The sequence below is a fragment of the Schistocerca piceifrons genome, chromosome X (genome assembly GCF_021461385.2).
Source record: "Schistocerca piceifrons isolate TAMUIC-IGC-003096 chromosome X, iqSchPice1.1, whole genome shotgun sequence".
Taxonomy (NCBI): Eukaryota; Metazoa; Arthropoda; class Insecta; order Orthoptera; family Acrididae; genus Schistocerca; species Schistocerca piceifrons.
The window spans coordinates 111839677-111911765 of NC_060149.1; the positions used below are offsets into that span (position 1 = coordinate 111839677).

The 72089-nt window shown below is 40.9% G+C and overlaps 2 long non-coding RNA genes across 4 annotated transcripts; one reads left to right on the forward strand and one right to left on the reverse strand.

Moving 5' to 3' along the window:
* Positions 1-18411: 18411 nt before the first annotated feature.
* On the forward strand, positions 18412-23486 carry LOC124721129. 3 transcript variants are annotated; one of them, XR_007006273.1, is made up of 3 exons: positions 18412-19186; positions 21342-21459; positions 21940-23486. It is a non-coding gene; the product is annotated as an uncharacterized LOC124721129 (long non-coding RNA). The 3 variants fall into 3 exon arrangements; XR_007006272.1 differs by having other exon boundaries at positions 18413-19142; XR_007006274.1 differs by having other exon boundaries at positions 18413-19120.
* Positions 23487-29756: 6270 nt separating this feature from the next.
* LOC124721130 lies at positions 29757-54897 on the reverse strand. Its single transcript, XR_007006275.1, has 2 exons — positions 54841-54897; positions 29757-30520 (listed from the first exon to the last, which is right to left on the reverse strand). It is a non-coding gene; the product is annotated as an uncharacterized LOC124721130 (long non-coding RNA).
* Between the last annotated feature and the right edge of the window lie 17192 nt (positions 54898-72089).

Here is a 72089-nt window from a genome sequence, read left to right on the forward strand (position 1 = left end):
TGTCTAACATACAAGCTATGCTCAAAGTTGGTGGAGTAATGAAACCAGGTATCCCTTATGGGTAGTTCTGTGAAAATTTTCTGACTCCTGGAATCAACTGTGTAATAATAGGAGGCGCTAATGATGTTAATAGAAATGAAGATACACTTGTCATAAGAGCGCTAAGAAGTACATTACAGAAAATTACAAACGTTAACTTCTTCCTTGGTAGTACAGTGGAACCTTGCGTAGCGAGCATAATTTGTTCCAGGGCAGTATATGTACTTTATTATCCACTAAACATAATTAATTCTTTTTTACTAGGAAGCTATCTATAGTCATTCGTTTCTGCTAATGCTTCAACACTTGGAGAAATTGCGATACAGCATAATCGTCAAATAAATTTCTAGTGCACGTAGCCACTACTTTAATAGTGTGTTGATTTTCAGTGTACAATGCAACCGATTCCCATGCTTTCAGCATTTCTCTTATTGCATCAGAAGACTGCTGCTTTGCTGTTACTGCCTCCTCCTCCTCCTCCTTCTCGTCCTCCTCCTCTGAAGAACTCCTCTCCACAACATCCTGCTGTGAAACATGCTGCAACTCCATAAGCTCTTCAGTGGTCATTTCTTGGCTGTGATTTTCACAAGCTCATCAGTATCATTACTATCCACTTCTAGTACAATGCTTTTGGCCAAAGCCACAATCTCGTTGAATGCAGGCTTCACAGGTACTGCCTCAAATGCCTGTCACATTCAACAATACACTCCAGCCAAAGCTTCTTCCAAGCAGAAGTGAGAGTTCGCTTGGTAACCCCTTCCCACAACTTTTAGATTATCTTGACACAGGCAATGATGTTGAAGTGATATTACCAAAACTCACTGGAGTGAGATTGATAGCTTCAGTCAGCCCAAAGTAATTTCCAAGAGTGCTTTGGTGCAGAGCTCCTTAAAGTTGGAAATAATCTGCAGGTCCATAGACTGGAGTAACAGAGTGGTGTTGGGAGGCAGAAATTGGATCTTGACGAATTCAAATTCTTCAAGGAGTTGGACTCGTAGGCCTTGAGAATGGGCACGAGCATTGTCCATAACATGCAAGAATTGGGAATGGCAGATTCATCTCAAGCAAATATGTTTTCACCGAAGGACCAGATACTTCATTGATCCAATCACAAAAAAGATCACGTGACACCCAAAACTTGTAGTTGTTTGATCTCCGCATCACATTTAACCTCTTCTGGATTTTGCTCTTCTTGAAGGCTCATGGAGTTTCTGAATGGTAAACAAGCAGTGGTTTACATTTCAAATCGCCTCTTTCATTGGTACAGAATAGCAGAGAGAGCAAAAACCCATACTGCAATATGTAGTACTCCCGGCAGTGGCATATGAACAATGAGGCTAGAGCAATGCAAGTGAATGGAAAAAAAGAGAAAAATAATGGTCATGTCAGTGTATTGAACACCATAGTGACAAATTTTTTTAATTAATAAGCTTGAGGCACTGCTGAGCATCTCACATGATGAGAAATCATCAAGATTTATATGTGGGGACTTTAATGACAATGTGCCAACGGCCTTATCACAGTGGTAACATCGGTTCCCGTCAGATCATCGAAGTTAAGTGCTGTCAGGCTGGGCTAGCACTTGGATCGGTGACCATCCGGTCTGCCGAGCACTGTTGGCAAGTGGGGGTGCACTCAGCCCTTGTGAGGCAAACTGAGGAGCTATTTGATTGACAAGTAGCAGCTCCGGTCTCAGAAACTGACCTATGGCCAGGAGAGCGGTGTGCTGCCCACATGCCCCTTCATATCCCTGTCCAGTGACGCCTACAAGCTGAGAATTACACGGCGGCCAGTCAGTACTGTTGGGCCTTCGTAGCCTGTTCAGGAGGGTCCTTTTTTTTTTTGGCCAATGTGTTGGCAAAAAGTCCAATTAAAATTCAGTTCCACAATACACAATATTTTACACAGTTTGAATTTGTATTCAAATTTAAATAACCTTAAAAGGCTAACAAATGCTTCAAAATGTCTCATAGCAAATTTATTTTGAAATATAGAAACCTCAGATAGAGAAGTTTTGAATATTGACCTAGGCATATCTGATCACAATGCACTCATTAAAGTTTTCACAGTTAAGATAAATACAAAAACAGTACATCATATGTACAAACCAATTTTCTCCACTGAAAACTGTAGCCAGTTTGCTATCACACTGTCTAACCAATCCTGAGATGCAGTATTGCTTCATACAATGTTTTCTCTTATCTTTTCATGACAGATTTTGAAATGTTCTTTCCAAAAAGATTAGTTAAAATCAACTCACATAGGCATAGACACAGAAATTCATGGATCACATCTGATATAAAAAATTCTTCCAAGACTCTGAAATGAAAGGTTGTACTGATTCTAATTAAAAAAAAGTAACAAACTACAAAAAGTGTATAGAAGGATAATTAATCTAGCAAAAATACTAAATAATGCTAGATTAATAAGGAAGTCGGCCAATAAATCAAGAACTCCATGAGAAATTGTTCAAAGAGAAATGAAAGAGACAGTAAGCAACAGGATATTGTACTTAAATCTAAAGATAACATAACAATAAAGATGGAAGCCTTGTCTGTCTTTATTTATTTATTTATTTATTTACATCCCAAGATCTTTTATGTACATATATTTTACCCTAGATATTGGACAAAATTTCATAAATTTCAATACTGTTATATCGAGTATTATTTGCTAGGGTCATTTTTATGATGTTTCTCTGAGCATAATTTGCAACAGAAAATTCTTTACTTGGGCATTTTACGTAATTTTCTTTAGTTAAGTGGGATATCTTTCACATATAATGCAATTTGGCACTTTTGCACTCTCATTTTTACAATACTTGTATGTACATATTTTTCAGGAGAGAGCTTCCTGGTATCAGATGTACAGTATATTTACAAATTCAGTTTTGAAGATACTGTGATACTGAGTAAAAACAGTTTTCCATAAGATATAAAGTTACACTAATAATTACTTTCCAAGTGTACCTGAGAAACTAAGCAAGAACTTTATCAAACAAGAGAAAATAACAACAATGAAGTAGTCAGCAGTTTGAGAATAAGTCCCACAGATGAACACGAAATGTTGAAAGTAAGTAATAGTCTGAAATCAAAAATGTCTGCAGGAATGGATGAAGTGCCAGTGTCACAAAAAAAAGTTGCCTCACAGAGTTTAAAACCACTGATAGATATTGCCAGTTTCTCATTCAGTGAAGGTGTGTTCCCCTAGAGGCTGAAAATCTTTCAGGTTAGACGACTATTCAAACATGGAGATGCATGTAAGGTAGGAAACTACAGACCTATATCCTTCCTTCAATCTTTTTCAAAAATATTTGAAAAACTGATAAAAATCCAACTCATAAGCTACCTTGACACCTTCGGTATTCTGAATTATTGCCAGCATATCTTTCAAACAGGTTACAACACAGAAACAGCTATGCAAGCCTATACAGAAGAGTATGTTATGAATTTACACAATAGCAAAAGTGTGGCGGGAATCAATCTAGAGCTTTCCAAGGCCTTTGATACAGTAAACCATCAAATTATACTTGACAAACTGGAGGCAATAGGCACTGGAGGAATTGGGAGGAAATTGTTTGAATCCTGTCTCCAAGATAGAACTTAAGTTGTGGAACTCACCTTAAAATAAGTAAAAATAAAGCATCACATGCTAAGAAAGTGGAAGCAGGTGTCCTGCAGGTTAGAGTTCTTGGCCCACTATTTTTCTTGATCTATATAATGACATTAAAATCCCAAACAGTTCATACAAAATTATGTTACTTGGAGATGACACAAACAAAATTATAAGTGATGACAGAAAATCTTTATTCACTACAGCTGAAAAAGTTCTGAATCATGTGCAACAGTGGTTTAATGCTAATAAGTTAGCACTTAATTTAAACAAAACAAATTGCATGCCAGTACAGTAAAGTAAATGAAAAGGATGACCATTTATTATTGGGTGACCAGGAACACAGAAAGTACAGTCTACAAAAATTTTGGGCATGTATATTGATCATGACTTGAGCTGGAAAGAGCATGTCATATGCATATCCTCAAAACTCAGTTCTGCTCGTTTTGCACTAAGAATAATTCCTCTTGTAGCACATATTTTGCAAGATAGTGCATTTTTTCTTATATCTGCTCTATTGTATCTTACGGAATAATGTTCTGGGGTGTAAAAAAATCTCATTTGAGAAACATTTTTAAATTACAGAAAAGAGCCATTAGAATTATTACACACAGCTCTCCACAAACACACTGCAGGCCCTCATTCATGCAGTTAAAAACACATACAGCACCATATTTGTATGTATTCAAAAGAGTACTATGCACAAGAACACACTTGAGTAGTTTACATATAAATTCAGATTTCCAAAATGATGATATATGTACCAGTAAGAATCTGCAGTAGAAACAGCAAGAAAAACAAAAACTGAAAAACATTTGAGTTTTTATGGAATAAATCTGTATAATGCTCTGCCAATTTGCATCAAGGGAATCGTAGAGGAGGGACAATTTAAGTCTGAAATTAGAAAGTTAACTGTTAAATAAATGTCTTTATAACATGGAGGGATATTTTGTATCCCTAAATCACCAACAGACACTTGTATTTTCTTCATTATCAGTACAATCATGCTGTTCTCATTGTAAATTTTATATTTCGTTTGTTTACTCTTTTTACTGTAAATGATGTGATAAATGTGTGTTCTTGAAGTGTACTATATGTATGTCGAATCCTTATTTACTTGTTCAGAGAGGATGTTTAACTCCACTGCATTAGTTCATTGTGTCATTTTTAAAACATTGTAAAATAATAATTTTATATTTTGTTGTATTAATTTGAAGAATTGTGACAGTTCCCATATCACACAAGTGATGCAAAGTATGCTAATAAACTAAACTGAAAACTAAAAAAATTACATAAAGCTCCAAATCGGTCAAAGCTGTCTGTAAAAAATATTCTAAGTGACTCACAATATGGCTCCAAGTCCAGCCTGTCAACAGTAGAAGCAGTTGACAGTATTGTTTCATTTACACTACCGTCATTAGAATCTAGAGAATTTTTTAATGCTATGCCTGCGGATCTCAGTAAGGTATTTGACTCTATCAGTCATAGAATTCCATTAGAAACACTACTGTTACATTTTTAGAGGCTCAGAACTCCCTGATCAGATCCTTCCTGGGTGACAGTAAACAAATTGTGCAGTTCAATAATTTGAAGTTAAATCTCTTGAATATAAGGCAGGGAGTGCCACAAGGTACTGTGTTTGGACATTTACTCTTCATAATACATGTAAATCACTTGCCTTGTATTATGTTGTGTAAATCCATACCCTAGCACTTTTGTTACAGCTCGAAAAGACTTGGAAGCCAAAAAGATCAGATTGATATCAGTCGCTAGATTTAAGAAAGCTCAGGATAATTACAGACAATTGGGGGTTAAAATATTTAACTTGTTGCAGGCACATACTGTGTCACTGAGAATGTTTAGAAACACCACACTGAAATGGCTTAGAGAAAAAGCATTTTGTACAATCAAAGGGCTCAAAATATGGCCTGAAGATGATCTTAAGTACTAATTATAATTTCACTTACAATAAAGGAGATATAATTTCACTTAGACTAAACTTATATATTATGTTGAGTATATCATGCGTAGTATGATGGACAATTTCGTATCTTGACAGACAATAAGGATCTAAAATATCTGTTACACCACATATGTTATTTATGTAGGAGTGTGTGTGTGTGTGTGTGTGTGTGTGTGTGTGTGTGTGTGTGTGTGTGTGTACACAAAAGACATTTTTTTTTACTGCTTAAAAATGCATAATAAATAAAAAAGTATTAGTTAGTAACTTACATACCCTGTAGATAATTTAACATCTTGTATCAGAATGGCGTGAAATGAGTGAGTTTATGGGATACTTATACATGATTATTGTTAACATTAATCAACACATTGTTTTTTAGTCCTACTCATGCAACTACACTTTGAAAGACGGCTTTTTTCAGGCTGTCAGTTTTTACATCTACATGTACATGATTACTCATCAATTCAAAATCAAGTGCCTAACACTTAACACATCTATACCAGTGGTCATATAATGTCCAGAGAGGTAGATTTTGTCAGCTGGGCTTGATGACTGTGACTCATGAATGGAGATAATTAGTACATTAATTTTACTATTTAGTGCTCGAATATTTTGATGCCGTAAAGATAGCTGATATTCCCCACTGACTGAGTTGAAATTGGGTGGTAATAAAATTTCTGCTGACTGCTAAAAGTTTTGAAACAACAGCTGTTTGTGCTGATGCAATATGCCAGAATTACACTGACCAGCCAGAACATTATGACCATTGACCTACCATCGACATGAACCCATCCAGGTGAAGGCAGCATCACCTGATGAATGAATGCTAGTCAGAAATATGCACGGTGCATGTAGTATCCGTGATTGTGCTGTCTATGTGTAGAATGGGGAAGGTGTGCGATCTTCCTGAGATTGTCCGAGGGCAGATTGTTTTGGGCCAGAGGCTTGGCATGAGCATTTCAAAAACTGAAGGACTTGTCAGGTGTTTGAGGAGTGCTATGGTGAGTGTCTTCAATGTGTGGTGAAACCACATCCAGACTTGTGGGTTTGGGTAACTACTCCTCATTACAGATGTCAGAAGTCATAGGCTGGGGAGACTGGTCAAACAGGACAGGCAGTGAATTGTGGCAGCATTAACATCATAATTTAATGCTGTGCAGAGTACAAGTGTGTTTGAACACACAGTGCACCAAACACTCCTAATGATGGGCCTCTGCAGCCAATGACCCATGCATGTGCCATTGTTAATCACAACATTGGTAACTATGACTGCAATGGGCACATGACCATTGGTACTAAACATTGGAATAGTGACAGATTGTTGCATGGTCAGATGAATCCCAATACCTACTTCATCATGCTGATGGGAGGGTGCGAATTTGTAAACTTTTAGGGGAATAGCTCCTTGACACCTATACTATGGGACAGAGACAATCTGACGGCAGCTCCATTGTGCTCTGGGGAACAATCATGTGGGCATCCATGGGTCTAGCGGAGCTTGTACAAGGCACCATGATGCCCAAGGAGTATCACACACTGGTTGCAGCCCATGTAGACCCCTTCATGACAGCCATGTTTCCCAACAGTAGTGGCATTTTTCGACACAATAACGTGCCATTTCACAAGGCCAGGAATGTGATGTAGTGGTTCAAGGAACACAGGGACGAGTTCCAGTTAATGTGCTGCCTCCCAGCTCACCAGATCTGGACCCAGTCAAACACATCTGGGATGTGATTGAACGTAGCATCAGAGCTCATTGCCCCCCCCCCCCCCCCCCCTCCAGGAATTTGCAGGATTTATGTGACTTGTGCCCGCAGATGTGGTGCCAGCTCCTTCCAGCGATCTATGAAGCCCTCACTGCTTCCATACAATGACATGTTGCTGCTGTTATACATACCAAAAGTTGACGTACCAGATTTTTGTTAGGTCGTCATAATGTTCTGACTGATCAGTGTATGTTGTTTGGTTTCTTTCTCAATCTGAAGCTTTGTTTCAATCTTAACCTCTCTTAACATTTGGTTTCTTGCTGTCCTCCCTACCCTTAAAATGCTGCTTTTTTTTTTAACCCTGTAGCCACTGACATTTTATCACTCATTTAGTATACCAAGAAGAATTAATGAAAAGGGTAGACAGTTAGGTGTACATATTGATGGAAACATAAAGTGGGAAAACCACATAGTACACCAGCTGAAATGTTTAGTTCAGCTACCTTTGCCATAAATATAATTGCAAAATTTGGTGATACACAAGTTATTAAGTTAACATATTTTTATTCAATGGGGTAATATTCTGGGGTAGCCCCTCACTTAGGCAAAAAGTGTTCATTGCACACAAGACATTAATGAGAATTATGTATAGGGTTTACAAACATACATCTTCCAGGTGTCTGTTCCAGCAGCTAGGAATATTACCCACAGCCTCCCAGCATATTTATTCACCTACAAAATTTTTTATCAACGGTCCATCTGTGTTTGAGAGTGACAAGATATCCACAAGTGCAACATTAAAAGGAAAATGATCTGCATTACCCTTTAAGGAATATAACTGTGGTGAAGAAGGAGGTGAAATATGCAGCTTAAAAAATCCTCAGCAATCTACCAATAGCAATAAAATGTATGGTGTAGGAGATTTTTTTTTTCATGCAAATGCAGATTAAAGATGTTTCTCATATTTCTTGAATAGAAATAATCAGTCATTTATACAGAAAAAACATGTCAATTGCCAGCATACAGTGACATCTATAATTTTTCATGTTTTTCTAAATGTGTGAGTAGCAGGGCAGTGATGATTCAGGCAAGAAAATTGAGGACATTGTGGGAGTAGTTGATTCCATTTCAAATATGTACATGTTTTGTAAGTGATTAACACTTTACATACATATTAAATACATTCTGCATAGGGCAAAATACCTTGTCAACACAACTAAATGTGATATATATACCACAGGAGAAATTTTATTTTAATATTTGCATTCAACCTTGGTAGGCTCTGTCTATCAAGGTCACCACATCAGCTGCTTTTGGAAAGCTGTGGCTCTTGTGGTCCTGCATCCCATCACAAATTTGACCAGCACAGTTCAACTCCCTAACCTGAAAGGAATTAGAAAACCCAGGAGCTCCTCTAACCAGAAGGTATCTACAGTTTACCTACATGCTAGACTGTGCGAATACCACCTCGTTTCCTGAAGAATCTGGAACAGGCATGCATAATCTCACATGTGATGTGTCATGTAGTAAATTTTGTCACTGAGTTACAGTTCTGATGGGTCGCTCACTGCTGTAGACCGATTGTCTTGTGTGTAAGCAGGCTTGAGATGCTCATCAGATACAGTATCCCATTTACCACGCTTATCAATCACAAATGTTTTATCACTGTGGTCTATTACCTTAAAGGAGCCAGTATATTGTGATATTGTGGAGAGAGTAGTGATTTAACAGTGTCATCTCTCAGTCACACAAAATCATACCTGACTAAATCTCAATGGAAGAAAATGTGTCTGTCACAATGTCAGCCTGGATTCTTTGACAAGAGCTGTTGCATGTGCTAGAGCAGTTTATGCAAGAATGCATTGGACTGCCCAATCAATAGCTCATGGTCAGGTGTGGAGGAGAAAATTCACTTAGGACTAATAACTGCTCGCCATAGATTTGCTGAACAGCCAAGCAACTGAATTCCCCTTTCAGGAAAATATGTAGCCCTAATAGTACTAAAGGCAGTACGTCTAATGAGACTTCCATACAGCAAGCCAATACCACCTCCAATGTGCTGTACATACGCTCTGCTACCCTGTTACTGGCAGGATGACAGCTTGTGGTTTGAATATATTTGCAACTGCACATTCTCAGAGCTCTCTGAACAGTAGGCTCTCAAATTGCTACTCCTGTCTGTGGTAATGGCCTGGGTGAAAGAGACTGACACCTTTTGTACCTCTCTGCCATAGTCAGCAAAATTGAAATCCATTGGTCTGGGTGGTGCGATCTTACCCATCTCGTCGTGTTCTGTGACCTTCTATAAACTATTCTGCACGCACCCATTGCACTGCATAAACACTTGGTCCTATATGAGCAGCAATTTCCCAGATGGATGCATCACATTCTCTCATGCCAATAATGCGCCCTCGCCCTCTTTCAAACACACTGATTTGATGGTACAGTTTGTGCAAACATCTGTGAGGCATCCTGCACATCTGCTCAAGTCACATTGATCCATCACCTTCGGTTTATAATTACAAAGAGATGCGCAAGCACATTCTACCAGTGGATGGTGTTGCGCCATGATATCGGTGTTGGCCTCAAACCCACGGACCAATGTGTTTCAAATGGTAATCATTTCTGCAGAACATACTAATGTACAGGTCTTGTGAACATGTATGCCCTACCTCGTTCAAGGTGTACTGTTTTTTTCTGACCATGAATATACCTCAGCAAAATGTAACAAGTGTCACCTATAACAGTTCAAAATTCCAAGATATCATCTATGGCCTTTAAATGTTGGAGTCAAGAGGCATCTGCACATTATTGTTGACCTTCTCAGGAAGAGGTGAAATGCCCATGAGAAAGGCTGCACAGTCTAGAAACTGTACCTCCTCCGAAGCAAAGAGGATTGTCACTGCAGTTTTATGCTCATTGTTTTGAGGCATGGGGATTTGTGAGAAAGCCCTTGCACAATCTGTTATGCTAAAAAAACACAAGTGTCCGCCACACTGTTGTTACATTTGGCAACATGGGAACCAGGTATCTGCCTGGAATGGTGCAAGCATTTAAGCCCCTATAATTGCCACACATTCTTCATGAGCTATCCTTATTCTGTACCATCTGTGAGATTGTGTCACATATCCATTAGAAATCACCTTCTCGAACTCAAATTGTGCAGCATGTAACTTATTGGGATTAACCACCGAGGTCTGGCAGTGTCCAGTTGCCCTGGTGCTGTTAAGATATGGTGATGAGTTGTATGGCTTCTTTTGCTCTTCGCTAATAACTGGGTCCATTAGCACTGGGAAATATTGCAGCAGCTGTTGGCCAAGGTCATCACCCACATTTGCCATGATGTTGGGGGCAGTAGTATGGGTAGCCACATGGTTCCGGTCTCCTGAAGTAGCAGTGAAGTGTAAGTGTTGTAACAGCTCAAGTGTTATGTTCAACTCGTTATGCTTAGACACTTCCCTCTTCAGTTCAGAACTGCTATCTTGTAATATGTTATGATGAATTACTCCTCAGCACATAACACATTAACTTCACATATCTTTGCATTAAGTACCTTCCAGGTCTCTCAGCTCTGAAGCTTCCATGAGTTCACACAATGTAGAATGTGCATTCTTCTCACATAAAGCTGATGTGTGTTTTCTACATTTAGGCAGTTGCAACACCGAGTATTCTACACCCGGCATGGAAGACACAGACAGCCCAAAAGTTTTCACTGCAATGCATGGCCTAATGTGGTAGAGAAGAGAGGAGAGGAGAGAGACACATTTTGATCAAGCAACCATTTAATAGGCCCAGCATCAAAGAAATTTAAACTAGAACAGTGTATTAATCCCTGATTTATCCAGTGTTAAAAGTTATAAGTGTTGAGCTTGTAACTATAAAATCAGTAGATGGGGAATTTATTGACTGAATACCTATGTATTTTGTGGCTCCTGCAGGCCTGAATATAATTCAAGCTGAATTTAAGGCATATAGAAAGTAATTATTGACAAAATGTTTCAGAATAAAGATGATATGACTTACCAAACGAAAGCGCTGGCAGGTCGATAGACACACAAACAAACACAAACATACACACAAAATTCAAGCTTTCGCAACCAACGGTTGTTTCATCAGGAAAGAGGGAAGGAGAGGGAAAGACGAAAGGATGTGGGTTTTAAGGGAGAGGGTATGGAGTCATTCCAATCCCGGGAGCGGAAAGACTTACCTTAGGGGGAAAAAAGGACAGGTATACACTCGCACACACACCCATATCCAACCGCACATACACAGACACAAGCAGACATTTGACATTTTACAAATGTCTGCTTGTGTCTGTGTATGTGACATTGTGTATTTGACATTTTACAAATGTCTGCTTGTGTCTGTGTATGTGCGGTTGGATATGGGTGTGTGTGCGACTGTATACCTGTCCTTTTTTCCTCCTAAGGTAAGTCTTTCCGCTCCCGGGATTGGAATGACTCCTTACCCTCTCCCTTAAAACCCACATCCTTTCGTCTTTCCCTCTCCTTCCCTCTTTCCTGATGAGGCAACAGTTTGTTGTGAAAGCTTGAATTTCATGTGTATGTTTGTGTGTCTATCGACCTGCCAGCGCTTTCGTTTGGTAAGTCACATCATCTTTGTTTTTAGATATATTTTTCCCACGTGGAATGTTTCCCTCTACAAAAATTGTCCTTTTTTTGCAACCATATGAAAGTCCTATCAACAAAATGTTGTTTGGTCTATGCTCTGTAGTGAGAAGGTGAACCACAGAGTTATCCAGCCATAATTTATTGTTTAAAATACCCTTGAGGTACCACAAAGTTGACTGGGTGTTCTTCTGACAGGTATTCTTACTTTTCCATCTACATTTCTAATGCACACTTTTTTTTTCTAGTCTCTGAGAAATGAATAAATGAATTGAATTGCTAATCCCATACTACCATAGTACTCAAAGCTTATTTATAAGTGTTCTGTGGTTTACCATGTCAACAGTTTTAGATAAATCTAAAAATACACCTGCTGTTTGTTGTTTTTCCATCAATGGCTTTTAAAACAGTGGTTATATGTTCGTCGATTACCATCTTACTTGATTTCTTACTTTGCAAACCATAATGAGGACTGGCTAATAATCCATTTTTGTTTATAAACTGTATTAACTTAATGTACATTATTTTCCTAATACTTTTGAAAAACAGGCTGTTAATGTAATGGGGCGACAGTTTATCACTTTATGTTTGCCAGTAACTTTGAGAATTGGAATCACTTTGGATGTTGTTAGCTGATCAGGAAAGATGCCTGTCTGTAATGAGGAGTTGCATAATAAGTGACGGGGTCAGCAATATTTGGCAGGAAGAACCGCAAGTTTCTGCTGGGTATGCCATCAACTCCTGCTAGCTTGACTGTATCTTCCCTGCTTACATGATCCACAAACACTGATAATTTACAGCTGTTGATCTTGTTTTCTGTTGGCCACTCGGTAACCACACAGTATGTGTTAGTAACTACCTGAGCACGATGGAATACTGATGAGTGCAATTAGCATATTCAACAAAATGGTGAAATATATTAACATAAGCTACTTTGACATTAAAGTGTGTGGTTGAATTGCTAGTAAGTAAGGCAGAAGACTTCAATATATTCGATACAAGGCATGGCACTGCTTGTAAATACACACACTTCCATTCCGAGATGTATAAGTAAATACGATATCGTAAAATATTCTGAAAAAAGTGGTGATAAATATTGTGTGATATATCCCCATATCCCATGTTAATCAAATAACAGACTAAAACCAATATATAGGTACTAAGTACACATTATTGATGTGTGTGATGTCTTATAAGATTGACCGCGGTATCTCCGTAAATAAACGATGGAGAAACCCAAATAAAATAACCACAGACTTTATAACTTTTGCAGATCACATGGCATTAATTACTGACTCACTAGATAGTGCTAAAGAACAAATCAGAGAACTACAGACAGAAGCAGGCAAATTAGGGCTAAAGTATCATATGAAAAAACACACTTCATGAAAAACATCAATGATACCCTTCCACATCTTAATTCATCACAACACAACATCTAAAACAAACTTCTTTAAATACCAGTACCTAGGAGAACTGATAACAAGCAGTACAAAAGGAAAGATACTATGGAAAGCAGAGTATTGTACATAAAATGACAAAAAATATATAGAACTATAAATAGCTCTATTTGAAAGTGGAAATGCTAATTGATGTGATGAGAAAAAGAAGATTACAATTTTATGGGCACATATACCGAATGGATACTAAGAGACCAATGAAGCAGGCCTTCAAGTTACTAACCAGCTACAAATCCAAACCTACACTGTTCACTGAAATTGACAATGATATGAAATACACTGGACTTAGAATGAATGTAATAGATAACAGAATACTTCTTAGGGAAGCAATAATAGATAACATAATACTTCTTAGGGAAGCAACCCAAAAGGCAGAATTTCATGGGAAAAAAGATGAGGTCTGCAATCGGAAGAAAGTGGACTCAGGAATAAATGGAATAACAATCTGGAAGGATGAAGGAAGTCTGGAAGTAACGAAAATTAACACAAAGAAGCTGTCGACATTGATTTCCTTGAAGAATCTGCTTGAAAGTCCCAATTAGTAAATTTAATGATGTCATTCAACTTAAATATGAAAGTTATATGTCCTACAAGATTAAACAGCTGTCTTGATCAGGTTGCTACTAACACTGATTGCACAGTAAAAATTATAAATGTTGGTTTTTCAGATCACAGTGCACTAACAATATATTTTAATCCACCATTCAATGTACTCCCATCAGGAGAAACAGTTATTAAATGTAGAAGTTATAGTGATAGCAACATAAACAACTTTGTACTTAGCTTAGAGAAAGAAGACTGGCAAAGTGTATTTACTTCCTCAACAACAAATGAAAAATATGACAATTTTCTGCAGATATTTGAATATTACTTTAATTGCCATTTCCCAGAGAAAACAAAGACTATCACTAACAAAAAACAGAATGTTTGGGTCACAAAAGGTATTAAAACTTTATCAGAAAAGATGAGGCTGCTGCAGAGACTTAGCAAACTCGACAGTGGCAAATCCAAAGAGTTCAAGGTATACTATAAAAATTACAAAAACACATACAGGAGATTTATAAAATGCGCTAAAAAAGCTCATAATGATAAAACAATTAGGTGCTCTTCCAATAAATGTTGGAAGAGCACCTAATTGTTTTAGCATTATGAGCTTTTTTAGTGCATCTGGGGTATAATAAATGAACAGACTGGTAGAAAGTTAAGGATAGAGGATAAAATCACACTAAATATAGAAGGACAAAAGACTGAAAATGCACATAAAATTGCCAATAAATTCAACTACTATTTTTCAGAAAGTTTCACAAATCTCCTAATCAACTCTTTACATACTGTCCACTCTCCTCCCACAAATCTCCTGACTAACTCTCCAAACACTGCACAGTCTTGTTTCAAAAATAATACTCCTCTGAACTCCTTTTTCCTATCTCCTACAACACCGCATGAAATTGAAGATATTATTAAAAAAAGAGTCAAAAAGATTTATTCTGCAGGGCATGATTTGATACCCTGCTTCTTACTTCATAAGTGTTCAAATTACATCAGTGGACCCCTGTCAAATATCATAAATACCTCATTTCTAGAGGGAACATTTCCAGACCAGCTAAAACTTGCTACAATTATACCTCTCTACAAGAAGGGAGAGAAAACGGACGTGACAAACAATAGGCCACTTGCTATACTATATGCCTTGTCAAAAATATTTGACTACTGTATGTTAACTAGATTACAAATATGTTTAAATTCTAACAACATAATCACATCTTCCCAACACAGATTTCGGAAAAATAGGTCCACCACACATGTTCTGTATGCATTTCTAGAAAAGTGCTCAAGTTTCATTGACCATAAACAACCTGCTGTCTGTATATTTCTTGATCAGTCCAAGGCCTTTGACATGGTCGACCACAAGCTGCTGCTTATGAAACTCCATAAGACCATATGTATGGGATTAGAGGTGTAGTCCACAATTGGCTCCATAGCTACCTTAGTCAAAGAAAGCAATATGTAGAAATAAGAAAATCAGAGACATTCAGGCACTGCAGGTCAGATATACTACATACAACAAATGGCGTCTCTCAGGGATCTGTCCTTGCCCTGTTCTTTTCATATTGTTCATAAGTGATCTCCCAGAACACATACCAAATGCCAGTTCCTTTCTGTATGCGGACGACACAAATATCCTGATAACCAGTAGAGGTGACACATTGCAAGATGCAGTTAATGAAACTACTTGTCATTTACAATCGTGGTTTGAAGCAAATAGACTACTCATAAATACTCAAAAAACTGTAAGTACGAACTTCCATACTAGACAAAATAAAACCCCCTTCAATGCAGTTATAGTTATCGGCAAAGATGACATTATGAACAGGCAGGACACCAAATTTCTTGGACTTACCATCAGTAACACACTAAATTGGAAACCACATATTGAGGCATTGTCACAAAAGCTTAGTAAAACCTGCTATCTATTATGATCATTAAAAGACACAGCCATTGTAGATACCTTGAAGCTGGTGTACCATGCCCTGTATGAGTCTGTCTTGATCTATGGCCTAATCTTCTGGGGAAAGAGCTCTGAGTCTCTCACAGTTTTCAAGTTACAAAAACAGGTAGTAAGAATAATGAAATGTAAAAAAAGAACTGAACACTGTAAACCACTATTTCAACAGCCAAAAATCCTGCCACTGCCTTGCCCTTATATATATTGGAACTAGCTTGTTTTACAGTACAGCACTTGGATGCCCTCGACAGAAATGCAGACCGCCACACGCATGACATCAGAAACAAAACACAGTTACAAATTATAGCCCACAACACACAATTATATGCGAATGGGGTTAAATGTATGGGCATTAAAATATACAACCACCTCCCAACAGACATAAAAACAATCAAAAACCCAGAAATAATGAGAATTAAATTAAGGAAATTGCTACTAAATCAGTTTCTATTCCGTACATGAATTTCTTGAAACAAAATTTTAATTATTTGCAATAAGCTGTTTATTCAGTTGTAGATGTTTCTACTTAGTAAGATAATTTAATTATTGTTTGTCACTCATATTCTGTCTGTATCTCTTATATGTATTCTGCTATGTGAAGTATGCACAACCTTTTTTATATTTTGTCTATATATCCTATATGTATTCTACTATGTGAGTTACGTACCACTACTGTCATCTCTCGTCGTATACCTTCTTAACATAATTTTACAAATTGACTTGTCCTATATCATGATGTGCTTTGTTGTACAAATTGTATGACCTACAGGACCAATAATAAATCGACCAATAATAAATCAATCAAATCAAATCAGTCCATTTATCGTATCCTCAAGGAGGGCTATTCGTGCATATAAATAAATAATAAAAAGGCAAATAGAAAAATTTGCTGGACGTGTCCAGTGGTTCTTGTCTTTGCGTTTCATCTGGACGAACATTTATTTAAAAGATGTGGTAAATATCCTGAAATCCGATGAGCTCCGCGAAAATATAGTTGTACCACAGATGTACATTACGTCTGCTACTCAGTGATCTCTATACTATGGAGATCACTGCTGCTAGTTGTCAGAGATAGAGGATACTCGTGCTGCCATCTCGTGCAGACGTTACGAAACACGTAGTAACGAGTGCTTGCTGAGCTGTCATTGTAAAATTTTATTAAACTACTGAAGTACCACACTATTTCTGTAGAAAACTTGAGACAAAAAGTAAATTATTTATGCCAGGAACTGCTACCGTTACGCCCACAGGAATAAAAGAGCTATAAATTTCATTGCATTGGTTCCACACTCGTTTGTCTCGGCATTCTTTCTCCTTTAAATATCCGACTCTGTACCTCACGCACTTTGAGAGAGAGAAATTTAAATACAGAACGATAATTACAATACAAAGCCGCGTTATCTTTGTTATGCGTAATGATAAATGGTTGTTAACCCCCTTTAACTCCGCCTGCAGCTTCTGTACAGTGAGTTGAGTATATTTGCGGAAGCTGTTGCCGGTCCCAAGCCCGGATAAAGGAGGAGGGTTGGCCATTAAAGAAAGCTGTAAAAGGGATGACTCAAGTTGTTTAGGGACTGATTTTGCGAGGGGAAGGTTGTAAGTAGTCATTGCCGCAACCATGGCTGCAGTATAGTTATAAAATTTAGAATTTAATAAGCAGCCAGCCACAATTATGGTTCAGAAAAGTTTATTGGAATCAAACCATCACCGATTTCGGATTTATTACAAATCCGTGTAAGATGGCGCCTACAGATTTTCTTACTTTCCTGCTAGGGCCTCGTTTCGCAGTGTACATTTTCTGCCATAAAATTAAAAGTTCTTCATTCGAAATCCGATTAACTGGGAAGAGATTTTTTTCATTTTAAGCTACATATAAACAAATGGAATGATATTAAGTTAAATAAAGCATGCAATGTGCCGAAAACTTACGCACACCAAGTATGTTTACGACATATTTCATGTTTTATTTTACTTTACGGTCATGTCTTGTGTGTTCCTATTACGTTTAAAAAGAAAAAAATCTGTTGAAAGTTCACAAATACAAAACGTTTTGTTTATAGTGGTGCGCAATAACGATTGCAGAACGAAGCGATAGCACAAATCCGTGTAAGATGGCGCCTACAGATTTTCTTACTTTCCTGCTAAGGCCTCGTTTCGCAGTGTACATTTTCTGCCCTAAAATTAAAATTTCTTCATTCGAAATCCGATTAACTGGGAAGAGAATTTTTTTCATTTTAAGCTACATATAAACAAATGGAATGATATTAAGTTAAATAAAGCATGCAGTGTGCCGAAAACTTACGCACACCAAGTATGTTTTCGATATATTTCATGTTTTATTTTACTTTACGGTCATGTCTTGTGTGTTCCTTTTACGGTGAAAAAGAAAAAAAATCTGTTGAAAGTTCACAAATACAAAACGTTTTGTTTATAGTGGTACGCAATAACGATTGCAGAACGAAGCGATAGCAGAAAAGTAATAAAATCTTTCACAGACATCGTAATATGGAATTGTGACAAATCCAAACCGGCATTGATGTGCTTTAAATAACATTCTTTAAATTATGCGTGTGGCTGGTATCTGTTTTAAATAATAAACCGTATAATTAACAGAGCCATCCTCTAAGACTCGGTACCATAATGAGATCGTTTACATTTGATTATCCCACCCATCTTCAACTTAGGAGTATGGTGGAAACCTTCGCAAATAAAGCATCTACACAGCCCCACAGCGGTGATAGCTATATGGAAATCGCGAATCAACTTGTGTGGTTTCCTTTTGTTTCTTTAAATACGACTGATATGTCATCAACAGTTGTTTCTAGTGAATGTAGTAAGGAATTTTGCGTCTTTCAGAATAATCCACTCAAGAAATTGACGTTGAATACTACTATAAATTCCGGGGTTTTTCATCTGCATGTTACGTAGGTTAAATGGAGAAAGTTAACAATATGTATTTCTACAGATTTCCAAGACAAACTAAAGAGTTGCATCTGATGTGGAGTAGTCCTTGTAAGCTGTGAAGGCGGAGGGAGTTTTGGCTAGTGGAGTTTCAAAAGCAGACTTAAGACTCAGATAATCGAAAAAGTCCAAGATTAATAGGAATGCTTTAACAGGGCTACCAGAACTTAAAACAAAGCTACATCATGGGAAAAAATGAATGAAAACCGCTTAAAGCTTTGTACGATAGCAGCAACAAGAGCTAGGTAATGGACATATGAAGACAAGGTATTTGCTCTGTCCTTATACAAGCAAAACCCTTGCCCATACAGGTATTTGTTAGTTCATTTTTGCCTTCCTTCTGTGACTCATATGAAACCTCTGTTGTGTGTTGCACCTTCCAAGCCAGGATTGAGTCCTGCAGTGATGAATGTAATAAAAGCAGAAGCCAAGGCAGTGCACAACAATGATAAATATTTTGCTTTGTTCCTTGATGAAGTGTCTTTGGAGACAATTTTTTATTATGATGTGAATAAGCAGCAAATCAGTGGGTTTCACGATATAAGAAGGGCAAATATATGTGCAGACCATGATGTGTTGGTAGTCTGGTCAGAGGCATATGCAAAATTTGGAGGCAGGTAGCCGCATATCTCTTCACTCAGAGCTCAGTTCTAGGTACTACTTTAAAAGTTCTTATTATCTATGTTATAAGCAACTGCAAATAGAGCTGATGGCAGTTCATACAATTTGTCATCAGAGTGCAGCCAACCGGGGAGCACTGAAGGGACTATGCAGTCAGTAAACAAGTGAATCCAGTCCATTTCATTTTTTACCTATTGCAGTCATTTATGATGTCCCACACCTATTAAAGTATACTAGAAATACTCAACTAGAAATAAAATTCAGTTTGGGTTTAAAAAGGAGGCCAGTTTTGAATTTATTCAGAGGACTTTTCTTCTGCATCAGGACAAAATGTTTAAGACTTGCCAAAATTGCAGAGGAGTCATTTTGACTTTAAGGATTCTTTTACTAAAATGGAAGTTACGACACATGCAGCCCAGCTTAGTTAGAATTGCTGTTGTTATTGAGACCTATGTAGCATTTAATATTTTACCTGCAGATGTTAATATACACTGCACAATTTGTTGAAAAGATAGATTGCCTGTTCAATTCACTAGACAGCTCCCATTATTATCCACAAGGTATTAAATTTTGTAAGCGTGCCCTCTCTCCAGGGGCACCACATACTGAAATGTGGTACAGTGTATTAAAGGAATTGGATAAATAGAAAGTGTTGCAGTTAGGAACAGGGAGAGGCAAGACAAAATGTCCAGTTTCATAAGTGGGTGGCAAACTACAATAATCACTGATGTTCATTTAGTGCAGATTTTTTTTAATGGCTTCAATTTTTTAAGTATGAGGACCTTTACTCAAGACCCACTGGAGAATGTTTTCTGTAGTATGAGGCAACACGGTGTTTCAAACACCATCCCAACCTGCCTTCAGTCCGTAGCAACACTGAAAACAGTTACTTATCCTTACCTATAAATTCATTACATAATTGTGAATATGTTAGTTGTATGCCATTATGCAATTTAAGGCAATTACATGACAGCTTTCTTGACTCCAGAAAAGATGTTTTCATAACTGATGAAAATGTTTTATATAGTGTCCTTGCTGATAATGCAGCAGTGGTGTCAGTGATGGTGAAGAGGCTGATGTAAGCAATGACAGACAAGCATTAACGTATGTAGCTGATTACATTTTGCAAAACATGGGAGGAATACCTGAAATCAACTGTGATGACTGTAAAACAACTGTTTTCATCAGCAATCACAGAGGATCACGTATTTAAAAATTTCTGGGCATCTGATACCTTAAACATAAAATTATTGTATGGAAGTGGCAGCCCGATATCCTTTTTAACAGATGTCCACAGTCACTTGTATGCATTTTTAGTGGACAACCAGAAAAATTGGAATACAAATTCTATTCACTGTCTTGATTTCCAGAAGGGATAACAATTTGTAAAGCCCACTTTTCTGAACAGTGTATATTAAGTAAATTTGCACCAATTTTGATTTACATGTATCTCAAAAATTGAAAACAGACTATCTGTACTAAAAGAATAAATGTGGTTAAGGAGAAATTGAAGAACAAGTTTAAAGCTGTTTGACAGTTCAGAGATCAATTTTGCTGTGTACTTCGAAAACAAAAAATGTAGAAGTCAATGTTTGTCTTTATTAATTGCTGTTATCCCCATTTACTATCTGTGATACTTCTCTCTCAATCTTGATGTTGTATCTGCTATTGTGTTGAAGCATTTACTCTCCTTTTATGTAGGAACATTTTAGAGGAAGTCAGTGATTAAATAATGCAAGTTACCTGAAATAGGCCTACAGTTGTGAAAAATATTTGATAACACATAGGTCTACATGCTTTGCCCACTTCTACTGGAAAGCTATAATAATCCTTGTGATTTTCCAGATGCAGTTCCCTCCGTGTCTAAGTATCTACATTACCTGGGAGAGAACATCCTGTAGACGTAGATTGTAGGGAATGCCTGAGTAGGCATACTCTGTTTAAAACAGCGATAACTTGAAGCGTAAGTATTCAAAGTGATTGTGAGTATCTGAACTCGAGTTGCCAATGTGATCTGAGAGAGATTATAGATAATGTTTTGCGTTACTTGTTCTGGTAATGAAAATTCTATTTGTCTTGTGAAACATATACAATCCCACAAAATCTTATGCCTTGTAGTAATTAGTAATGATTTCCTTATATGTGGTTGTAGATGTAGTAGATGCATTAAGACTGATTACATCCAGTCAGATGTATATCTAGATGTGTTGAGGTTGATTAGGTGCAAGGAAGAGAGTGGGATTTACAGATATTCCAGTTAAAAATTTGACAATTTGTATATTATGTTAGCTGAAGTGTAGGCCTAATACTTGAGGATATATTTAAAAAGTTTAGCTGTACAATTGGTTGTAATATTGAAGAAAATATCTTTCTTGGAAGTACTTTAGTGCAGTAAATTTCATTGCAACTGCAGGTAAATAAGTTTGGGTAAAACTTCTTGCAGGTAAGACTGGCGCACTGAACTGCTGCAGAAACAAAGCGATGTATAGATGTCAGATGATAATCTTGTGTTCGTCATCAAAATGAAAGTTGTAACACACTCAGGAAATGAGCACAGGAGAGCAGATGTAGGAATCAAGTGTCACTGCACTCGGTGAGGTTGTAATGGAGTTGGTTTGCGGTAGGATGAAACCCAGTGCTGGTCCATGGGCCTACTGTTCTCAAAAAGTACGTTGCGGCTGCTGAGCTCAACTCTAAATCTGAAGAACATAAAGTGTCACATGCCTTCACATCAAGAGACAGTGTAAGAAGGTACAAATGTAATCCAGGACATTAGCGCAAAATGTGATCACGAACGTTACCCCATCACCTCTCATCCCTTTGTCACCCAAATACTGGCATTGAAAATTTTCCACCACCAGGATGACTTGCATCCAAGTTGAGAGCCACCACACAGAACTTTGTTAGCAACCTTGGTTATGAAGATGGGGCCATCTCACCACAATCGTAGAAATTTCAAAGCAATAGGCCTACTGCTGTGTTAACATTGCCAAGTTCTGTAAACATTCTCCTGTTTGTTTTTACCCCAAATGTCATATAAGAGTGGGATCCAACACACTCTCTACATCATTTGTCCACTAAATTCAAATGGTCGGTGGAGGAAAGATGTTTGTTTATGTTCATCCATAAATAAACATTTATTTGCACTCAATGTCATCAAGATTAAAGCTGATAACTGAAGATCTAGCTGAAGCCTCTTCAGGCTTCTTATACTTAAATGCCAATACACATATTCCCTAACGGTATTTGTGGACAACAGAAACTTTAATGAACTCGGCAATTCACAAACACAGTACTACAGGTAGAAATAATTTACTTCTCCTGGTTTAAAAGGGAGTTTTATATTCTGGTGCAAAAGATTGTAACAGGTGGACTGTAGAAAAGAAACTAAACATTCCCACCTATCCATATAAACGGCAAGTTGACATATCCTGAGCATGTGAATTTGTTGAAAACAAGTGACCAGTCAGTGTGTAAAAAAGAGTCGAGCTAAGACACTAAAAGTAAGTTGTCAGTCAGCGTGTGAAAATAATCAAGCTGTATACGGAAAAAAAAGAGGAAGTATCCAGTCTATGTGTGAAAGCAAACAAGCTACTGCATGTTTGTTTTGCTTCACAATTGCTAAATATGTATGGGAATTGGACATACATCCTAATCTCCTTCTCCCCTCCTGTCGCCTACCATCTCCTTTCCCCTCTCTCTGTCCATCTCCTCCTCTGTCCTCTCTATATCCATTTCTTCCCTCCCTGCCAATGGCCATCTCTTCTCTCCCCCTTCTCTCTCTGAGCTTGAGCCTTGCTTGTTATTACAATTTTAGTTTCCATAGTAGTATTCTAATCATAAACCATAAATACAATGTTCCTGTTTCCTGTGAAAACAGACTGCAAGGAATAAAACAAAACAGTATAGTTTTGTGTTTACAGTTTGCATTTAAAATATATATAATGAGGTAGAACATATATGGAAGAAATAATTTGTCTAGCAGTTTAAGTGCCCAGCTGTCATAATTGAAACTGATTGTGAGAAAGAAAACAAAACTATACATTTTCACAGCAGAGCATGGCAAACATTTTCTTTGGCACAGTCAGTTTTAACAGAAAACTGGTAGTTGGTCTTTAAAAGAATATATGGCCTGTGTCTCTCTGAATGTTTATAAAGGTATCATGTAAAAATTTGAAATAAATTGGTCAAGACCTTTTTGAGATTTCTGCTAACAGTGTTTCCCATTACCATATACAATTTAAAAAATGTAGCCTATATGCATCTAAGCATTTATTAGGGTATTGTGCAAACATTTCAAGTAAATCAGTCAAGTACATTTCCAGATTTGTCTTTTTACAGTAATATAGATTAATGAACACTGGGCAAGTGAATATCAATTGCAGTTATAATTATGTACAACCAGTGTTTGACTTAATAATAGTTTACTGTAGATGGATACAAAACTGTGAAAAGGGGGTGGGGGGGGGGGGGGGGGGAGTGCTCAGTGTATGTTAGTAGTGGCATAGACTTGCATTGCAGTGCCCTTGCTGTGTATGATTACTGTACAGAAAATTTACTGGAAACAGTAGTGTTGTTCTGTCAATGTAAAATCTTACAATTGTACGTGTATAACTGCACAACAGATAGTGATATTGGTATATCTGTGCAGGTTACAGAAACTGATTGTACACTTTGAGAAATGGCCTAAATATACAATTTTAATTTTTGGTGGCTTGAGTACTGATACAAGACTAAGGACACATACACATTAACCACTCAGTATGCTATGATCACATGACCTGTTCTGTATTAACGATCACTTGACAAGACAAACTGCTTGCCTTGACAATGTAATTACTAATGTTGATACAAATCAGTTATCAAGTAGGGTTGTTCAATACACATTATATCAGTGCATAAAGGTGTTCAGTTAAATTAAATACTAAAAAGTCTATATCTGATTCCAGTGAAATTAAGTCCAGAACCTGGCTAAAGACAACAAACTGGAATGGCATTCTGCTTGGAAGCAGGCCTACTCACATTGAAAATGCATTTACATTAACTGTCAGTGCACTGTCAGATATATTTAAAACTAATTGCCCTAAAGTAGTGAGAAAAAATAAGGGAACTGACAGGATATATGGTCTCACATCTGTGCATTACCGGTTCACACACTATCTACGAAAGCTATTAACTTTGTTAATAATTTCCTATGACAAATCAAGGGATAGTGGAGCAGAAAGAGCAAGCCACATATAGTTAAAGAACAAATATAAGGCAGAAATCAGTCAGATTAAGCAAGTGCAATGTTAATGACGTTTATATTAATAAGTTGCAAAATAAATGTAAAGTAGCCTGAATTGTTGTCAGGACTTATGTGGGCAGAAGTAAAGATATCAGCAAAAATAATTCCTGTGATGCTGGTATCACACCAGATGATTTCAACACATTCTTTGTTCATGCTGGCAGTATGAATAACACTGCTGCAGCTGAACACAATCGTAAATATGACAACATCCATGACTCAAAACATGAAAACTCTTTTCCTACAAAATATTGAAGATTTAGTTCCTGGCACTAAAAGATAAGAGGTAAAAGTAACCAATAATAAAAGTGCAATAGCAATACTAACTTACTCAAAATCAGAAGACATTTATGGACTCTCTATTTTCGAGAGAAAAAAACTGAGGATATAATAGCACATCCATTAAATTCTCTTATAAACTGGATGTTTGTTAGTGGTTGTTTCCCTATATCCTTAAAAATAACACACATTACTTTTCTGCTAAAAAATTTATCGTGTTTTGTTCTAATTCTTACCGCCCAACCTGTGTTGCACCCATCCTTTTTTTCTTTCTGCATGACCGTGTGTGTAAGCGTACTAATTACCAGATTTGCAGAAAACTATGACTTTTTAAACCTTGTGTGTGTGAAACATAGTAATAAGATGAAATGTGATGTCAAGTTATGTTTGTGGTCCCAAAAATGGATCTATTGCAAATGTTTAAATACCTTAGAAGAGAGAAACATAATCCGTGACTGTGGAAATGTGCACTGCAATTTTCATGTTATTCTATGTTTGCAACAGGAATACCGAGAGGAAAGTGTGACTGCCTTATTAAAATATGGTATATTAGTTGTGCTGTAGTCTGATAAAGTAACAGAAGACTATTCAGAGTGTAGTGAAATTGTCATAACCGAACAAAATGATAACTTCATTAGGCCCAAAAAGTTCCATCGTGCTAATCGTAATGATAACAACACTAGTCTGCCAATAGCAAATAATTTTGCACTTTTAACGTGTTATGAATCAAAAGATGTGAAAATAGTCATATCAACTAAGTACTCTCGCCATACTTGCACTGTACATGCTTGAGCACTGTCCTGCAAAATGATGGTCAGGTCCTGCAGAAAGTGTCATTACTTCTGACTGGTCAAAGGTTGTGTTCCAAAAACGAACAGCACAGAGGCAGAAGTGATGACACTTGATGCAGGACCTGACCATCATTTTGCAGGACAATGCTCAAGCACGTACAGTTCAAGCTGTTACTGATTTCTTTGACTGATGGGGCTGCTAAGTGCTATACCACCTACTGCACTCCCCTGACTTAAGCCCTCATAAGTTCAACTCAATTTCTAAACTGAAAACACTTCACAGCATTTGCTTCAGAACTGCTACAAATTCGTTGGTCAACACAACTGGCACTGCTAAGAGTATCCTACAACTTCCACATCATTGGCAATGGGTTATGCACAATGCTGGTGACGACTTTGAAGGCCAGTAAAACTTTGAAACACGTATCTATTTTGTACGAGCTGTAAATAAATAGTTGCCAGCATTAAAGTTCCAACCCTTGTATGTAGTTCTATAATGGAAAACGTTGTAAGCCCATTCAACAATCTTTGGTGGCTTCTGATGTTTACCTGCTTAAGAGCTCTCGAAATCCCTAAATATATTTAAAACAGTTACTGTACAGGACAAGATACCGAGCAGAAAGCTGGGCAGTTATAGGTGAGCTGGTGCATTACCAAACTCTTCCCTCTTGGGACTGAACTGTATCCCCCTGTTGACATTGCTGGACAGGAATTGTAATGTAGCCACAATTGCCACATATGAAGACACATACTGGATGTGGTCACAGGAAACACAAGAGAAAAGCTGGAGGCAAAAACAACAAATGTTATTTTGCTGATTAATGCAGATTCTTAGGTATTCTTGTGGATAATTAACTGAAATGGAAAAAACGTATTAATAATGTCTGTAAGAACCTGAGCTCTGTCATATTCTTAATGATGCAGCTATCACAGTATTCAGACAAAAAACCTTCTGTGTACAGTGTATCATGGACTTTTCGAACCATACTTACAGTATGGAGTGACTGTGTGGGGAAACTCAAACAAACAAGAGACAAAACGAGTGTTCACATTACAAAAAAAAAAAGCAATTAGGACCATTTTAAGAAGAAAGACCTCTGAAACGTGCAGAAACTGTTTCAAGAATTTAGGTATCTTAACTTTTTCATCGTTGTATATATACAAAACAATAATGTACATCACAAAAGGTAGTGAGGACTGGATTACAAATGCTAGTGTACACACCCACAATACAAGAAGGAAGAATGAAGTACGGAGCATACCCCACCGACTGGCAATGCTAGAAAAAGGACCCCAGTACTCTGGTATCAGACTACTAAGAAGTCTGCCCATTTACCTGCAAGACAGTGTACTTCATAATGACTGTCCAAAAAAATTTAAAGGCTATCTAATTGAAAAAGAGTTTTACAGTGTTGCAGAATACTTATGCCATTAAATTTGTATATGTTGTTACTCATTATCAGTGATGTAAAAATGTAACCTAAAGGTGTAGAAAAATAAGTGATAAAGAATGTTAATACTTTGACATGTCCTATACTACACATACATTTACTGTACACAATGTAATCTTACAGGGTCAAATAAAATTCAATTCAATTCAACAGAAGCTGCGCACAATATAACGTACTTACTACTGCTGGAGAGCTAGTCCCAAACAATAAATCCTACCACTAAAGTAGGAGGAATTTCAATTTGCTGGTGCCATGTGTGTTAATATTTTGGTCTATACTTTAACAAGAAAATTATTGTTTTATTATTCAAGTAAAGTAACTAAGAAAGCTTGCAAAACTGTGTATGAGGTAGCTCAGACTGAAATTGACATGAACTATCAATTCCAGTGAAAAGATTATATAGTAGCGCCATTGCTGTATTTGCAGCAAACATGCGGGCCAAACAGTTGCACAGTGATCATGCAAAAGGACACCTTGGACATATGCAGAGAGATGTGCTTCTAAAACTAACTGTAACATTGGAACTACATCAGCAAAAGCATTATTAGTAACTTATTGTTGTTTTCTTTATATGATAACTTTAGACAACAGAAATATACTACATTAGTGGAACATCAAATATGAGGAAATTAAAGAGGTCGCATTTCACATGGACATCGTACTTTAATTCTATCAAATTCCACAAAAACAATGCATCATACAGATGATAAAACAAAAAAGAAAAGCAAGTTATGAACCACAAAGTATGTGCCAAGACTGTAGTTTTTCTGAGGCCAGCATAAAACCAGAGGACACTAGTGTTCAAGTTCATAGATGATGAAGGCTTGTACAAGGTGATTAGAAACAGTCTGAAAAGCTTGTAATGGTGTTTTAGTGCAGGTTGTGCTGAGAAATAATTTTTAAGAAAAAAATTCAATATGTTGTGCCACTTCAAAGTTAAATAGCACTGAGGTTAGCCAATCAAGGCATCATGCATGAAAATTCAAGCAGTCCACCAGTTACAATTAGTGTCAGTTGTTCCCAGAGTGCAGCTGATAGTGAATGTGACTGCTCAGCCTTTGGTTTGGGTTCAATCCTTACTACCATCCCATTTCCAATTTTTGTAAAGCTCTCTAGTTTGGTTTGGGGAAACCAAATGAAGAACATATTTTGTGACACCATCTCTGGTGGGCCACTTGAATTTGCACATGCAACAGCCTGATTGGCTAACTTCAATACTAATTAACTAGGAAACAGTGCAACACACAGAATTTTTTCCTTAATAATTATTTCTCAGCACAACCTATCCTGGGACACCCTGCAAGCTTTTCAGACTGTTTCTGACCATCCTCTGTATATTATATTTGAACATGTTTTTGTATTTTTAGAAATGTATTTACATTTTTATACTTTTATATTATGCTGAAAAAATTAGAAAAATTGTCAATGTAATATGGCATCTGTTATACAGAGTGATTATAATTAAACTTCCAAGTACAAAAAGTTGTAGAAAAAAAAAAGGACCAGTGCTTGGAAAGACGTCAAATTTGAACGGAATATTATTAAAGGAGGATGAAATGTTATGGAAAAAAAAATCTGAACGAAAATTTTACCACTGTGTGTCACAGTAAGCAGCAGAATATGCAAAATAAAAGATGGGAGGTATACAGCTGTTCCCCAGTTCGTATCTGAGATGCTCTGCATGACTCTCAATGCAGGGTCGTTTGCTGCTGGTAAAGCTCTTTTGTGACTGACCGTACACCAGTAGTTCTGCAGAAACTTCAGGCACTCAAGGGTATGAAAAAAAGGTGCAGGTCCAATGTCTGCCAAGGATGTGGAGAATATGATTGCCAAATTCATAAAGATAGGTTTGCTTGAACTGCAGTTTGCAACAGGGAGGAAAACAATTGATCCAACATCAGTAGAAGGTGTGGCCACAACATTGCAGGAGGGGTCGAGAAGTGGTGTGAAAATATGCAGTGCACAGGGAATTGCCCAAACTCTGGACATGCCTTTGAGCATGGTGCATGAAATTCTTCGATACTTCCTGCATTGCTATACAAAATTACTCATGTTCAGGAGTTGTTTCATACTGACCTGGCAGTAAGACAAATGTTTGTTCTAGAATTTCTTACTTGCATGGAAGTGGACAATGAATGACTATGGAACATTCTGTGGACAGATGAAGCCCATTTCCGCTTCTAAGGACGTGTCAGTACACAGAACTGCAGAATATGGTCAGTGGAAAATCTGCTCCCACATCAGCCGGCATCTCTTTATTCTGCAAAGTGAACAGTATGGTGCAGGTTGATAGCATTGTTTACATAGGACTGTATTTTTCTGAGGAGATGGGTTGTGGAGGTCCTGTTACCTGTACCATCACTGGCAAATTTCATTATGTCTCTAAGTTTGTCATCAAATATGTGAAGTCCAGGAATCCTACTCAGTTCACTAGAAAAACAATTCAAACAAATCATATTAATGAGTTTTATTACAAAAAATTAAAAGACAATACTTAAATCTGACAATTACACAGATGTGTCACAAGCAAAGAGTGACATACAAAATAAGCAATTTCTTCAGTATAACAGTTCCCATGTCTGTGTTACATAGAGTGTACAAGCAAAGTAATGAGCACTGACACTTCTATCCAGCTGCTGGTCGTGAAGTGGCTATTCAACTGGAGCATCACCAGTCAGTCACGGCACTTATGTCCTCTTCACATAGGGCCTGCTATTGTCTTGTAGTCATCCTGGAGAGGGGTCAGTCAGCGTGCGACTGGCTGACGTCTTCTCACAGCCACCTCTTTTCTATCATTCCCAAATAGCATGCTGGTGCTTGACTTTATGCCGTTACATTGCTCCCCACCAAGGTGATGGACTGTCACTGTATATGGAGCACGAAAACAGTGGGGGAGGCAGCAGGGTGGACACACTAGTGGACTGGAAGCTGTGGCTGCAGGGGACGTGAGACTTCCAGTCATACCCCACTATCTGGCCTGTGCACTGGTGGCAATGTCCCTCGGAAGACATCCAGAAGGGTACATGTCCACCTCCTGAGGCCCATACCACAATGTAGAAGGCGTTGGCTACTGCGGCATTTGTGGGTCCAGCTCCATTGGTAGGACGAGAGCAGGCAGAGGTGGCAAAGGCTCCATCTGGATGAGGTTGTCCTGTGGTGTTGTGATGACACCTTCTGGCAACTGCTGTGGCCACACTGTCCTCGGGATCTGTGAATCTGGGGGAAGAGATACAGAAGGATAACTATGCACATGGCAGTGGCGAATTTTATTGTGATGTCGGTGCTGCAATCCGTCTGGGCCTGAAATGAGATACATGCATAGGCCAATTCGACAAAGGATCTCGCCTTGCACCCACCATCTGCTGCTGCTAAAAACCCCATAAAACACAAAATCATGCAGTTCAAAGCGATACTTCCAGCCTTCTTTTGATTCTGATAAAATGTTCCACTTCACAGTTCGACTGTGGATGGAATGGTGCACTAGTTAGGTGCTGTATGCCATTCATTCTGTATTCACAGAATGATTCAAATTCATTTGATGTGAACTGAGAACCATTGTCCAACACTATGAGTTTAGGCAAATCTTCAAAGGAAACAATTGAGGACAACACCTAAAAAGTGCTATGTGACGTCGTTGAGTTCACTGGCACAGCAAAAGGAAACTTGCTATAAAAGTCAACCCAATCAACCAACGAGTGTTCCAAAAAGATCCCGCAAAGTCTATGTGCACACATTGCCATGATGATTGTGACTTAGGCCAAGCAGAAAACATTTGTGGCTGAGCAAACTGATTTTCAACACATGCATGGCACTGTGACATAATCTGTTCTATTTGGGTGTCCATACCCAGCCAAGTGCAGTGTCGACATACTAACTGTTTCATACAAACAATCCCCCAGTGTCCTTGGTGAAGTAACTGCAATACTTCTTTTTGCAAAGCTTTGGGGATCAGCACATGTGACTGTCCACTGTCATTTTGAACAAGAATCACTCCTTTCTGTATAGCGAGGCTATGCCGACATGCAAAGTATCAGCGCACTACTGCAATGAGTCAGGCCAAGATGTGCGAATATATTTTAGCAAAATGTTCAAATTTGAATGAGCTTCCATGGCCTGAGAAATTTTCCTATAATTCAGAGGAAATGACTGAAGCAATTCAGAATTGTGAGCATTGATGTGACAACAAGATGCAGCAGAAGCATCAAAGTCTGTATCAGGGTCAATCAGAAGACGTGAAAGTGCATTTGCATTACCATGTCGAGCTGTTGGAAGATACACTCTCTCATATTGTTATTGAGACAACAACAAAGGCCATCTTTACAATTTTTGGACAGTTTGTGCAGGAACCAGCTTCATTGGATAAAACGAGGACTGCAGTGGCTTGTGATCCATTTACTAAGTAGAATTTTCTGCCATACAAATAGTGGTGGAATTTGGTGACACCATACACAATAGCCAATCTTTCTCTATTTGTGAATAGTTACACTGAGATCTGGACAGCACTTTTGATGCAAAAGCAATATGCCTGTCTTTATCACCAAATCTGTGCAAAAGCACTGCACCATTTCCATAGCACTGCACCATTTCCATAAGCGGAAGCGTCAACTTGCAACACAACAGGTAGGTCAAGATAAAAGTGTACCAAGCAGTGATCACTGAGAAATACATCTTTATATTTTTTAAAAGTTTCTTGGCGCTCATCTATCCAAACAAAGGGGATGTTCTTACGATGAAATTGATGCAATGGAGCTGCGATTTGTGTAGCATTTGATATGAACTGAACATAATAGTTCATTTTCCCTAAGACTGACTGCAATTCTGTGACGTTGTGAGGAACTGGCAGGTCCTGTATGGCTAACAAATGTGACTAAAGAGGATGTACACCTTGACTGTTTATGACATGACCAAGATACTGCAACTCAGGTTTAAAACTGTCACACTTGTCCAGTGTACACTCTAGTCCTGCATCAGATAACACACGAAACAAACTACACAAATTTTCAGTGTGTTCTTCAGGTGTATGACCTGCTACAACAGTATCATCCAAATAGTTTGAGCAGTTTGGTACTTGAGCAGTCAGCTGTTCCAAATACTGTTGGAAAATGGTGGGTGCAGAAGCACTGCCAAAAGGCAAATGCAAATATTTAAAAAAGCCCAAATGAATGTTCACGACACATGTTTTGAGATGCTTCGTCTACTAGTATTTGAAGATAGGCATCGCGCAAATCAATTTTTGAAAAGTAATGACCAGTGCCTAATCCATTCGTGAGATCCTCTGGGGTGGCAATGGATAATTATCAATCACGGTTTGTAGGATGACTGTAGATTTAAAGTCAACACAGAGGCGAATGTGAGCTGAAGGTTTGGGGAGCAAAACCAGTGGACTTGCTCATTGACTAGCTTGTATGGGCGCAATAGCTCCACTATCTTGCAATTCTTTAAGTTCAGTGGACACTTTGTCCCATAATGCAATGGGAACAGTTCTGCCCAGCAAAATTTCGGCTGAGCATTGTCTTTCATAGTAATATGTGCAATAAAATAACAAAATTGTTAGCCTTGAATAAAGCTTCAGAAAAACTTCAGGGAATTTTTTCAGCAAGCTACCTACACTGTCTTTGGCACTGAATGCAGTCATTGACAACAGTGTTTCCTGAATGTTAACACCAAAAAAATAAAATAAATCAAGGCCAAATATGTTCTCACAATCGCATGATTGTAGCACATGAAAGTCATAGTTTGCGTACACAAGTGATACATGGCAGGCAAAGTACATTTTCTGAGAACAGGGATGACTTGTCTATTATAAGCTGTGAGGTGTGTGCTACTTTTAGAAAGGTGTGGGGAGCCTAACAGTTCATATGTGTCACGATTCAGCAATGTAACAGAGGCACTCATGTCCAACTGAAATTTCACAAGCTTCCCACTTATATGCAATTGAACAAAAAGTTTGTTGGACTGGCATAGCACTGAAGAAAGTGTTTGCTTGCTAGTTTTGCTAATGACTGCAGCAGGCTTTGAATACACTGCATTGATTACGTGAGTGGGCAGAATTCTTTTGTTTGTTCCGTTGCAAACATACGGATTGTACATGACCTTTCTTGCTCCAAGTGCAACACTGTGCTTGTCTGGGTGGGCAGTCTTGGCATTTGTGCCACGAATAGCACCAAAGGTATGACTTAATTCTATTTGCCAGGTTGGTTGGTTAGTTTAAAAGAGAGGGGAAGGACGAAACTGCTAGGTCATTGAGCCCTTGTTCCAAATAAAACAATGCCACAAGAATGAGAATAAAACAAGCGAGACTGACAACACAAAACGAAGAGAAAGGAAAAACCACAAGGATGAACAAAGGGCGACAAACACTTAAATGGACAAAAGGAGACAAGAAAACCACAGAAACACAATAAATAGGTAGAAGATATTAAAACGACAAAGCAGATTACGAGATGCCAGCCACTCTGCAGCACATTAAAACCTCCACCCTAAGAGCACTAGGGTGGAGGACACAGAGGGACAAAGGACATGCGCTAAAACTTAGATCAAATGATAAAACCCACCCTCAGGTATAAAAAGTATAATTAAATCACCCGATAAGTCATTGTCAGATAAAATAAGTGGCAACGAGTCCGGTAACCGAAGATTTCGTCACAGGGCAGTCAAAGTGGAACAGTGCACCAGAATATGGGCCACTGTCAACCGGGTGCCGCACTGACACTGAGGCAGGCCTTCACGGTGCAGGAGGTAGTTGTGCCCAAGCATGGCCCATGTGGAGCCAGCATAGAACCACAGAGTCCCTGTGATAGGCCCGCATGGAGGACTGCCACACATTCGTAGTCTCCTTAATGACACACAGTTTGATGTGGTTACTAAGACTATGCCATTCCGTCTCCCAAAGCCGGAAAACCTGGTGGCACAAAAACAAACGCAGGTCAGTAATTGGAATGCCAATCTCCATAAGTGGTTTCCGTGTAGCCTGTTTGGCCAGCCTGTCAGCAAGTTCATTGCCTGCGATTCCGACATGTCCTGGGGTCCACACAAACACCACTGAACGACCGGACTGTTCCAGGGCATAGATGGACTCCTGCATGGTTGCTGCCAGAGGATGATGAGGTTAGCACTGGTCGATAGCTTGTAGGCTGCTCAAGGGGTCAGTACACAGAAGAAATGACTCCCCAGGGCCTGAACAGATGTGCTCAGGAACACGAGATATAGCCATCAGCTCTGTAGTGAAAACACTGCAGCCATTGGGCAGGAATGCTGTTGAATATGTCCTCCATGGACATATGCAAAGCCGACGTGACCATCAGCCATCAAGCCATCGGTGTAAACCCCTTCATTGCCTCGGTACATGTCAAGAATCGAGAGGAAGTGACAGTGGAGATCTGCGGGGTGAACTGAGTCCTACGGGCTGTGCGAAAGGTCCAGGCAAAGCTGCGGCCTGGGTGTAAACCATGGAGATGTATGTGAATGGTTCTTGGGTATAGGTGGTAAAGGCAAGGACTCCAGTTCAGACAGAAGGGATTGGACGCGAACTGCAATTGTAAGCCCTAACCTGGGCTGCCGATGTGGGAGATGAACCACCATTTCTGGGAAAAGGAGATGGTAATTTGGTTGAGCAGGAGAACTACAAACGTGTGCAACGTAACTGGCGAGCAGTTGGGCATGCCTGACCTGCAATAGAGGGACACCAGCCTCTGCCAGGACGCTGGTCACCAGACTCGTCCTAAAAGCTCCCACCACTAGTCGAACGCCACAGTGGTGCACTGGCTCGAGTATACACAATGCTGATGGCGCCGCCAAATCATAAACCAGACTCCCATAGTCACGGCAGAATTGAACAAGGGCTCTCAGAGCTGCAGCAGCATACAGTGGTCTGCACCCCAGTTGGTGTTCCTCAGGCAGCGGAGGTGCTGCCAGCACTTCCGCTTAAGCTGGCGAAGGAGAGGAATCCAAGTTAATTAGGCGTCAAAAACCAGTCCTAAAAATTGATATGTCTCCACTACAGTGAGGGAATCATCAGTAAGGTAGAGTTCTGGTTCCGGATGAAAGGTACAACGCCGACAGAAGTGCATAAAACATGACTTTGTGGCTGAAAACTGGAAGCCATGGGCTAGAGTCCATGACTGTGCCTTGTAGATGGGTCCCTGTAGGCACCTCTCAGCAACACCAGTACCGGATGGAGCAGTACGAAATGCAGAAGTCGTCTGCATACCGGGGGGGTGAGACGGATGGCCCTACAGCTGCTGCTAGACTGTTAATGGCCACTAAAAATAGAGATATACTCAATACAGAGACCTGCAGGACCCCATTCTCCAGGATATGGGGGGGGGGGGGGGGGGGGACTATGGGAGGCGCCAACTTGGACACGGAAAGTACGAAGCGACAGGAAATTCTGGATAAAAAACGGAAGCGGGCACCGGAGACACCACTCGCATAATGTGGCAAGGATATGATGTCGCCAGGTGGTGTCATATGCTTTTCGTAAATCAAAAAAGACGGTAACAAGGTACTGGCGTCTGGGGAAGGCTGTTCGGATGGCGGACTCGAGGGACACAAGATTATCAGTGGTACAGCGACCCAGGCGGAAACAGCCCCGGCATGAAGCCAGTAGGCCACGTGACTCCAGGACCCAAACCAACCATCGACACACCATACATTCCAACAGCTTACAAAGAACATTGGTGAGGCTGATGGGCTGATAGCAGTCCAAATCAAGCAGGTTTTGGCCAGGTTCGGGGACTGGTATTATGGTGCTCTCCCGTCAGTGCAAGGGAAAGATGCCATCGCACCAGATCCAGTTGAAGATCACAAGATGTCGCTTGTAGTCAGATGAGAGATGTTTAATCATCTGACTGTGGATCTGATCTGGCCCAGGAACTGTGTCAGGGGAATGTGCAAGGGCACTGAGGAGCTCCCACTCTGTAAATGGGGCATTATTGGGTTCACTGTGGCGTGTAGTGAACAAGAGGACTTTCCCTTCCATCCATAGTTTGAGAGTGCAAAAGGCTGGGGAGGGGGGAGGGTGTAATTCTCCAACGCAGAGGCACGAGCACAGCGCTCAGCAAAGTGCTCAGCAATCGCGTTTATGTTGGTAGATAACACGCCATTTATGTTGACACTGGGAACACCTGTTTGGGTGTGGTACCCAAAAACTCGTTTGATCTTTTCCCAGACTTTGGATGGTGACACTCCTGTTTCTGTCTTTTGATAAGCTGGCAAATGTGGGACCGAAGCTGTTTAAAGTCTATGATGTGCTCCAGGGAATGGTGTCGCTTACGTCTCTGTAGAGTTCTCTGATGCTCCTTAATTGCCTCAGCGACTTCCGGTGACCACCAATGGACTGTCTTTTGCCGGGGGCACCCTGAAGAACGAGGGATCACGTTTTCCGCCGCAGAAATGATCATTGTAGTTACCTGCTCAACCACCACATTGATGTTACCATGTGGGGGAGATTCAGCGGTGACAGCACAGGTGAAAGCATCCCAGTCTGCCTTGTTTAAAGGCCATCTGTGCAGTCATCTGTGGGCCTGACGCTGGAGCAGTGACAGGAAGATGGGGAAGTGGTCACTACAACACAGCTCGTCATGTGCTCTCCAGTGGATAGATGGGAGAAGGCCAGGACTGCAAACCGAGAGATCAACGGCCGAATATGTGCCATGTGCCACACTGAAATGTGTGGGGGCACCTGTATTTAAAAGGCAGAGGTCGAGTTGTGACAGTAAATTTTCGACATCTCTGCCTTGACCAGCAAGCACGGTGCCACCCCACAAGGGGTTATGAGTGTTAAAATCTCCCAAAAGTAGGAAAGGCTTAGGGACTTGATGAATCAGTGCAGCCAATGCATTTAGGGGTACTGCACCATATGGAGGAAGGTATACGTCTCAGACAGTCATTTCCTGCGTCATCCTTATCCTGACAACCACAGCTTCAGGAAGGATTTGAAGTGGCACAGGTTCACTGCATATTGAGTTCAGGACATAGACACGAACTCCACCTGACACTCTGTTATAGTCGCTATGGTTCTTGTAATGCTGGGGACCAGATTTCCTGGGGGGCATTGCAGAAAGCAGATGTAAAGCTTAAGAGTTGCTGTAGCTCAGCCAGGTGGTGGAAGAAACCGCTGCAATTCCAATGAAAGATGATTTTATAGTCAGGCTGGGAAGGCATGAAGAGTGCAAGGAGGCAGGTTATGTCTCAGGGTCACCTACTGCCACCAATTGTGTATTTGTAGCCATTGTGATGGTGGATGAGGTGTCAGTGAGATCCAGGTCCACAGGGGATGCTAAGATCTCCACTGCACCCTCAGATGCAGAATTGGTAGGGAGTGGTGGTGCTGCGGCCACCAGAGAGTCCTGTTTCTTAGCAAACTTCTTCTTAGTTTGCTTGCTGTCTCGCTTCCCTTTAGGAGTTTGCTGGAAAGCTGTCTCCAAAGCAGCTTTAGGCACGGAGGAAGACCATGAAGCTCTTCATTCAGCAGCTTTTGGCTCCTTGAGCCACTGGCGAGTGTCCGTCGTGGCACAATTGGAGACCTTGGGAGAGAGGGCCCCAAGGGACCCCTTCTGCACAACACAAGAGGAGCCGAAGGAGGCTGTTGCTTCTCTGGCAGGGGGGAAGAGACCGATATCCCCTGCGTTCAGGGGGGCCTTGATCCCGAAGTAGGTGCTTTGGGAGCAATGGAGGAAGATTTGCCTCCTACTACAAAGGGGGCAGATGTATTCTGGTGGCTTAGAGGGCCCACTGTTCGTGGCACAGAGTGAGGAACCACTGGCACTTGGGATAGCAATGGTGATGTAGCTGCAGCATATGTTGACATCAGCTGAATGGGGTGTAATCTTTCAAATTTACGTTAAGCCTCCGTGTAAGTCAACCGGTCCAGGGTCTTGTACTCCATAATTTTCCAGTCCTTTTGGAGTGCTGGTCAGTCTGGTGAGCAGAGAGAGTGGTGCTCTCCACAGTTGATGAAAGTGGGAGGAGGCGCACATGGAGTACGTGGGTGCAGTGGACATCCGCAGTCTCGACATGTGGCACTGGAAGTGCAGCGGGAAGACATGTGCCTGAACTTCCAGCACTTAAAGCACTGCACAGGCGGAGGGGCATATGGCTTAACATCACAGCAGTAAACCATCAACTTGACCTTTTCATGCAATGAATCACCCTCAAAGGCCAAGATGAAGGCACCGGTAGCAACCCTGTTGTCTTTGGATCCCCTGTAAATGCGCCAGGTGAAATGAACACCCCACCACTCTAAATTGATGTGGACTCATTGTCAGACTGCAAGAGGAGATCGCAATGGAAAATGATCCCGTGGACCATGTTGAGGCTTTTATGGGAAGTGATGGAAACAGGAATATCACCCAGCATGTCACAGGCGAGTAATACTCGGGATTGGGGTGGGGATGCTCCTCAAGGTGTTCAATGAAAAATTGAGGCTTCATAGGTAGAAAGGAGTCCCCATCAGTTCTGCTCCAGACTAAAATCCGAGGCGAATATGGCTCTGTCCGTTCTGTAGCCCTACATTCTTCCCATGATATAGTGAGGGAGGGAAATGGTTTAGGGTGATACCTGTTGGCACTGTACTCGATCCTGCCCTTCTCAGAGACTGCTGGGGCCATACGGTCACCAGCAAGAAATGACTTAGTCCACTTCACTGGGGGTCATCCACCCTGATGCCACCCACTCTGATCAGGGGCTCTCCCCACAGGCACCACCCAGCCACAGCAAAGGCCAACTGGCATGATGGCCATTGCCGGGAGTCCTGATGCCCCAGGAAGGCAGGCATCTACTCCTCAGCATACATAGGGAGTTTACAGCTCAGGCATCAGCAGTGTGATCCCTCTGTTGTCAGAAGGCTACCACCAAATGGGTAAATGACAGCCCCACCACAATGGACTGGCTACCATGCTGGATATTGGGTGCAGAGAAATCCAATATTGTTACAGGGTGAAAGAGGACAGGAGACAATGGAAGAAGATGACATACTCCGGAAAGTGTCCACACCCAAATAGTTGAATCGCTGGTGGAGATGCAAAGCCATGACAAGAGATTCAGGAGATCGAATTCAAGGGCACTATGGATAACTCATGCACCACATAAGGCATCATTCCCCATATGGCCTGCACTTTGTAGAATTTTGAAAGTGGCTGGTCAAACTATAGAAAGGGACCTCAACTCATAGGGCCGAAAAGTGTGAGACTCCTTTTAGTCACTTCTTACGACAGGTAGAAATACCTCGGGCCTATTCTCACCCCAAGACCCACAGGGGATCTATTAACCTGTTTAGAGAGCTGTTTACATGGCATGGTGCACATGAACTGTTTCTGCCTAAAGAGCCAGTCATGAGCAAGGGACGACTCAACCTGGCTGCTCAAATTTATCGGCGAACACGGTACCTGAATCATACACATCTTGTATTTGCATGTGTTGAAATGATGGATATGAGTGTTTCAAAATCTGTTCTCTAAGTCTGACATCAGTTACATTGTACACGATCGCATCACATAACATAACATCAGAATATAAAGCACCACAAGCACATTTGAATTTGCATTTCTTCGTCATACCCATCAAATCTGTTACACACTGATGATAAGTTTTTTCTGACCTTTTCTTGTAATGAAGGAATGGTACCTAGCTGCCACTACATTCACTTGTTGGTCATAATACTTAGAGAATCTTCAACCTGATCATAGGAAAGTTTACTCAGAGTGGCATTAGGGAACAATTTCTGAATGAAGCAAAAAACTGCGCTTCCTACTGTTGGTAAAAAGTAATGTAGTTTCACAGTAACTGGTACTTTCGTCTCTGTGGCAATTTCAAAGCCACTGTAAATGCTCAATGCCTTATCGACACTTACCCTATGCTTCGACCTGAAGAATTGTTCACTAAACTTCCTGGAGGCCAGTATTTTTCTAAACTTGACCTGTCAGAAGCTTATCATCAACTTCCTCTCGACGCTGCTTTCCGGCAGTTTCTGGTCCTTAACACGCCTTTCGGCCACTACCAATACCAACGATTGCCATTCGGTGTTGCCAGCGCCCCTGCTTTCTTTCAGCGATTCTTGGAACAATTATTGTTCACTGTCCTTGGGTGTATAAATTACCAGGACGACATTGTTGTCACTGGCTCCACCACTGACGAACATCTTCAAAATCTCCGCACACTTTTTCATGTCTTAGAGACAGCCGGTCTTAAGTGTAATCTTCAGAAATCAAAATTTTTCTGCATCTATCACGTACTTGGGGTTTCAACTCTCTCGGGATGGTATTCATCCACTTCAGCAAACTGTCGCTGCGATCGATGCCCTTCCTCGCCCTACATCTGTTAAGGAACTGCAGGCCTTCTTAGGGAAAATAGCATACTATCACAGGTTTTCACCGTCTGCTACTTCGGTGGCTCAGCCGTTGCATTGCCTGTTGCATAAAAACATGCCTTTTCACTGGTCCTCGCCATGCGATGTGGCTTTCCAGAAATTGAAGACTATGCTGAAACAGGCCTCATGCCTGGCTGCTTATCGACCTGGCCAACGTCTTGTTCTTGCCACGGACGCCTCTCAATACGGGGTTGGTGCAGTCCTTGCACACTGTTTTTCTGACGGTTCTGAACAACCCATTGCTTATGCCTCCAAAATGCTCACGGATGCCCAACAAAAGTATTCTCAAATTGAAAAAGAAGCTTTGGCCATTATTTATGCTCTTCATAAGTTTGGTGTTTTTCTCTATGGATCCAAATTTCATCTTGTACGGATCACAAACCACTTGTTTCCTTGTTTCATCCATCAACATCACTTCCCAACAAGGCTGCACACCGCCTCCAGCGTTAGGCTCTTTACTTGTCTCGTTGTAATTATGAGATTCATTTCCGGTCGACGGCTCAACATGCGAATGCTGATGCACTGTCTCGCCTTCCCATGGGTCCTTATCTGGCATTTGATAGGGACAAACTTTTGTGTTTCCACCTGGATGTTGCCAAGCAGCGGGTTGTGGACGGATTCCCCATCACTGGGGACCGGCTGGTGGCTACTACGGGTTCTGACCTTACCCTCTCCCGGGTTTTACGCTGTATTCAGAAGGCTTGGCCAGATCGTCCATCCGCTAAGACTTCTGATCTTGCGGAACTACTACACTTTGCGTTACCGCCTCACTGCTAGGGATGGTGTTATCCTCCTTTCCACCGAAAATGCTTCTTCGTGTGTTGTGGTACCTGCGTCTTTGCGTGCTTTGGTCTTGCGCCTCCTTCACCAAGGGCACTGGGGTGTCTCTCACAGAAAATTTCTGGCGCGCCGTCATGTGTACTGGCCCAGCATCGACTCTGAAATTGCACACATGGTCGCTGTCTGCGGCCCTTGTGAGTCACAGGCCACCACCCTGAAGTCATCTTTGTCACTGTGGCCTTCGCCTGAGAAGCCCTGGGAGCGTATTCATGCTGACTTCGCGGGACCTTTTTTAGGTACACCTACTCTAACTTTCCTTTCATTGTCTGTTGCACGTCGCCTACCACCGCAGCAACCACCAATGCCCTAGCTCGCATTTTCTCTTTGGAAGGCCTTCCCTCTACTCTTGTCACTGATAATGGTCCACAATTTGCCTCTTCCGACTTTTTGGATTTTTGTGCCCGTCATGGCGTCATGCATGTCACGGCCCCTCCGTTCCATCCACTGTCAAACAGTGAGGCTGAACGACTGTTCGCACATTTAAAGCTCAGATGAGGAAACTCCTGACTTCTTCTGCTGCTGATGATGCCCTTCTCCAGTTTCTGGCTTCTTACCGTTTCACCCCCATGGGCGACGACAGCCCGGCTGCGCTCTTACACGGCCGACAGCCCTGCACGCTACTTCATATTCTGCGGTCTTCCACTTCACGTCTGCGGGTGCCTTTGCTTGAGCGGTTCACCGCCAGCTACCTTGTATGGGTATGGGGATATGGCAAGCGGCAAAAATGGAGTCCTGGCCGCATCTTACGACACCGTGAACAACGCCTGTATGAACTCCAGACGGACACGGGTGTTGCAGTGCGTCATTCAGACCAGCTTCAGCCTCATGTGCCGACGACGCCTGTTCCGGATGCCACTACACCACCATCGGCTCTACCTGATGCTCGGGATCCTGGAATCTCTCATTGCTCACAACGCAGTCCTCTCACCATCATATCGGTGCCAGCACAAGAACTGACGCCAACAGGAGACATGCCCATGCAGGAACCAGATGACCATCATCTGTCGGAGCAACACTACTCACCTCCTTCTTCCACGGACGCGGACACATCACCCATGTCTCCTGTTATAACAACCGGACTTGCCGCAATGGGCAGATTGGTGCACGGGGCCCCAGCAGATTCGACCCCCACGTCTCCTGTCATCTCGACCCGTTATCATCGGGGACACTTCCGTCCGTACGGGAAGCCTCCTCCTCAAGAATTTACGGCCAGTCAAACAACACCTATGTACGTTAGCAATCTACGGGCCACCTCCATCAAGACCTGTGCAAAAACTTCAAAGGGGGGGAAAGTGTTGTGACTCGCCGATCTTTCAAAGTGCCACTGTGCAGTTACGCACCTCCTCTACACACGGTGCTGTCTGTCAGCCATGCAGCAGCAGTGCCACCTAAGCGGCCAGCCAGCCAGCGGCCACTAGACTCGGACTCAGTTTATGATTTGACTGTTAAAGTGACACACGTCTTACTCTGTTTACTTGATCTGTGACTTTCATGTATTGCGTCGTCCTTGAAATATATTTGTTCAACTTGAAGTTATAACACGACCCCTCACATGGTTCCATTGCTAGCAGTTATCTTTGCAGACATGTACAGCTGTGCCTGCTGTAATAAAAGAAGTGATGATTGACATAGATCAGCATATGAATCCTCTTCTGCTAATCACTCCTTATTCACAGTGTCTTCATCTAAACTTGTGTCATGTACATAATTATCATCTTCGTCAGTGAAGTCAATTTCCAATTCAACTTCATAATTTTCTTTGTTTTCCACTTACTGTGTCTAATGTTTGCTGTAATCTGTCATTCTAACCACATATGTGTAATGCAAACATGGAATATTACTTTAGTATGATTGACTGCTTTAATACTACCTATGTATATATTGTTTACTGACACACTCTATACCCTCATGAGTTTGTCACAGTTGGATCAATGAAGTAAGAAATAAATAAATAAGAGATGTTCATCAGAAAGTCTACGCTGATGACACATGTTCGAAAACGTGCTTTGTGGACAAAAAAGATATAAATTATGGTTGACTGGAATTTCCATGTGCCAAATTGCAACACTGAGAAGCAAATGCGCTGCATGACTGCTGACTGTTGCCACTCCATTGTTGGATGATCTACATACATTAAAAAAGGAAATTACAGTGGGTTCGAATTGACCCCTTCCGCCATTCTAGGTATATTGAATGAAATGTTGAAAAAAATATAAGTATTCTGCAAATCCTAATACATGACTGCAAAGAGGAGAAAAAAATTAGGAAAATTCATTTGATTTTGTTAATGAAGTAAATAAATCAGATACGACAATGAAGGAAAAAATATGACAGATGTCTTTTGACCACTTCCACTGTTTTACTGTCAAATGTCACACTGCACAGTACAGTTGGTTTAATGTGGAACTCACACCATAGCTATCATATTGCAATTCTTCTGTAATTTGTAGCTGAATCCATTTACGTTATGACATTTTCAGCACCATATAGTGGGAAAATTTTCATAAATTTTTATTGTTTCCATCACATTTCTGTAATAACTTCAAGTTGAACAAATATATTTCAAGGAAGACGCAATACATGAAAGTCACAGATCAAGTAAACAGAGTAAGACGTGTGTACACTTTAACAGTCAAATCATAACTGAGTCCAAATCTAGCGGTTGCTGGCTGGTTGGCCGCTTAGGTGGCGCTGCTGCTGCATGGCTGGCAGACAGCGCCGCATGTAGAGGACATGCGTAACTGCGTGGCGGCACTTTGAAAGATGCAACAGGTGATGCAACGGCTGAGCCACCGAAGCAGCAGATGGTGAAAACCTGTGATAGTATGCTATTTTCCCCCAAGAAGGCCTGCAGTTCCTTAACAGATGTAGGGCAAGGAAGAGCATCGATCGCATTGACAGTTTGCTGAAGCGGATGAATACCATCCCGAGAGAGTTGAAACCCCAAGTACATGATAGATGCCAGAAAAAATTTTGATTTCTGAAGATTACACTTAAGACCGGCTGTCTCTAAGACATGAAAAAGTGTACAGATATTTTGAAGATGTTCGTCAGTGGTGGAGCCAGTGACAACAATGTCGTCCTGGTAATTTATACACCCAGGGACAGTGAGCAATAATTGTTCCAAGAATTGCTGAAAGAAAGCAGGGGTGCTGGCAACCCCGAATGACAATCGTTGGTATTGATAGAGGCCGAAAGGCGTGTTAAGGACCAGAAACTGCCGGGAAGCAGCGTCAAGAGGAAGTTGATGATAAGCTTCTGACAGGTCAAGTTTAGAAAAATACTGGCCTCCAGCAAGTTTAGTGAACAATTCTTCAGGTCGAGGCATAGGGTAAGTGTCGATAAGGCATTGAGCATTTACAGTGGCTTTGAAATCGCCACAGAGACGAATATCACCATTTGGCTTAGCAACAAAAATGACAGGAGAGGACCACTCACTGGAAGTGACAGGAAGCAAGACCCCTGAAGCAGTGAGACAATCCAGCTCCCGTTTGACCTGATCACAAAGGGCCACAGGAATGTGTCAAGCCCGAAAAAACTTGGGCCGAGCAGTGGGTTTGAGCGTGATATGAGCTTCAAAGTCGTTTCCATGGCCTAACCCAGGACAAAAAAGGGACGACAATGTCGTCAACAAGGAATCCAGTTGAGAATAAGGAATAGCATCAGAGACGATATTGACAGAGTCATCTATGGAGAACCCAAAAACACGAAAGGCATCGAAACCAAAAAGATTCTCCGCGTTACTATGGTCGACCACAAATATGGGAACAGTGCGAACAACAGATTTGTAAAATACCTCAGCATCAAATTGTCCCAAGAGAGAAATCTTCTGTTTATTGTAAGTCCGTAATTGCCTAGTGACAGGTGACAGGATTGGAGAACCCAACTGAAGATACGTCTGAGAATTGATGATAGTGGCAGCAGAACCAGTATCCACCTGCATGCGAACATCTTGACCAAGTATTTGGACAGTGAGGAATAACTTCCCTGAAAGGGAAGAAGTACAATTGACAGACAACACAGAATCAGAATCAGTGTCATGTTCATGAACATCATATATGCGGTCGCATTTGCAAACGTATGACACATGACCCCTTTTTTTTGCATTTGTGACACACGGCCCAACATTGTGGACAATCTTCTCGTGAATGTTTCGTAAAACACCACGGACATGAAGGAAGTTGCCGTGGGTTTTGCTGTAGTTTCTTAGAGGTTTGTTTACGGTTAGGCCGAGGCTGCGCTTGGGAGCGTACTGCGGCCATGTCGGACGGCGGGGACACGCCACACGCTTCATCAACAGTGCACAGCGGTTGTATTCCCCCGACGTCACCCCAGTCCTCTATTTGCGCTCGAGCAATGCGAGGAATTTCAAAAGACTGAGCGATGTATAGGACTTCATCTAGAGTCGGATTTGCCAACCGAAGGCACGTTCCCAAACTTCTATGTCGGGCGCCGATCGGATAATAGCATCCCGTGCCATGGAATCGGCGTAGGACTCTTTGTGAACTTCAGTAACAAATTGACACTTTCTACTGAGGCCGTGAAGTTCAGCAACCCAAGCACGATAGGATTGATTTGGTAGTTTTTGACAACGATAAAAGGCAACACGAGAGGCTACCACATGCGTATGCTTTTGAAAATAGGCGGACAGAAGTGAGCACATTTCAGCAAAGGACAAGGACGCAGGATCTTTCAAAGGAGCCGATTGCGACAACAATCGATACATTTTAAGTGAAATCCATTAAAGGAACAGATACTTACAAGTTTGTTTGTCCGCGACATGAAATGCCAAGAAGTGCTGTCAAAGACGTTTTTCGTAATCAGACCAGTCTGCCGCCGTCTCGTCGTAAGGAGGAAAAGTAGGTAGAGACAACGGCGAGAGACGCCCCGCATTTGATGCCGCGACGAAATCACGAATCGCATTTGTGAGAAGCGTTTGCTGTTCTGTAAGACCTAGCAATAGTTGCTCTAAAGTAGCCATGGAAACATGTGGATCAACGATGGAAAAGAAAAATCACTACCTCATCACCAATTGTAATAACTTCAAGTTGAACAAATATATTTCAAGGAAGACGCAATACATGAAAGTCACAGATCAAGTAAACAGAGTAAGACGTGTGTAAACTTTAACAGTCAAATCATAACTGAGTCCAAATCTAGCGGTCGCTGGCTGGTTGGCCGCTTAGGTGGTGCTGCTGCTGCATGGCTGGCAGACAGCACCACATGTAGAGGACGCGCGTAACTGCACGGTGGCACTTTGAAAGATCAGTGAGTCACAACAATTTCCCATTTCTTTGATAATATTCCCTTCAAATTTGACATCGTTCTGAGTAGCTATTCTTTTTTTATGGCATTTTGAACCTGGAACTTTAATTATAATCACCCTGTTGTATGAAAATAAACATAAGTCTGATATGACCTGCTGATGACAAAAAGGGAAGAGGACATATACTTTCATAGGGCCAATCCACAGAACAACTTATAGGAAGCTACAGTGAGCATACTGTTACCTTCTCATAAACATGTATAATGAGTGAAATTGTTTGCAAATCTGTGATGAGGAGAACAAGTAAGACATGATGTTCATCACTTTATTAATAAAGGTATTACCTAACCAGGTAGCTGAGCATATTAAAGCAGCCCTTCTGGGATGTGAGGTGGTGAGCTTGATCCAGATTTAATCTGACTTGTGGATTAATGATGAGGGCTGCTGAGTAGGCCAGACAGGATGTGGTTTTTAGACTGTTTCCCACATCCAACGAGGTAAATGCTGGTCTGGTACGCACATTCTCCCTCAGCTACATGCTATGCAAACTTTTAGCAAACATTCTTACACTTGAACATAAATCTAGAGGCAGGTGATAGGTGGGGTACACCAATTCTATCTTGGTTGGGGGGGGGGGGGCATTTGGAAGGGCATCTGGCCAACACTTACCACTAACATTGCTCAAACACTTATAAATACTGACCCTGTAGAAGAAATGGGAAAAGGGAAAAGAAGAAGAACAAGAAAAGTAAAGCTATTAACCCTTTAACAGCTCTCTTGTAAGTTAATCCTTTTTTGTGGATGGTGTAAACACTCTCCACAGGAGTGTTGCAATACATCTCTTTGGGACAAATGCAAGGAGATTTTACCTGCATTTGTATCCTCGCTCCTTCCATATGGATCTCGATCCTGTTCGTGTTCAACGGTAACACTGGAACAATCTTATTAATGTAGTCTAGGTATCATTCTCCCCTTTACTTTGTGCTTAGGAACCTGTTGCAGTTGGGGGAGGAATTTGCAGAACTCTTAAGAGATTTCTGGGAAACCTCTAAAGCCATTCAACTTGTATTTATATAACTGTGTTCAGCATATGGTAAAACCTCAATTCTGCAATTGGACAATTTATGCCCTGGTCTCTTTGAAGTACCTTTCTACAATTTTAAGCTCTTTCATAGTTGACTGCTTATTTCTAGATGGGAACACACTGTTTTATATCATTCATGTGATAGTGGAGGAATTTGCACAGTTTTACTTTGCTCAACATTTTATTGGAGAAGATAGAGTTCTTTCAATGGATACATATTTTGTTAGTATATGTACATACACTCCTGGAAATTGAAATAAGAACACCGTGAATTCATTGTCCCAGGAAGGGGAAACTTTATTGACACATTCCTGGGGTCAGATACATCACATGATCACACTGACAGAACCGCAGGCACATAGACACAGGCAACAGAGCATGCACAATGTCGGCACTAGTACAGTGTATATCCACCTTTCGCAGCAATGCAGGCTGCTATTCTCCCATGGAGACGATCGTAGAGATGCTGGATGTAGTCCTGTGGAACGGCTTGCCATGCCATTTCCACCTGGCGCCTCAGTTGGACCAGCGTTCATGCTGGACGTGCAGACCGCGTGAGATGACGCTTCATCCAGTCCCAAACATGCTCAATGGGGGACAGATCCGGAGATCTTGCTGGCCAGGGTAGTTGACTTACACCTTCTAGAGCACGTTGGGTGGCACGGGATACATGCAGACGTGCATTGTCCTGTTGGAACAGCAAGTTCCCTTGCCGGTCTAGGAATGGTAGAACGATGGGTTCGATGACGGTTTGGATGTACCGTGCACTATTCAGTGTCCCCTCGACGATCACCAGTGGTGTACGGAGATCGCTCCCCACACCATGATGCCGGGTGTTGGCCCTGTGTGCTTCGGTCGTATGCAGTCCTGATTGTGGCGCTCACCTGCACGGCGCCAAACACGCATACGACCATCATTGGCACCAAGGCAGAAGCGACTCTCATCGCTGAAGACGACACGTCTCCATTCGTCCCTCCATTCACGCCTGTCGCGACACCACTGGAGGCGGGCTGCACGATGTTGGGGCGTGAGCGGAAGACGGCCTAACGGTGTGCGGGACCGTAGCCCAGCTTCATGGAGACGGTTGCGAATGGTCCTTGCCGATACCCCAGGAGCAACAGTGTCCCTAATTTGCTGGGAAGTGGCAGTGCGGTCCCCTACGGCACTGCGTAGGATCCTACGGTCTTGGCGTGCATCCGTGCATCGCTGCGGTCCGGTCCCAGGTCGACGGGCACGTGCACCTTCCGCCGACCACTGGCGACAACATCGATGTACTGTGGAGACCTCACGTCCCATGTGTTGAGCAATTCGGCGGTACGTCCACCTTGCCTCCCGCATGCCCACTATACGCCCTCGCTCAAAGTCCGTCAACTGCACATACGGTTCACGTCCACGCTGTCGCAGCATGCTACCAGTGTTAAAGACTGCGATGGAGCTCCGTATGCCACGGCAAACTGGCTGACACTGACGGCGGCGGTGCACAAATGCTGCGCGGCTAGCGCCATTCGACGGCCAACACCACGGTTCCTGGTGTGTCCGCTGTGCCGTGCGTGTGATCATTGCTTGTACAGCCCTCTCGCAGTGTCCGGAGCAAGTATGGTGGGTCTGACACACCGGTGTCAATGTGTCCTTTTTTACATTTCCAGGAGTGTATTTTACTACTCAATCCAGAATACTCTGTATTGTTGAATTCAATGTGGAAGACTGTACCTTATAATTCCTTTTCATGTGCACTTTGATGGGTAAGTTTTACCTCTTTTATCTTCTGGCTTACAATATAAAACAACTATCCAATTAAAACCACTATCTCTACTTTACACTGTTAATTACTTGGACAGTTGAAACAAGTAAGCTACGTTCTCTTCTATATTTATGTAGGAATATACTATATTTACTTGACGCTGCATGTCAAGACAATATGGTCACTGAGCTAGAACAGTTTGTCGTAATACAAGCACAGAAGAAACAGGCACAAACAGATGACACACAAAATTAATATGAAGGGAAAAAGTGCAAGTACTAAGACTGGTTGCTTACAGGCAGAATAGAATAAAATGCAAAAGAATGAATGGGAGATCGAAATAGTAGTAATTGTTCCCTGTCACTCAAGGAGAAGGAAGGCTAATGCAAAACAAGGAGATGATATAAAAAAGAAAATAGAAATGAAGATTAGGTTTTAACATCCCATTGATGACCATAAAGAAGGATAATGTCTGGGGAAGAAACAGAAAGTATGAAGACGAAAATATAAGAAAGAATTCTGTAAAAATTCAGATGGCAGTAATCACATCAACAAAGAGTCTAAAACACAGTATGCATATGCAAAACATTTTAAAAATGTAGGAAACCTCAAGTACGCAGCTGGGATGTTCAACAGAAAGTAAGCAATTCAGTAGACATGAGAGGAGGTCTGAAGGAAGAAGCGCAGACGGAAATATGGAAGCGTCCGATCCCGCCCGTCTGCTTTGACCCATGACGTCACAAATATGGCGGAAACGACCATAAACCACGATTCCAATATGGTGCATATAAAGTAGTTACGTACACATTATGAGGACGAAAATACATCGAAAAGCAAACATACACACGTTCCACAAAAAGTCTGACACTAACGGGACAGGCGCGGGAAATAAGGGGTTTCTGGGTGGGGACAAACTAAATATAAACAAATTTAGACACCCACCCCAATACAAAACCACAAAAACGAGGAAAAAAACCAACATCACAAAACTCCCCAAATACCACTAAACACAATATTATCTGGAATCGGACACTTCCCTTGACCTATATAGCTCAACAGCAGCTCCCGATCTCATAAATTAGGACCTAACACTTCCCTTGACCTATCTAGCTCAAAAACATCTCCCGATACCAAAACCAACATTCCCAGCCACACATTGGGATCGAACACTTCCCTTGACCTGTTATCCTTACAACATCTCCACATACAGCCGTTCCTAGTCCGAGACGCCGGAACTTTAAGTAAGCCTCATTTCTTCACAGCATACCGAACACTTCACGACTTCATCCAAAAATCTGAATAGTTGAAGAAATTTTATTAGAGACAACGCACTGTCCCCCATCGTAGCTGACAACCAAAAACTGTTGACCCTGTCAGTCATATCCATACCTACCAAAGACATAAAAAAGCAATTTACCAAAATTCACACGACGCCACACTCGCAAACTAAACCAAAAACATCACCTAACACACCACCAGAGAGCACCACCGATTGCATCAAAACGACACCTACAAACACGCCACTCTCACTAACTAAATTCCGCGCCATCGTGACCTCATACACAACAACAGCCTTACGTCACAGGTCAAAGCCGACGGGTGGGATCGGACGCTTCGGTCGACTCACGCAGACTGGTAAATCATGATTCATGGAGTTACAAATTTCTTGATAGTAATTAAAGCACCGATTGTATGAGACAGCATGGCACATTAGTAAGAATGCATCACTTGCAGACAAGATAGAAGAGGACAAACCATTCCATCCAGCTAAATGTCAAAAAACTAATTGAGACTCTTGCTGTCTCAGAGTAATGCTTGTAGTATGTGTGACTACATACTGGTGTGACTGTGCTATAAAGAGTAGTTTATAAACAAAAGTGAAATTTTATAAACTTTATTTATTTGTGTAGTCAGACCACATTGGACTACTGCAGCATTGGAAGACCTAGTGACAGGAACAACCAAATGAAAAAACAATTGATTCAGTTGGTTACTGGAAAACAGTCATCTAATTTGGTTGTAGTTTCACGTGTCAGCAGAATTATTCATTCATTATTTTGAGCAAAACTACTCTATGTGAGCAAACAAATGAAAACAATTTAATCAGTCGGTTGTAGCTTTACGAATTGATTGGACTAAACATTCATTCAGTCTTTTGAGTGAAACCAGTATGTGGGAGCAACCAAATGAAAACCGTCAATGCAGACCAGCATGTTCAGTTCTGATCAGACACATTCAATCAATTTGCCATTGTTAAAGCATTATTGTTGTGTTGTACCCTGATGGAGGTTGCAACATACATACATGAATCCCTCCGTTAGACAGCAAGTGGTGTGGGATTTTTCAGATCCACCAATGCTTTGGCACACTAGAGGCTTCATGCAAAGGAATAAGTTGACAACAGGGTTCAGGGTTTAGCTGAGGTTTATCAGGTCTCTATGGTTGGAGACAGCATACAAACTTGGGTATAAGACTAGGGAGGTACAAATGAAGAAATGAGCTTCTGGTTTGGTACCTTGGTCTGATTTTATTGCTTCTTCCTGAGCTTACGTGAACATGCTGAAGAGCACAGTCACTGGGTCACAATTTTAATGAGTGGAGAACATAGATGAGGCTTACTAGACACTCAAATTACCAGAACAAATAGCCTGCCTGCCCTATCACTTAGACTAGAATCATGAAAGGGAGCCAGTTTCTTATTGCTCAAATTGAACCCTCAGGTCCTGTATACATCACACTGTAAATGACAATAGTCATAGCTAGAAGTAAGCCATGATAGACAAACTACCCACAGGTATGTACAGGCAAGAATGCAAGTCTTTCTTAGGGGACAAGCTTAATTGAATACACGTATTTCCCTTGCATAATTCTCTGCTGTCAGTTGATGGTCACCCAAGACTCATCTGCTGTCAGGAACTCTTGAATCAACTCCGTCCTGCTCGTCAACTGGTGGCATCTTTATACTGTGTTGTGGTTGTTTGCTTATAGATGGTACGTGATCATGTCACATTTTTACCCACAATTTGCAACCAGCCAGCTTGAAATTATTGGTTTCTTAATGCTCGTCACCTCATACTGATATCGCTAAAGTTTCAAGCACTGTACATCTCTGCCTAGGTTTCCAGACTGTAATTGTTAAAATTGCTACCAAGATGATCTTTTTGCTGGGAATCCTTTCATGATTTAGTCATTACTCATTTCTTAATGCTTGTGACCTCATATTTGTCTGATGAAAGCATTAAGCCCGATACATCTCCATCTAGGTTTCCAGGCTTTCCTTGTTAAAATTCTTACCCAGACAACTTATTATATTTTTGTTGATCATCCCTCTATGAGTCGGTTATTACAGTTGACTGAACTCTGTTATTGCCTCACACACACACAGGATTTAACTTTTACAAGCTTTCGGGGCCAGTGGCTCCATTTTATGGCAGAAGAGTTGGAGAGGAAGGAAGAGGGGTGAAGGAAAAGGACTGCAGAGATGTAGGGAAACGGGTATAGTTCAGAAAAGTCACCCAGAACCTCGGGTCAGGGTAGACTTACAGGACATGATGAGAAAGAAAGACTGATTGTTGGGGACTGTAACGGGCAAGATTTGAAAATCTGGGAGCTTAAAGATGGAAGACAGGGTAATACACAAGACAGAGGTTACTACGAAAACATCATGCATGCCTTAACAAAAGTGAAAAGCTAAGTGCACTGTATGTAACAGAGGTGGCAGGCAGGACAGCAAAAAATAAACAAGCCAGAAAATGGAAGATGTAGAAAACTAAAATGGAGTGAAGAAAGGACAAGTTACAGGAAAGAAATGCTGAGATGGAAGGAATTAATGTAAATTAAGACCAGGTGGGTTGCGACAACCAAGGACATGTACTGCTAGTTCCCACCTGTGGAGTTCTGAGAAACTGGTACCTGTGTGGTGCAACAGGCGCAGAGATCACGACTGTCATGTTGTACAGCACACTCTGCAACAGGATATTGTTTGTTGCCTGTATACACCCTCTGCCTGTGTCTATTCATCCTGACTGATAACTGGGTAGTAGTCATGCCACTGTATAAGGCTGAAGAGTGTTTAAACAACATCTGGTATATGGCATGTGTTGTTTCACAGGTGGCTCGCCCTGTGATAGTATATTTTTGCCAGTTACATGGTGGGAATAGGTGGTGGTAGGAGGGTGCATAGGGCAAATCGTGCAGCGGGGACAGTCACAGGAGTAGGAGCCACAGGGTAGGGATATGGGTGCAGAAGGAGCATAGGGTCTGACAAGGATATTGCGGAGACCAGGTGACGAAAAGCTATTCTAGGTGTGGCTGGCACAATCTCACACAGAATGGATCACACTTCAGTCCATGATTTTAGGAAGTCATGGCCTTGGCGAAGAAGCTGATTGATACATTCAAGACCAGGATAATACTGGGTGACAAGTGGAGTGTTCCAAAGTGTGACATACAGTATTTGCAAGGATGATTCATATTATGAAACTATATTAACTAAAAAAATTCAAAGAAAATTAATTAATGATGAAACATTTTTCTTGCTAAGAAAATACTTCCAATAAGTTACAGTATATGGTTTAAAAGCAAGTGAGTAAATCACTAAACAATTAAAAAAATGTATCTTATATGATTTGTCCTCATGTCACCTCAGCATTACCAAAATAGAATTATCGGTGGTGGGTGTAAACCAACAGGAAAAGGAGAAGAGCTTCAATAAATTTAAACAGAAAAGTAATTGTTAATTTATTTAAACATAGATTTATAATGTAGTACCAATTACTAAGCTCTTTTAAAAAGTCCCAATTGATTGAAAGTAGAATGAAAAAGTCATATCCATCTTTGGTTTGCAGCTCCTTGTATTGGCTGTGTTTGCAGTTAACATTTTTGGGATTTGAGGTCCGCCTGTTACGCAAAACACCGTTTTTCTCAGTACCCAAACATGTTTCGGCACCACTGTGCCATCATCTGTGGGTTTTCGTTTTTATTTATTCTGCAATGTGAACATTTTTGTTACATGATTATAAAATTAAGTGCATTTTTAGTTCAAACAACAGATCGTTTCTTTTTGTAAATACCTTTACATTTGGTGAGCATGAATTTACTGGACCACTCTTGTGTTAATTATTACAGGTAGCTTGTCATCTGCAACCAAACGATGTTGATGAGAAAGTTTTTTGCTGAGAGTTACGCAATATTCTAGAGTGTAATTTAGTTTTTCGCGCCTATTTTCGTATTTACTTACGTTTTTGTGTGACAAGCACTTCCATTCTCCGCATCATGCTGAGATGTTGTGATGCATACGTAACTATAGCAAGTATTTTTCACAAATTACGTAGTAAAACGCTTTTCACTACACCAGAACACAGTGTGATTGTGATTTGTTGTGTCCCAGCCCAGTCAGTGTTCATTTGTTTTCCAGAGAGTTTGGCGCCAAATTTGAATTTTATTTGCATTTTATCTTTGTGTGTGTTTCTTAGCTGTCCTTATTGTCTTTTATATGGTATTCCTATTTGTGTGCAAATGGTGCGTCTTTGCAGATTTTAGTGTATTTATTTTTCGTGCGTGTGTGTGCGTGCGTGCATGTGTGTGTGTGTGTGTATGTGTGTGTGTGTGTGTGTGTGTGTGTGTGTGTAGGCTTTATCTGTTTGTGCTGTTTTCATTTGTAAAGTTCCTTTTAATGTGTTAAATAGTGTGCCCTTGCAGAGTGTAGTGTATTCGTTTAAGACCTGTTTTCCTTCCACTATTGCCTTCTTTATATGGAAGTTTTCCTCAATGGTCAGTTTGCTGTATAGGCTGTGGCTGGGTTTTAGTATTCTAAGTCTGTTTCTATTGTGGTTGGGTGGTGGTTGTTGGCTATAAGGTGGTCAGCAAATGTGCTATGGGAGCTGTTGCTTTTTCAAGCTCTGAGATGTTCTGAATATCTTGTTTTGAAGTATCTGCATGTTTGTCCTATGTATACTGACTGGCATGTGAGTTCATATATTCCTGACCTGTTAAATTTATCCAGGGGTGTTTCTTGTGGTCTGGTCTTTTTCTGTCTTGTGTTCTCCATCCTGTATCCTATTTGGAGTCCCTGTTTCTTTAATATGTTGCCTATTCTGTGAAAAATCTTGTTATTGTAGGTGAGTATGTGCCATTTTGTTTTGTGTGTGTGTTGTTGCTCTTTTGTGGCTTGTATGTGGTCATTGTTTGTGTTTTGTGTTGTTCTGTGCTGGGTAAGGATTTGTGTGTGTGTGTGGTGGGTTCATTTTTGTACTGTTTGCATGTTTTTGGTTTAACTTGCCTACCATATGGGTAGTGTAATCATTTTCTACTGCTATTTGTTTTTTTGTGTTTAGTTCTTGTGATCATGCAGGCGATGGCGTGATGAACCATCCCTGTTTCTTCTTCTCTTCCTAGCAAATCTATTCATCAAGAATCAGCAACATTAATGGCCATGGGTCCCTTTGAAGTAAAATATTCCGGAGGTAAACTAGGTTCCCATTCGGATCTCCGGGCGGAACCTACTTCGAAGAGATTCAGGCCGAAATGAACTTTCAGGTTGGGAACATGGAACGTTAAAAGTTTGAACAGTCCAGGAAGATTCCAGACATTATTAGACGAATTAGATAGATATGATGTAGACATTACAGCTATTCAAGAAACTCGGTGGCAGGGGGAGGGTAGCATAAAGAGGAGTAACTATACATTTTTCTATAGAGGTGCAGAAGCTCACAGTTTTGGAACAGGTTTCGCAATACGGGGAAAAGTGCTTCACGCAATCAGAGATATAAGGTTCATTAGTGACCAACTATCAGTTATAGTGTTGTCCGGCAGGTGGAATAGACTAGTAGTAATTAATGTACACGCACCAACGGAGGACACTGAAGAGGTTGTTAAAGACAGCTTTTATGAAGAACTAGATCAACTGTGGGATGAGTTCTCCTCGTATGATACAAAATTAATCATAGGTGATTTTAATGTGAAGATAAGGAAGGAGGAAGCATTCCGGCCTACAATTGGGAAAGAAAGTTTGCATAACATTTCGAATGATAATGGCACAAGGGTGGTTAATTTTGCTGTTTCAAAAGACATGATTGTTGAGAACACATATTTCAAGAGGAAGGACATTCATAAAGCAACTTGGGTCTCTCCTGATGGACACACCCGAAACCAAATTGATCATGTTCTTGTAGATTGGAGATGGCACACTAGTATAGAAAATGTTAGGACTTTCAGGGGAGCAGACTGTGATTCTGATCATTTTCTTGTAGTTGCCAAAGTTCACCAACAGCTATCTACAGCAACATCAAGGTGTCACAATACAGAACTTGTTAGGTTCGACACTGACAAGCTAAATGATGAAAACTTTAGAAGAAGGTACATGGTAGAAATTACAAATAGGTTTGATGCTCTCAGGACACACGAAGATCAAGACGAGGATGTAAATAAACAGTGGATCACTGTGAGGAATAATATCAAAGAGGCAGCGAAGGTCACAATAGGTAAAATTAAGAAGAACAGGAGGAAACCATGGTTTGATGAGGAATGCAAGAAATTGGTAGAGGAAAGGAGAAAAGCGCGATTAGATTGGGATAGAATAGGAGACAGAAAACGAGAGGAGTTCTTGAACTTGAGAAGGGAAGTTGGTCGTAGGCTACAGGCAAAGAAGAAGGATTATTTGAACAATCAAGTTACAAAAATGGAAACAAACAGTAAAACAAAAAACATTAGGGAACTTTACCTGGACATAAATGGGTATAGGAAGGGCTTCAAGGCTAGGACAAATGCACTTCGAGGGGATGCTGGGGGAACACTGACAGACCCCAGTGCTATATTAAGTACATGGAGGGGGTATTTTGAGCATCTATTAAATGTACACCAGGAAGCAGGAAATGAGCAGGCATACGAAATACATACAGCAGAACCCCAGATACCTGAGCCAACGTTAAAGGAAGTAAGAGATGCAATCAACAAATTGAAAAACCATAAAGCACCAGGATCAGATTGCATAACTGCAGAATTAGTTAAAAATGGGGGACAGAAATTGGTGGAAGTAGTTCACAAAGTGCTAACTAAAGTATGGAACTCAGAGATGATACCTGAAGAGTGGCAGGAGTCGATTCTGATCCCAATTTTTAAGAAAGGTGGCAAAATGGATTGTAGTAATTATACAGGCATATCGCTATTACCAGTATGTTCCAAAATTTTCTAGAATATTCTGCTAAGCAGCCTTACACCATATGCAGATGAAATTGTGGGGGATTACCAAGCCGGCTTTCGGAGGAACAGATCAACTATAGACCAAATATTCACCCTGCGTCAAATTTTGGAAAAGAAATGGGAATACAATAAACCAGTTCATAATCATTTCATAGATTTTACAAAAGCATATGATTCAGTATTTCAGTCAAAATTGTACCAAATTCCTTTGGAACTTGGAATACCAAAGAAGTATGTTAGACTTATAGAAGCGAGCTTGAAAAACACAAAAGTAGAGTACACATGGGGAAATTGAAGTCAGAAGAATTTGTAATAAAGAACGGACTTAAGCAGGGAGATGCCCTGTCTCCGCTACTTTTTAATTTAGTCCTAGAATATATTGTTCGAATGGCAGCAGATAATTCAGAGGGTGTGGAGTTAAATGGAAATATTAAGATATTAGGGTATGCAGATGATCTAAACATCATTAGCGATAGGAAAGAATCCGTAACAGCAAATGCGAATGTGTTAAACAAGGCTAGTGAAGATGTAGGTCTAAGGATGAGGCAACAGTTTGTTGCGAAAGCTTGAATTTTGTGTGTATGTTTGTGTTTGTTTGTGTGTCTATCGACCTGCCAGCGCTTTCGTTCGGTAAGTCACCTCATCTTTGTTTTTTTTATATATATATATATATATATATATATATATATATATATATATATATATATATATATATATATATATATATATATATATATATATATATATATATATATATATATATATATATATATATATATATATATATATATATATATATATATATATATATGCCCCCTAGTATTATGGGTAACAATAAAATATTTCTGTTTGCTGATGACACTAGCTTGGTAGTAAAGGATGTTGTGTGTAGCACTGGATCTGTTTCAAATAGTGCAGTACACGACCTCAATTCATGGCTTGTAGAAAATAAACTAACGCTAAATCACAGTAAGACTCAGTTTTTACAGTTTATAACACACAATTCAACCAAACCGGACTTTTAATTTCACAGAATGGGCGTATGATTAGTGAAACTGAGCAGTTCAAATTTCTAGGTGTTCAGATAGATAGCAAGCTGTTGTGGAAAGCCCACATTTGGGATATTGTTCAAAGACTTAATACTGGCATTTTTACTATTTGAATGGTATCAGAAGTGAGTGATCGTTTGACACAAAAATTAGTCTACTATGCTTATTTTCATTCACTATTGCCATATAATATTATATTTTGGGGTAACTCTTCTCATTCTAAAAGGATATTTTTTTCTCAGAAATGGGCGGTTTGGGCAATAAGTGGTGTTAGTTCACGAACCTCTTGTTGACCTCTGTTCACGAATCTGGGTATTTTGACATTGGCCTCTCCATATGTATATTCCTTATTGTTGTTTCTTGTTACCAATATTAGTTTATTCCCAAGAATAAGCAGCTTTAACTTGGTTAATACGCGGCAGAAATCAAATCTGCATTTGGATCGGACTTCCTTAACTCTTGTGCAAAAAGATGTGCAGTATACTGCTGCATCCATTTTCAAAAAGCTGCCACTCGAAGTCAAACATCTTACAAGGTAACCTCCCCATCGCACCCCCCCCCCCCTCCCACCCCCCCAGATTTAGTTATAACTTGGCACAGTGGATAGGCCCTGAAAAACTGAACACAGATCAATTGAGAAAACAGGAAGAAGTTGTGTGGAACTATGAAAAAAATAAGCAAAATATACAAACTGAGTAGTCCATGGCAAGATAGGCAACATCAAGGATAGTGGGAGCTCAGGAGCATAAGAGATTGTCAGATACTAATTGTCTGAAAATAAAAGATTAAGCTATTCACTCGAGGGAAGACCTGAACCAAGCACCTCTCGCTCCGCAGCTGCTCACGCTAACCACGGGACCATGGCGCTCCTGAGCTCCCACTATCCTTGGTGTTGCCTATCTTGCCATGGACTACTCAGTTTGTATATTTTGCTTATTTTTTTCATAGTTCCACACAACTTCTTCCTGTTTTCTCGATTGATCTGTGTTCAGTTTTTCAAGGCCTATCCACTGTACCAACTTATAACTAAATCTGAGGGGGGTGCGATGGGGAGGTTCCCTTGTTAGAAGTAATCCACGCACTTTCAAATCAAATGTGAAGAGATTCCTGATGGGTCACTTCTTCTATTCTGTCAAGGAGTTCCTTGAAAAATTAAGCTAATTTTTATTGTATCGCTGATAGTGTTTACTTAAACTTATGGACTGACTTTTTTAAGGCTCATGAACATTTATTTTTATCTGTTGTTACGTTTATGTTGTAATTTCATGTACTGAAAAGTTCCATGGCCTTGGAGATTTGCTCCTAAATTTGGTCCTATGGAACTTGATGAGTAAATAAAACAATAAATAAATAATGACAGAGGGATAGAAAAACAATTAAAATCACTCAAGAGAGGAAAGGCCGCTGGGCCTGATGGGATGCCAGTTTGATTTTACACAGAGCATGTGAAGGAACTTGCCTCCCTTCTTGCAGCGGTGTACCGCAGGTCTCTATAAGAGCATAGTGTTCCAAAAGATTGGAAAAGGGAACAGGTCCTCCCTGTTTTCAAGAAGGGACGTCGAACAGATGTGCAGAACTATAGACCTATATCTCTAACGTTGATCAGTTGTAGAATTTTGGAACATATACTATGTTCGAATATAATGACTTTTCTGGAGACTAGAAATCTACTCTGTAGGAATCAGCATGGGTTTCGAAAGAGACGGTCGTGTGAAACCCAGCTCGCGCTATTCAGCCACGAGACTCAGAGGGCCATAGACACGGGTTCCCAGGTAGATGCCGTGTTTCTTGACTTCTGCAAGGCATTTGATAAAGTTCCCCACAGTCGTTTAATGAACAAAGTAAGAGCATACAGACTATCAGACCAATTGTGTGATTGGATTGAAGAGTTCCTAGATAACAGAATGCAGCATGTCATTCTCAATGGAGAGAAGTCTTCCAAAGTATGAGTGATTTCAGGTGTGCCGCAGTGGTGTGTCATAGGACTGTTGCTAATCACAATATACATAAATGACCTTGTGGATAACATCAGAAGTTCACTGAGGCTTTTTGCAAATGATGCTGTAGTATATCGAGAGGTTGTAACAATGGAAAATTGTACTGAAATGCTGCAGTATATGCAACGAATTGACACATGGTGCAGGGAATGGCAATTGAATCTCAATGCAGACAAGTGTAATGTGCTGCGAATACATAGAAAGAAAGATCCTTTATCATTTAGCTACAATATAGCAGGTCAGCAACTGGAATCAGTTAATTCCATACATTATCTGGGAGTAGGGATTAGGAATGATTTAAAATGGAATAACAATATAAAATTAATCATTGGTAAAGCAGATGCCAGACTGAGATTCATTGGAAGAATCCTAAGGAAATGCAATCCGAAAACAAAGGAAGTAGGTTACATTACACTTGTTCGCCCACTGCTTGAATACTGCTCACCGGTGTGGGATCCATACCAAATAGGGTTGATAGAAGAGATTGAGAAGTTCTAACAGAGAGCAGCGCACTTCATTACAGGATCATTTAGTAATTGCTAAAGCATTACAGAGATGATAGATAAACCCAGTGGAATACTCTGCAAGAGAGATGCTCAGTTGCTCAGTACGGGCTTTTGTTGAAGTTTCGAGAACACACCTTCACCGAGGAGTCAAGCAGTATTTTGCTCCCTCCTATGTATGTCTCGTGAAGAGACCATGAGGATACAATCAGAGAGATTAGAGCCCACACAGAGACATACCGACAATCTTTCTTTCCATGAACAACACAAGACTGGAACAGAAGGAAGAACCGATAGAGGTACTCAAAGTACCCTCCCCCACGCACCGTCAGGTGGCTTGCAGAGTATGGATGTAGATGTAGATGTAGATTGGTGCATGAGGGGTGCCTTCTCGTGTGAATGTGTGTGTTTTTTCTTTTATTTCCAAAGAAGGCTTTGGTTGAAAGCTTAGTGTGTAACAGTCTTTTCATTGCACCTGTCTGCAACTCATCTTGCCCTCTTTATGGTGAGCAAGAATCTATCCTTTTCATAACATAGTTAAATAAAGGTGATTTATTTTCACCAATACTCTAAATTTCATTAGGATCTCATTTGGTTATGTCATATATAAACATCTAGTTTCAGCTTCTGCAGCTGTTTTCAAGTGTAAACACATTGCAAATACAATGTAAACACAAAAAATTGAATAGAATGGCAGTTGCAATCAACTGTTACAGGAAATTAGAAATATAACAACATACATAAATGTGGATAAAATGTGACAATGACGGTTAACATATTTACAATGTGCAACCATTCATGATGATTTAAAACTGACAGTGGGCTTTGAGTAGCTATGCATATTGTCAATGCATTTTGAGCAGCTGTGAATATTTCACATGGCCAACAACATGTTTGAATAAAATTTGCAACATTGGAGGATAAATGGTGCCTCCATTGAAGATTTATTCAAGTTAAGGGTTGGGGTTCTTTTGGGGGAAGAGACCAAATAGTGAGGTCATCGGTCTCATCGGATTAGGGAAGGATGGGGAAGGAAGTCGGCCGTGCCCTTTCAAAGGAACCATCCCAGCATTTTCCTGGGGCAATTGAGGGAAATCATGGAAAATCTAAATGAGGATGGCCAGATGTGGGATTGAACCATCGTCCTCCTGAATGAGAGTCCAGTGTGCTAACGACTGTGCCACATCGCTTGGTACTCAAGTTAAGGTTTCAGAAAAATATGGCTGTGTGACAGGACAGGAATATGGTAAGGTAACTATTGGGGCAAATTTTCCACCTATACATTAGAAGTTTTTCATTATAATGACTTTTTTCTTTATCATTTGCTTCAAATATGTGGGGGCTACAATTCCTGCATATAAAAAGGCTTCATGGATATTTACACCTTTAAAATTCTTCATTGCCCTCTCATCTGCAACCTCTCATCTAACCTACATCTTTGAAATGCCAGACTACACTATTATTACCACTCACTCACCTCACTGCTTTTTTCAAATGTACAGTCACAAGAAACAAATCTACAGTTACCTCTCCACATGAAAAAAAGCCTGTTGAGATGTAAAATAATTACAAACTTGGCCAAATTGCCATTTATACAAAGAATATCCTCAGATGTGCTCCAGCTCTAGAACTGATAAATGCATGAAATTGAAGTAATGTATTGTGGTGCTTTAATGTCAGAGCAGGGCAGAAAAATCATTATGTGAGACAAGATACAACAAAAGACCGGAAAATATTTAAACTGCAGACTTGCTGCACACTTTGATTTATTGCACTGGACAGCACACATATAGCCTATTGTGAATTGTGAATTGCAATTTATTAGTCTCATAACATACACTTACAAATCATGTGATTATGGTACCTTACTAATGTATGTTTTAAATAAAAGTAATGACAAAAGATTAATAATGTTTTTTAAATTATATCAGGAGAAATATCACTTGTTTATCTATTCTTCTGAATTGCCTGTTTAAAAATTTTGGATGAAATGTGTTCTGTTAAAAACAAAGGAAGTACAGAAGGTGGACAAAAATATGGAAGCATCACATACACAACACATTGCAATGCCTAATACAGTGTAGGCAGATTTCTGGAATTCAAAACAGCTTCCAGTCATCTGAGAATGGTTAAATACAGCTCCTATATAGTTTTCAAGTGAATCTTATACCATTCTTCCTGCAAAATTGTGGCAAGTTCAGGTAATGATAATAGATGTAGATAGTGATCACGCACCCTTCCCTGCAAAGTAGACCACAAAGACTCAATACTATTGAGATCTGGTGACCATGGTGGTTAGTGGGAAGTCAACAGTTCATCTTTGTGCACAGGAAGCCAGTCCTGGGTGATTTGAGCTGTGTGAAGAGGGACTCTGTCATCTTCAAAGAAAGAATTACCATTGGGGAGCAAACATTGTACCATGGGATGGACCTGATCAGCTACAATGATTACATAATCCTTAGCAGTAATGTGATCTTGCAGAGTAACCATGGTGACCATAGGATACTATAACATGGCTGCTAGAATCAACACTGAACCCTGCCATGTTTCTGTCTTGGGATTGAGCAGCATATCATTTACTAATTCAGTGCTGGAAAGGAATAGGTAGTGAGATGCCATACTGTACAGAACCATCTTTTTGCCCCATATCAGCACTTCTACACATTACGTGTTATGTAGCACAGATGTTAGCATCATTATCATTTGATGCTCAAAGGATGGGAGAAGTTTGCCTGGGCTGAAGTGCCACATGGTGACATCGGATGATGAGTTTACAACCTGACAAGGTGACACATCTGGGCGCTGTTCAAGTAAGAGACACCAGTATGCCCATGTGAATGATGTTCACAGGGAATCAAATGGGGCCAATCATACACTAAAGTGCCAAGGAAACTGGTATAGGCATGCATATTCAAGTACAAAGATATGTAAGCAGTCAGGATGTGGCACTGTGGTCAGCAATGCCTATATAAGACAACAAGCGTCTGGTGCAGTTGTTAGATCGGATACTGCTGCTACAATGGCAGGTTATCAAGATTTAAGTGAGTCTGAATGTGGTGTTATAGTTGGTGCATGAGCGATGGGACACAGCATCTCCCCAGTAGTGATGAAGTTTGTATTTTCCTGTACAGCCATTTCATGAATGTACTGTGAATATCAGGAATCTGCTAAAACATCAAATCTCTGACATCGCTGTGGCTGGAAAAAGATGGTGCAAGAACAAGACCAACAAGGACAGAAGAGAATTGTTAAAAGTGACAGAAAGCAACCCTTCCACAAATTGCTGCAGATTTCAATGGTGAGCCATCAGCAAGTGTCAGGGCATGAACCATTCAATGAAACATCATTGATATGGGCTTTTGGAGCTGAAAACCCACTCATGTACCCCTGATGACTGCATGACACAAAGCATTACGCCTTGCCTGCACACATCAACACTGACATTGTAGTGTTGATGACTGGAAACATGTTGCCAGGTCAGACAAGTTTTGTTTCAAATTGTATTGAGTGGATGGATGTGTACGGGTATGGGAACAACCTCATGAATCCATGGATGCTGCATGTCAGCAGGGGATTGTTCAAGCTGGTGGAAGCTCTGCAATGGTGTGGGGCATGTGCAGTTGGAGTGATATGGGAACCCTGATACATCTAGAATGACTCTGACAGACGACATATACACATCGTGTCAGATCACCTGCATCCATTCATGTCCATTGTGTATTCCGACAGACTTGGGCAATTCCAGCAGGGCACTGACACTCCACACTTACAGAATTGCTACAGACTGGATCCAGGAACACTCCTCCTAGTTTAAACACTTCCACTGACCACCAAACTCCCCAGACATGAACATTATTGAGCATATCTGCGCTGCCTTGCAATGTGATGTTCAGAATAGATCACCATTTATGGAGAGCCTTGCAGGATTCATGATGTCAATTCCCTCCAGCACTACTTCAGACATTGGTTGAGTCCATGTCACATCATGCTGTGGCACTTCTGCATGCTGACAGGGGCTCTACACGATATTAGGCTGATGTACCAGTTTCTTTGGCTCTTCGGTGTATATCTACCATTGTCTCCCATCTGTGAACAACACAGAAACCTCCATATTTGACCATGTTCATCCATTTTATGGGCTACAGCATCTTATAGGTGCTCTGTAGTTCCAGCTAGATAATATACCATTGTATTACTCCATAATTAGACCAGAATTGTTCGAAGAGCTCTCCAAGTCTTTGAGGGAGCTGGGGTTATGCTACAAATCACTTGACATCAGCCCTAATGAGCACATCTGAGATATCATCAACCAAAATGTGCTCTCCTTAGACTAAGCTCTGACAAGTTTCTATGTCTTCTGGGTGGAAATTGAGTAATCATATAATAGAATGGATTCCCAATGCTTTCAAGTGGTCATGAGGTCCATTCCATGTCATATCACTCATGTAACCAGCATGAAGTGGGCTCCCCACCAAATAAAATTAAAGTATCCTCTCTTTCAAGTTCTGAACTCTTCTTGGGTATATATTTAGCTGTTTTCATCCAGACAGTGTCATACTTTGGCAAGCTGACTTGTTTTCATCCTCATGTAATTATGATGACTGATTGACTTCCGTTGGGTGTTGTCTGTATACCGCTCCTTTATAAAATGACAGCCCTCTGGGCTATTCACAAAAGTGTGTGTGTAATTGGAGTCTACATCTACATCTACATCCATACTCCGCAAGCCACCTGATGGTGTGTGGCGGAGGGTACCTTGAGTACCTCTATCAGTTCTCCCTTCTACTCCAGTCTCGTATAGTTTGTGGAAAGAGGGACTGTCGGTATGCTTCTGTGTGGGCTCTAATCTCTCTGATTTTATCCTCATGGTCTCTTCACGAGACATACGTAGGAGGGAGCAAAATACTGCGTGACTCCTCGGTGAAGGTATGTTCTCGAAACTTCAACAAAAGCCCGTACCAAGCTACTGAGTGTCTCTCCTGCAGAGTCTTCCACTGGAGTTTATCTATCATCTCCATAACGCTTTCATGATTACTAAATGATCCTGTAACTAAGCGCGCTGCTCTCCATTGGATCTTCTCTATCTCTTCTATCAACCCTATCTGGTACAGATCCCACACTGCTGAGCAGTATTCAAGCAGTGGGTGAACAAGTGTACTGTAACCTACTTCCTTTGTTTTCAGATTGCATTTCCTTAGGATTCTTCCAATGAATCTCAGTCTGGCATCTGCTTTACCAATGATTAATTTTATGTTGTCATTCCATTTTAAATCATTCCTAATCCCTACTCCCAGATAATGTATGGAATTAACTGATTCCAGTTGCTGACCTGCTATATTGTAGCTAAATGATAAAGGATCTTTCTTTCTTTGTATTCGCAGCACATTACACTTGTCTGCATTGAGATTCAATTGCCATTCCCTGCACCATGTGTCAATTCGTTGCAGATACTGCTGCATTTCAGTACAATTTTCCATTGTTACAACCTCTTGATACACCACAGCATCATCCACAAAAAGCCTCAGTGAACTTCTGATGTTATCCACAAGGTCATTTATGTATATTGTGAATAGCAACAGTCCTATGACACTCCCCTGCAGCACACCTGAAATCACTCATACTTTGGAAGACTTCTCTCCATTGAGAATGACATGCTGCGTTTTGTTATCTAGGAACTCTTCAATCCAATCACACAATTGGTCTGATAGTCCATATGCTCTTACTTTGTTCATTAAACGACTGTGGGGAACTGTATCGAACGCCTTGCGGAAGTCAAGAAACAAGGCATCTACCTGGGAACCCGTGTCTATGGCCCTCTGAGTCTCGTGGCTGAATAGCGCGAGCTGGGTTTCACACGACCGTCTCTTTCGAAACCCATGCTGATTCCTACAGAGTAGATTTCTAGTCTCCAGAAAAGTCATTATACTCGAACATAATACACATTCAAAAATTCTACAACTGATCGATGTTAGAGATATAGGTCTATAGTTCTGCACATATGTTCGACGTCCCTTCTTGAAAACAGGGATGACCTGTTCCCTTTTCCAATCTTTTGGAACGCTACGCTTTTCTAGAGACCTACGGTACACCGCTGCAAGAATGGGGGCAAGTTCCTTTGCGTACTCTATGTAAAATTGAACTGGTATCCCATCAGGTCCAGTGGCCTTTCCTCTTTTAAGCAATTTTAATTGTTTCTCTATCCCTCTGTCATCTGTTTCAATATCAACCATTTTGTCATCTGTGCGACAATCTAGAGAAGGAACTACAGTGCAGTCTCCCTCTGTGAAACAGCTTTGGAAAAAGACATTTAGTATTTTGGCCTTTAGTCTGTCATCCTCTGTTTCAGTACCATTTTGGTCACAGAGTGTCTGGACATTTTGTTTTGATCCACCTACCGCTTTGACATAAGACCAAAATTTCTTAGGATTTTCTGCCAAGTCAGTACATAGAACTTTACTTTGGAATTCATTGAATGCCTCTGTCCAAGAGAGGGGAGTGTGTGGCAATGCATGTGAACATCTGACAGTTAGTAAAAAACAATACTGAGGAGGTGGCTGCAATGAAAACTGCAGGCAATAAGACCTCTCTTGTGTCTGTCTAAAATGAAGAGCAGACAACCAAACCAACTGAGATAGGTGGTCAGCTTCAGTTGTAAGTGACCGATATTCCTGTGGGACATATCTGGACCATGTTCCCTGTCCTGGCTTGGTTCCATGGACATTAAGAGATCACCAGTCACAAATTAAGAAAGCACTAGTTACAAAATAAATACAGTTCAATGATAGTATATTACTCATGGAAAGATCTCAGAGAGACAACTAGACCTAGGATACGCTGTAAATGATAGCACTATTTGTTCAGAAGTTGCAAAACATCAGAGAAAGATGGAAAATCATAAAGTGAATGAGGTGGCACAGTGCTTATCACAATGGACTCACGTTTGGGAGGACAATGGTTTAAACCCACATCCGGCTATCTAGATTAAGATTTTCCATGATTTCCGTAAGTCACTTCAGTCAAACACCAGGTTGGTTCCTTTAAAAGGGCATGGCTGACTTCCTTCCCCAACCTTCCCTAATTTGATGGGACTGATGACCTCGCTGTTTGGTACCCTTCCCAAAATAAATCAATCAAAATCATAAATATAGAAAATTTATCACTTTCTATACAAAAGCCAAATGTATCTGAGCAGTAGACCATTTTCAAAGATAGTTTGATGTAGATTTTGAATCCAGTTGCAGAACATTATTTTTTAATCTATATTGTGAATATCTTGTACTACCTTGGTATGTGTTTAAAAATTATAGTTAGATAAAATTAAAATAGAAAATCCTGATACAGCAAAAGAAATTACAATAAGACAAAGTGATGGATGTGCCACATGATGTAGTGCATTCAATTGTGCCTGAAAAATTGGCATTTTGCCAGTTCAAAAAAGTATGGAGAAGACAGTCCCAGTATTAGACACCATGTGAAAGGCGGTGCTCTGAACAGTCACACATCGAAATTAAGCTTGCTTTTTTGTGCACTACCTTATAAAGCAAAAAAAGGTTCAATTTATTTAAAATTATGTAAATACCTTTGCTTGTATCAAAATTCTGGAAGCCTAGCCAGATGGAAAAATGATGTCAATTGACTTGCAACATGGCCATGTTTTAGTGTGACAGATTCTAATAAGTAACAAAAATGTAACTTTTATGGCTATTTGCAGTGGTATTCATATGATCCTTCACTACATATGGGCAACACAGAGTAAACAGTGTTGTGCAAGAGCTCCTAGTGAGAGGGCAGTCTTTAATTTTTTTTGTAGCAGTTGCTTCATTGGTATATGTAGCACAATAGTTGCACAGTTTAGACTGTGAATAATTTTTGTGTAATTTGGATACCAGATATTTTGAGGACAGTTTAGACTTAGTTTATTTTACTCACCATTGAACTTCATTTATTTTGTACAGATGTACAGTGTGAGCAGCAGTCTGCAGCTGTTCGCTGATGATGCTGTGGTGTATGGAATGGTGTCATTGTTGGTTGCCTCTAGGAGTATACAAGATGACATAGACAAAATTTCTGGTTGGTGTGATTATTGGACAATCCCATAACGTTCAAAGACAGCATTAGTAGCGTACTGCTTGACACAATCACATCAATTAGATTCCTAGTTATAATGCTGCAAAGCAGTATACAATGGAATGAGCATATCATGTTAGTAACGGGAAAGACTAATGGCAGACTTTATTTTATTGGGAGAATTGTAAGAAAAAGTGGTTCATCTGTAAAGGAGACCATGTGTAGAACACTGCTGTGACCCTTTCTTGAGTACTGCTTGAGTGTTTGGGACCACTGCTTGGTCAAGTTAAAGGAAGACACTGAAGCAATTTAGAGGTGGCTATTAGGTTTGTTACCAGTAGTTCTGATCAACATGAGAGTATTACAGGAATGCTTTGGAAACTTGAGTGGGAATCTGTGGAGGGAAGAGAACATCCTTTCTGTGCAACACTACTGAGAAAATTTAGAGAACTGGCATTTGGAGCTGACTGCAGAATGATTCTGCTGGTGCCAACATACATCTCACTTAAGGACCCTGAAGGTAAGATAAAAGAAATCAGGGCTTGTATGGAAGCATATAGGCAGCCATTTTTCCTTCTCTCTGTTTGTGACTTGCACAGAAATGGAAATGACTAGTAGTGGTACAAGGTAGCTTCTATCACACATCATACGGTGGCTTGTGGAGTGTGTGTTTGTAGATGTAGCTTTAGTTTATTTTCATGGGTTAATTAGACTTTGTTAATCTACTGACAATATCGGACTCCATTATTTATGCATCCATTGTCATCAACATCAAATGGTGGCTTAGATGAAATCCTAGATAGTTGTGTCTGTTAATGAATATGTAAATTCTTTCTGATTGCTTTCACTTGCAGAAATCTAACTTTAAAAGTTGATAGAAGTAAATGAGGAGCACCACCTGTCTGCCACCCCCCTCCCCCCTAAAACTCGAAATTACACTTCCTATACGAAACTCACACGCAATTTATGTAAGAATCTACGAAGTAAACACAGAAAAGAAGCTACACTCCTGGAAATTGAATTAAGAACACCGTGAATTCATTGTCCCAGGAAGGGGAAACTTTATTGACACATTCCTGGGGTCAGATACATCACATGATCACACTGACAGAACCACAGGCACATAGACACAGGCAACAGAGCATGCACAATGTTGGCACTAGTACAGTGTATATCCACCTTTCGCAGCAATGCAGGCTGCTATTCTCCCATGGAGACGATCGTAGAGATGCTGGATGTAGTCCTGTGGAACGGCTTGCCATGCCATTTCCACCTGGCGCCTCAGTTGGACCAGCGTTCATGCTGGACGTGCAGACCGCGTGGGATGACGCTTCATCCAGTCCCAATCATGCTCAATGGGGGACAGATCCGGAGATCTTGCTGGCCAGGGTAGTTGACTTACACCTTCTAGAGCACGTTGGGTGGCACGGGATACATGCGGACGTGCATTGTCCTGTTGGAACAGCAAGTTCCCTTGCCGGTCTAGGAATGGTAGAACGATGGGTTCGATGACGGTTTGGATGTACCGTGCACTATTCAGTGTCCCCTCGACGATCACCAGTGGTGTACGGAGATCGCTCCCCACACCATGATGCTGTGTGTTGGCCCTGTGTGCCTCTGTCGTATGCAGTCCTGATTGTGGCGCTCACCTGCACGGCGCCAAACACGCATACGACCATCATTGGCACCAAGGCAGAAGCGACTCTCATCACTGAAGACGACACGTCTCCATTCGTCCCTCCATTCACGCCTGTCGCGACACCACTGGAGGCGGGCTGCACGATGTTGGGGCGTGAGCGGAAGACGGCCTAACGGTGTGCGGGACCGTAGCCCAGCTTCATGGAGACGGTTGCGAATGGTCCTTGCCGATACCCCAGGAGCAACAGTGTCCCTAATTTGCTGGGAAGTGGCGGTGCGGTCCCCTACGGCACTGCGTAGGATCCTACGGTCTTGGCGTGCATCCGTGCGTCGCTGCGGTCCGGTCCCAGGTCGACGGGCACGTGCACCTTCCGCCGACCACTGGCGACAACATCGATGTACTGTGGAGACCTCACGCCCCACGTGTTGAGCAATTCAGCGGTACGTCCACCCGGCCTCCCGCATGCCCACTATACGCCCTCGCTCAAATTCCGTCAACTGCACATACGGTTCATGTCCACGCTGTCGCGGCATGCTACCAGTGTTAAAGACTGCGATGGAGCTCCGTATGCCACGGCAAACTGGCTGACACTGATGGCGGCGGTGCACAAATGCTGCGCAGCTAGCGCCATTCGACGGCCAACACCACGGTTCCTGGTGTGTCCGCTGTGCCGTGCGTGTGATCATTGCTTGTACAGCCCTCTCGCAGTGTCCGGAGCAAGTATGGTGGGTCTGACACACCGGTGTCAATGTGTTCTTTTTTCCATTTCCAGGAGTGTATATACGTATCTTTCTGTGCTGTTGATGTGCACCAACTAGGAGCTCAGGCCACACTGGTCTCTGAGTGCCTACTAGACAGACAAGTGCCACTGATGTACCAAAACAAAACAAATGCCTAACGACTGCACTACAATCTGCTTGAATTTATGATTACAGTAACTAAAACTCGAAATTACACCTCCTATATGAAACTCACACACAATGTAAGTAAGAATCTATGAAGTAAACACAGAAAATAATCTATATACGTATCTT